Here is a 60,948-nt window from a genome sequence, read left to right as displayed (position 1 = left end):
ATAAGGAGACATGGTTTATGTTTCTTTTAACTTTACTCACACCATATCATGACCATACAGTACTCTCTCTCCCACAGGGTACAGCTGCACTGACTGACTGTGAAATGGGATTGTCAGTGTGTCAGCGGAGCAGTCACTTCTTAATGTGTGTTGACAAATCAAACTTAATCTAATCGAATGACCTTAGTAGGAAGTGTAAAATGACAAATAATCAATGGGGTGAAATGTTTGCCTTCAATCTTCTGACTGTGTGACTGAAGGGCACGATACTGCATGAAGCAAAGCCCAGATATGTTCTGTAATGCAGCTATGAATTGAACGTCTAGGCTCTGCTATGTTTACTGACAATGAATACATGTTATACTCATAGATCATATATACAATCAAACATTAGCACAAACCAAACTAGATCCCTGGAGGACTCAAGTGTTATATTTTCTCGCAGGAGGAAGAATGTTCTCAGGGAACTTACCAAAAAGTTTACTTTTCATTTTGAGTCGAATCATCATCATAGAACTAAATGTGTTTTTGTTTTAAGCAAACCATGTGATATCGATATAGTGTTCAACTCTATAGACTTATGTACTGATATTAGTAACTACCTCTGAGTTCTAGGTATACATACTTTTATTATGTCCATGTTACATTGTAAACAGACATGTCCATATCTGTGTGAACCTGTGTGTTATTGTAAGTGCATACCACCATCTAGTGGTCAGTTCTGGTCATTTATATTCTGTTTACATTATGGTTTCTGTTTGTCTTAGCATTCCTTGGTCACATCACTAAGACAAAGGACCAAACTGTGAAATCCTACACACAGGCCTATTTCACTGAGTGTACAAAACATTAAGAACACTCTCCTAATATTGAGTTGCACCTCCCTTTTGTCCTCAGAACAGCCTCAGTTCGTCAGGGCATGGACTCTACAAGGTGTCGAAAGCGTTCCACAGGGATGCTGGCCCATGTTGACGCCAATGTTTCCCACTGTTGGTGTCAAGTGGCTGGATGTCCTTTAGGTGGTGAACCATTATTGATACACACGGGAAACTGTTGAGCGTGGAAAACCCAGCAGCGTTGCAGTTCTTGACACAGGTGCACCTGGCACCTACTACCATACCCCATTTCAAAGGCACTTCAATATTTTTTCTTGCCCATTCATCCTCTGAATGGCACACACACACAATCCATGTCTCAATTGTCTCAAGGCTTAAAAATCCTTATTTAACCTGTCTCCTCCCCTTCATCTAGAATGAATGAAGTGGATTTAACAGGTGACATCAATAAGGGATCATAGCTTTCATCTTGATTCACCTGGTCAGTCTATGTCATGGAAAGAGCAGGAGTTCCTAATGTTTTGCACACTCAAGTCTAGTTGTAATTTCGTCACAATCCTAAATTATGTGTTTCTCCTTAGATTCAAATAATGATGATTATGTAAGAAATGTTCATAATGTTTTCTACTGTCATCAAATCACTGCTGGACATATGGAACTGGGGTTTCTGTCATCTGACAATTGTTTTAATGATTTAGTCATATTTGTTGTTTATATGGCAACTTTAACACCTCAGTGAATTATGTGTTGTCACCTCTCTGATCCTCGGAGTTTGATGGAACTACTGATATTGTTTTAACCTTGTATGGATCATATCTTCTAATCATGTGTATTAATGATCAATTCATAACAGGAAAGCAACAGTGAATCACTACCTCATGGTTATGTAACAGGGTAGGAGTCCATTTCAATTCAGTCAAGTCTATTTGGAGAGCAATTAGAAAATATGGAATTGAACATTTCAGTTGACGAGTACGTAGAACTGTCAGTAGTAGAACGAGTCAGTAGAACTGACTGAATGGAAATGGAATTGACCCCAACTATTCTGCAACATTTCTGTAACAGTTGAGGCAGCCCTGTGGATACAGACTGAACCAAATCACTTATTGTGGAGATATATGTCCCAACGACAATGCAGAAAGCACTGTTGTGGAGCCCACATCCAGTACATATTGTGATGTGATGGACTCCCGTTTTTGTTAAAAAAATAAAACCTTGTCTATGTATGTTTTTTCAGTGCTGTGGTTGTATTATACAATCAAGTGTTCCTCCAAAGCAGAAGATTGTCTTCGCGTCTCAAAAGAGCACTGATATCTGTTTTATTGTTTTCCTGTTGGCCTGAATGAATGAATTATATTCAATTCATTCATTGTATTCAATGCCACTTTTTTTGTTACATCAATCATGGTTTGTCTGAGATATTCAAAAGGTTTATTTGACTGAAATAATAACGCCTGTTGCTAACCTCTTCTTTTGGTCTGGTTGATCTTTTGGTCTGGTTGAGGGATGTGATGGTTTTATCCATGTGGCAAACTCATTCCACAGAGGGCCGAGTTTCTGTTTGGCTCCTCGTACTTGATTGATGAATTAAGGTCACTAATTAGTAAAGAACTCCCCTCACTTGTTTGTCTGGGTCTTAATTGGAAGGAAAACCAAAACATGCCCTCCATGGGAATGAGTTTGAACATTGACCTGGTTTAAACAGTGACGGTAGTTCAGACTGAGAAAATAAATCGGTAGTACTCATGATAGCTCCTAGAGGGCGCTATAGGATAAAAAGCAGAGGCCTACGAGCTATCCATCATATCTGTTGATTTACATTTACATTTACATTTAAGTCATTTAGCAGACGCTCTTATCCAGATTTCTTTTTCAAGTGTTACCTCTAAGTAATATAAGGTAACTATCATGGCATAAAAAAGTGATCCCAAACTTGTACACTGTGGAAAAAAACAGCACAACAGCCTCAAATGGTTAGCATTGACCAGGAGGTTTAACATGTTAAATCTGCATTCATCGAAGCACAACACTGCAGAAGCACAGTGCACAAATAAGATAATTAATCACACAATATGACACACAATGAGTAAAAGGTTTAAAAGAATCCTTCCTCAGAGGTTGTGCTTACACTAAAAATGTTTTGGTTGTGACACGTAATACTTTTGGAACACTCACTGAGTATAAGAGCTAAAGCAAAGGCATTGTACAACATCCAATCAAACAGGATTTCAAAAGTACAACAGCTACAAACTCACAATAATACCAAACACTACAAGACAAAGTGAGATGCCAAAATCTACAGTTCTGTTTTCCAGCTATATGTAGATAGATATTTTGATCATGTAAAAGCCTTTTTCAAGCTATTGTTTAAGTTATTCTACCATAACTAACCACTGTCTGTATCAGATTACAGGATAGGTGGGTGATCAGTGGTGTTGTAGGATAATGTCACATCTCCTTACACCTCCTCTATGGCTGTCGTGGGGGTGTGGCGTTTCTTAACAGGAGAGTCTGGCTCAGACTCTATAAAGACGTCGTCTTCTATTTTTTCTTCAATGGGCTTCATCGTTTTGGATGTCTTGGAGGCAGGAGATTTTTCTGGAAAAAAGGACACAACGGTTAGCGTGGGAATAGAGGTGTGTGTTTTTTTTAATGTAACTGTGTGTGTGTGTTTTCATATGGCCACAGACGAACACACCCTAAAGGTGACACAAACAAGGTTATCATAGGTCACAAATTCCACAAGCCTTCATTCTGACTCATATGACAATACTTTAAAAACAAAACAGAATCACAACCACACATTTGACAGAATACACAGATAGGCCCTAATTTCACATAGTGTATGTTTGTGTTGGAGACGGGGGGGGGGCGGTTTGAAGTTAAATCAACATGATCAGAAAACAAAATCATTCTGAATCCTTTTCCAGACATATCACTCACATTTGCAATTCAACCCCTACATTTGATATGGAAATTGCAACAGGATAATGTAGAAGCTATTGGGGTTAAAGTGTGTCTTGTATGTCTAAATACTGAACATGTTCCAGTAGGAGCTGTACAGCAGCACTATTACTACAGGATGGATGATATGAATGAATGATGTCCTACTCTTAAACACTGAACTTTGAAGATGTTAAAACGACAAACCAGGTTACCGGGGATCACTCGTTTTAGAACAGGCAACATAGTGCAGAGCTGTAGGGTTAAATATTTAGGCTTGGGTTTGAGGGAATGAACTAGCTTGAGTCCCAGATCTGTTTCAACTGTCTTGCCAACTCCTATGTCATTGTCACATCAAATGATAGTTGACAAGACAGCACAAACGGATCTGGGACTCTGGCATTAGGAAGGTGAATTTGAGGGCAGGGGAAGGGAGAGAAAAGAGATAGTCTTACACCCCCTTCAGGGCAAGTTGTGATCTGAGAGAGTGGGTTGATTCACAGCTAGAGGAGGAGGAGGAGGAGGTGGAGGAGGAGGGGACAGGAGAAACAATGTCAGAGAATAACTAACTAGAACACAACACCTAGTAAACAATGTTGTCAGATTGGAGCTAAACCCCGAATAAACCAGGATTTAGTGTCTGTTAACATCACACACCAGAGAGGATATGAGGGCTAAACGACGAAGACGGACTCAACCGCGGATACCCATAATGCCTCATGATTTAAGTAAATTAAGGGGCTGTTTAACAGCTACTATTGACCTGGCAAAGATCCACCGTGAATCAAAACTTTGTCACTATTAAAAGGTGTCATGATAGTGTCAGTCCTTTTCAGACTCAATAGCTAATCAGGTTGATGGATACTGACAGATGGGCCAATAGTATCACAGCTTGATGGGAAGTGGTGAAACTTACGATGTGAAGAGCCACTGGAGCCTCCACGGTGGATCTGGTTCAGGATGTCATCGGTGTCACTGGTGCTGCCCATGCTGTTCCTCATCTGCATCATAGAGACCTGGGAGCACAGGCTGGGCTGACGCTCCATCTTCTTCGCTGCCTGTTCATGTAAACATTGTCATCGTTATCGTCATCATCGGTGTCACCACCATCATCATCATAATTATGTTATTTCTGCCTCCAGCTGTACCCTGGACACCATATGTGAATTGATTGCCCTCCATCTATCTTCAGAGCTTGTGCTGTTCGGTGACCTGAACTGGGACATGCTTAACACCCCAGCCATCCTACAATCTAAACTTGATGCCCTCAATCTCACACAAATTATCAATGAACCTACCAGGTACAACCCCAAATCAGTAAGCACGGGCACCCTCATAGATATCATCCTGACCAACCTGCCCTCCAAATACACCTCTGCTGTCTTCAATCAGGATCTCAGCAATCACTGCCTCATCGCCTGCGTCCGTAATGGGTCTGCAGTCAAACGACCACCCCTCATCACTATCCCTGAAACACTTCAGCAAGCAGGCCTTTCTAATCGACCTGGCCCGGGTATCCTGGAAGGATATTGACGTCATACCGTCAGTAGAGGATGCTTGGTTATTCTTTAAAAGTACTTTCCTCACCATCATGTATAAGCATGCCCCATTCAAAAAATGTACAACCAGGACCAGATATAACCCTTGCTTCACTCCAGACCTGACTGCCCTTGACCAGCACAAAAACATCCTGTGGCGTACTCCGTTAGCATCAAATAGCCCCCGCGATATGCAACTTTTTAGTGACGTTAGCAACCAATATACACAGACAGTTAGGAAAGCAAAGGCTAGCTTTTTCAAACAGAAATTCACATCCTGTAGCACAAACTTCAAAAGTTATGTGACACTGTAAAGTCCATGGAGATTAAGAGCACCTCCTCCCAGCTGCCCACTGCACTGAGGCTAGGAAACACTGTCACCACTGATAAATACATGATAATTGAGAATTTCAATAAGCATTTCTCTACGGCTGGCCATGCTTTCCACCTGGCTACCCCTACCACGGTCAACAGCCCTGCACCCCCCACAGCAACTTGCCCAAGCCTCCCCATTTCTCCTTCACCCAAATCCAGATAGCTGATGTTCTGAAAGAGCTGCAAAATCTGGACCCCTACAAATCAGCCGGGCTAGACAATCCGGTCCCTCTGTTTCTAAAATTATCTGCAGAAATTGTTGCAACCCCTATTACTAGCCTGTTCAAACTCTCTTTCGAATCGTCTGAGATCCCCAACGATTGGAAAGATGCCACGGTCATCCCCCTCTTCAAAGGGGGAGACACTCTAGACCAAAACTGCTACAGACCTATATCTATCCTACCCTGCCTTCCTAAGGTCTTCAAAAGCCAAGTTAACAAACAGATCACCGACCATTTAGAATCCCACCGCACCTTCTACGCTATGCAATCTGGTTTCTGAGCTGGTCATGGGTGCACCGCAGCCACGCTCAAGGTCCTAAACGATATCATAACCGCCATCGATAAGAGACAATACTGTGCAGCTGTATTCATCGACCTGGCAAAGGCTTTTGACTCTGCCAATCACCACATTCTTATCGGCAGACTCAACAGCCTTGGTTTCTCAAATGATTGCCTCGCCTGGTTCACCAACTACTTATCAGACAGAGTTCAGTGTGTCAAATCGGAGGGCCTGTTGTCCGGACCTCTGGCAGTCTCTAGGGGGGTGCCACAGGGTTGAATTCTCGTGCCGACTCTCTTCTCTGTATACATCAATGATGTCGCTCTCGCTGCTGGTGATTCTTTGATCCACCTCTACGCAGACGACACCATTCTGTATACCTCTGACCCTTCGTTGGACACTGTGTTGTCTAACCTCCAGACGAGCTTCAATGCCATACAACTCTCCTTCCGTGGCCTCCAACTGCTCTTAAATACAAGCAAAACTAAATGCATTCTCTTCAACCGATCGCTGCCCGCACCTGCCCGCCTGTCCAGCATCACTACTCTGGACGGTTCTGACTTAGAATATGTGGACAACTACAAATACCTAGGTGTCTGGTTAGACTGTAAACTCTCCTTCCAGACTCACAGTAAGCATCTCCAATCCCAAAATTAAATTGTGAATCTGCTTCCTATTTTGCAACAAATCATCCTTCACTCATTCTGTCAAACATACCCTCGTAAAACTGACTACCCTACCGAACCCGGACTTCGGCGATGTCATTTACAAACACTCTACTCAGCAAATTGGGTGCAGTCTATCACAGTGCCATCCGTTTTGTCACCAAAGCCCTATATACTACCCACCACTTGGATCTGTATGCTCTCGTTGGCTGGCCCTCGCTTCATATTCGTCACCAAACCCACTGGCTCCAGGTCATCTACAAGTCTTTGCAAGGTAAAGCCCCGCCTTATCTCAGCTCACTGGTCACCACCCGTAGCACGCGCTCCAGCAGGTATATTTCACTGGTCACCTCCAAAGCCAATTCCTACTTTGGCCACCTTTCCTTCCAGTTCTCTGCTGCCAATGACTGGAACGAACTGCAAAAATCACTGAAGCTGGAGTCTTATATCACTAACTTTAAGCACCAGCTGTCAGAGAAGCTCACAGATCACCTGTACAGCCCATCTGTAAATAGCCCATTCAACTACCTCATCCCCATACTGTTATTTATTTATTTGCTCCTTTGCACCCCAGTATCTCTAATTGCACATTAATCTTCTGCACATCTATCACTCCAGTGTTTAATTGCTATATTGTAATTATTTCGCCACTATTGCCTATTTATTGCCTTACCTCCCTTATCCTACCTCATTTGCACACACTGTATATAGACTGTGTCACACTGCTTTGCTTTATCTTGACCAGGTCGCAGTTGTAAATGAAAACTTGTTCTCAACTTGCCTACCTGGTTAAATAAAGGTGAAAATAATTATTATAATAATAATTGAATCTAAGGAGACAATTCTTAATTTAGGAAGGTTAATGACCAAATCACAATTACACTGTGTACAAAACATTAGGAACTCCTGCTCTTTCCATGACATAGACTGACCAGGTGGATCCAGGGGAAAGATATGATCCCTTATTGATGTCACCTGTTAAATCCACTTCAACCATTGTAGATGAAGGGGATACAGGTTAAAGAAGGGTTTTTAAGACTTGAGACATGGATTGTGTACATGTGCCAGTCAGAGAGTGAATGGACAAGACAAAAGATTTAAGTACCTTTGAACAGGGTATGGTGCCAGGTTCACTGGTGTGAAGAATTGTAACGCTGCTGGGTTTTTCACACTCAACAGTTTCCCATATGTATCAAGAATGGTCTGTGGAAAGCATTGGAGTCAACATGGGCCAGCATCCCTGTGGAACGCTTTCGACACCTAGAGTCCATGCCCTGACAAATTGAGGCTATTCTGAAGGCAAAGGGGGGTGCAACGCAACATTAGGAAGGTGTTCCTGATGTTTTGTACATTCCGTGTATGTTTGTAGAAAATAGAAACTACAGTGTCTCAGTTTCTGAACAGTGACTAAACCCACCTTGTCACTGAGAGTGGGGTCGTTGAGCGAATACAGCTTGTTGGTGATGTCTTTGCCAATGAGGTACCTGAACACCTCGTTCAGGAAGGAGTCAGACTCCAGGAAGTAGGTGAGCCTCTCTCTGGACCAACACAGGAACTTACAGTTCTCCTCCGCCATGATGGTCACCTGTAAATGAATCAGAGGTTGATACCATGACCTGCCCTATCATGACCTAATCATGCCAACAGTACTTGTGCTGTTTGGTCTACCCAGTATGGATACACTATGAACTGGAATATGGGTAAGTGGTAAAATGGGTTTATATATAAAAGAAAGAAAAAAATACAATTAATAAATAAATGGTACATTCAATAATCTGAGTGTCTAGTTACCTGGAATTTTTCTCCTCTGTTCATCTGGGTTGATCTGAACTCAGGGGAGTCAATGAAGGCGTTGGTGTAGATGTTATGGAGGAAATGACCTCGATATGACACCTTCATTCTGTTACACAAAAACGTATAGTCAACATGGATGACCATGGACGGATCAAATGCACACAGATGCACACAGATACTGCTAAACCTTATTTTCTCAATCACAATTCATGGAAAATCTGGGATGGAATGACATGGTAGATAGGTGACAGGGAGATGTCTCAGAGTGACATGGTAGATAGGTGACAGGGAGATGTCTCAGAGTGATACCTACTTTCCTTTAAGGAGGATACTGAGGCGCTCATCCACGGAGGTCTTGTCCTCGGCAGCATACACCTGTCCCTTCTTCAGGCTCTGGATGGTGCAGAATTGGCCTGTCAGTCTCTGGAACAGGGCCTCGCGCACGTGAAGGGGCTCAAACATCCGCTTGTACACTGACTTCAGCTCCCTGTCAATCTTAATCTGACAGAAGACACAGCACGGTTACAGCTCATTGTCTGTAGCTGGTAGAGGGGAATATAAAGCGTTATGATGGATGATTGACGTGACTTGAGCTAGGCTCCTGATTCAGGGTGGATAACCACAGGGCGTACCATAAAGGACCAGGCATGAAGTATATTTTAGGGTCTTTAATACAATGTCACCACAGCAGCCAACATAAAGTGAGGGCCACCTAGTTCCACTCATCCTTGATATTGAATTGATAGGACATAATTCACTCATGTATGTCATTCAGTGTTAGTAGGTGGAGGGAGGAGTGGAGACATGGGAGTGAAGAGGACAGCAGTATAGATGTGTAGATAACTTCCTTCCTTGTTATGAGGAGAGGTGGTCAGGTATGTGAAGGCCCTCTACACACTGAAAGTCCCCTGGTGGCAGCAGTGCATTTGAAAGACCTGCATCTCATTTAGGTAGAGAGAGACAGAGTGGCCCCAACGCCAGGGGGATGTGACTGGCTGTCTCACTGCTGAGAGACACAATGGAAAACTCATCTCCAAAAGTCCTCATCAAAATAACTGTTCCAGGCAACTTGTATCTACTCTAAGCTGTATGTATGTGCGTTATTTAAATGGACCACAGTCTGCCACTAACTGGACTGTGTTGGGTTGGGGCAGAACTCACAGGTCTGCGTTTGTAGACCAGGTAGAAGAAGTGCATGAAGTTGACCAGCAGGAAGACCACGTTCCACACCATGACATCCAGGTTACACCGGTACAGCGTTGCCCAGGTGATGAACAGACAGCTTCCTGTCAGGGACAGGAAGTAATGAAGCACACTTGAGTTATTATTGGTTGAGTTATATCCTCATATTGCCCTATAGCGGTACATTTTTAAACTAGCTTGAAAAAAAACTCTAGTAGGCAGCTGTACCACCACCAACATAGTGGTCACGATATGATATCATTCCACTCTACTCAGTGTCTTTCCCAGTTGTACTACCACCAACATACTGTAGTGGTCACGATATGATATCATTCCACTCTACTCAATGTTTTTCCCAGTTGTACTACCACCAACATACTGTAGTGGTCATATTATATGATATCATTCCACTCTACTCAGTGTCTTTCCCAGTTGTACTACCACCAACATACTGTAGTGGTCATATTATATGATATCATTCCACTCTACTCAGTGTCTTTCCCAGTTGTACTTCCACCAACATAGTGGTCATATTATATGATATCATTCCACTATACTCAGTGTCTTTCCCAGTTGTACTTCCACCAACATAGTGGTCATATTATATGATATCATTCCACTCTACTCAGTGTCTTTCCCAGTTGTACTACCACCAACATAGTGGTCATATTATATGATATCATTCCACTCTACTCAGTGTTTTTCCCAGTTGTACTACCACCAACATACTGTAGTGGTCACGATATGATATCATTCCACTCTACTCAGTGTTTTTCCCAGTTGTACTACCACCAACATACTGTAGTGGTCACGATATGATATCATTCCACTCTACTCAGTGTCTTTCCCAGTTGTACTACCACCAACATACTGTAGTGGTCACGATATGATATCATTCCACTCTACTCAATGTTTTTCCCAGTTGTACTTCCACCAACATAGTGGTCATATTATATGATATCATTCCACTCTACTCAGTGTCTTTCCCAGTTGTACTACCACCAACATAGTGGTCATATTATATGATATCATTCCACTATACTCAGTGTCTTTCCCAGTTGTACTTCCACCAACATAGTGGTCATATTATATGATATCATTCCACTCTACTCAGTGTCTTTCCCAGTTGTACTACCACCAACATAGTGGTCATATTATATGATATCATTCCACTCTACTCAGTGTCTTTCCCAGTTGTACTACCACCAACATAGTGGTCATATTATATGATATCATTCCACTCTACTCAGTCCCTTTCCCAGTTGTACTACCACCAACATAGTGGTCATATTATATGATATCATTCCACTATACTCAGTGTCTTTCCCAGTTGTACTTCCACCAACATAGTGGTCATATTATATGATATCATTCCACTCTACTCAGTGTCTTTCCCAGTTGTACTACCACCAACATAGTGGTCATATTATATGATATCATTCCACTCTACTCAGTGTCTTTCCCAGTTGTACTTCCACCAACATAGTGGTCATATTATATGATATCATTCCACTCTACTCAGTGTCTTTCCCAGTTGTACTACCACCAACATAGTGGTCATATTATATGATATCATTCCACTCTACTCAGTCCCTTTCCCAGTTGTACTTCCACCAACATAGTGGTCATATTATATGATATCATTCCACTATACTCAGTGTCTTTCCCAGTTGTACTACCACCAACATACTGTAGTGGTCACAATATGATGTCATTCCACTCTACTCAGTCCCTTTCCCAGTTGTACTTCCACCAACATAGTGGTCATATTATATGATATCATTCCACTATACTCAGTGTCTTTCCCAGTTGTACTACCACCAACATACTGTAGTGGTCACAATATGATGTCATTCCACTCTACTCAGTCCCTTTCCCAGTTGTACTTCCACCAACATAGTGGTCATATTATATGATATCATTCCACTATACTCAGTGTCTTTCCCAGTTGTACTACCACCAACATACTGTAGTGGTCACAATATGATGTCATTCCACTCTACTCAGTCCCTTTCCCAGTTGTACTTCCACCAACATAGTGGTCATATTATATGATATCTGTCATGTTTGTCATTTATTATCATGTCTTGTCCCTGTGCTCCCCATGCTATTCGTTTCCCTCTGCTGGTCTTATTTGGTTCTTTCCCTCCTTCTATCCCTCTCTCTCCCCCTCCCTCTCTCACTCTCTCGCTCTCTCTTCTCTCTATCGTTCCGTTCCTGCTCCCAGCTGTTCCTATTCCCCTAATCATCATTTAGTCTTCCCACACCTGTTCCCGATCCTTTCCCCTGATTAGAGTCCCTATTTATTCCTTTGTGATCCGTTCCTGTCCCGTCGGTTCCTTGTATTGTATTCACCATGCTGTGATTGCGTTTCGCCCTGTCCTGTCGTGTTTTTGCTGTGATTGTGTATCGCCCTGTCCTGTCGTGTTTTTTTGCCTTCATCAGATGCTGCGTGTGAGCAGGTGTCTCTGTCGACTACGGCCTGCGCCTACCCGAAGCGACCTGCAGTCTGTGGCCGCTTCTCCAGTTATTTCCCCTCTACAAGTCTAGAGGATTTCTGTTATTCCCTGTTTGGACTTAAATAAACTCTGTTTCTGTTAAGTCGCTTTTGGGTCCTCTTTCACCTGCATGACAGAAGGAACCGACCAAGGAATGGACCCAGCGACTTCAGACGCTCGTTACACTGCCGTCAAGATCCAAGGAGCCATGCTCGGCAGACACGAGCAGGAATTGTCTGCTGCTCGCCATGCCGTGGAGAACCTGGCCGCTCAGGTTTCCGACCTCTCTGGACAGTTCCAGAGTCTACGTCTCGTGCCACCTGTTACTTCCTGGCCTGCCGAGCCTCCAGAACCTAGGGTTAATAACCCACCTTGCTACTCCGGGCAGCCCACTGAGTGCCGCTCCTTTCTCACGCAGTGTGAGATTGTGTTCTCTCTCCAACCCAACACATACTCTAGAGAGAGAGCTCGGGTTGCTTACGTCATTTCACTCCTTACTGGCCGGGCTCGAGAATGGGGCACAGCTATCTGGGAGGCAAGGGCTGATTGCTCTAACAAATTCCAGAACTTTAAAGAGGAGATGATTCGGGTTTTTGACCGTTCAGTTTTTGGTGGGGAGGCTTCTAGGGCCCTGGCTTCCTTATGCCAAGGTGAACGGTCCATAACGGATTATTCCATTGAGTTTCGCACTCTTGCTGCCTCTAGTGAGTGGAACGAGCCGGCGCTGCTCGCTCGTTTTCTGGAGGGACTCCACGCAGTGGTTAAGGATGAGATTCTCTCCCGGGAGGTTCCTTCAGATGTGGACTCTTTGATTGCTCTCGCCATCCGCATAGAACGACGGGTAGATCTTCGTCACCGGGCTCGTGGAAGAGAGCTCGCATCAACGGTGTTTCCCTGCTCCGCATCGCAACCATCTCCCTCCTCTGGCTTTGAGACTGAGCCCATGCAGCTGGGAGGGATTCGCATCTCGAATAAGGAGAGGGAACGGAGGATCACCAACCGCCTGTGCCTCTATTGCGGAGTTGCTGGACATTTTGTTAATTCATGTCCAGTAAAAGCCAGAGCTCATCTGTAAGCGGAGGGCTACAGGTGAGCGCAACTACTCAAGTCTCTCCATCAAGGTCCTGTACTACTTTGTCGGTCCACCTACGCTGGACTGGTTCGGGTGCTACATGTAGTGCCTTGATAGACTCTGGGGCTGAGGGTTGTTTCATGGACGAAGCATGGGTTCGGAAACATGACATTCCTTTCAGAGAGTTAGATAAGCCTACGCCCATGTTCGCCTTAGATGGTAGTCATCTTCCCAGTATCAGATTTGAGACACTACCTTTAACCCTCACAGTATCTGGTAACCACAGTGAGACTATTTCTTTTTTGATTTTCCGTTCACCGTTTACACCTGTTGTTTTGGGTCATCCCTGGCTAGTATGTCATAATCCTTCTATTAATTGGTCTAGTAATTCTATCCTATCCTGGAACGTTTCTTGTCATGTGAAGTGTTTAATGTCTGCCATCCCTCCCGTTTCTTCTGTCCCTACTTCTCAGGAGGAACCTGGCGATTTGACAGGAGTGCCGGAGGAATATCATGATCTGCGCACGGTCTTCAGTCGGTCCCGAGCCAACTCCCTTCCTCCTCACCGGTCGTATGATTGTAGTATTGATCTCCTTCCGGGGACCACTCCTCCTCGAGGTAGACTATACTCTCTGTCGGCTCCCGAACGTAAGGCTCTCGAGGATTATTTGTCTGTGTCTCTTGACGCCGGTACCATAGTGCCTTCTTCTTCTCCGGCCGGGGCGGGGTTCTTTTTGTTAAGAAGAAGGACGGTACTCTGCGCCCCTGCGTGGATTATCGAGGGCTGAATGACATAACGGTTAAGAATCGTTATCCGCTTCCCCTTATGTCATCAGCCTTCGAGATTCTGCAGGGAGCCAGGTGCTTTACTAAGTTGGACCTTCGTAACGCTTACCATCTCGTGCGCATCAGAGAGGGGGACGAGTGGAAAACGGCGTTTAACACTCCGTTAGGGCATTTTGAGTACCGGGTTCTGCCGTTCGGTCTCGCCAATGCGCCAGCTGTTTTTCAGGCATTAGTTAATGATGTTCTGAGAGACATGCTGAACATTTTTGTTTTTGTCTATCTTGACGATATCCTGATTTTTTCTCCGTCACTCGAGATTCATGTTCAGCACGTTCGACGTGTTCTACAGCGCCTTTTAGAGAATTGTCTCTACGTAAAGGCTGAGAAGTGCTCTTTTCATGTCTCCTCCGTTACTTTTCTCGGTTCCGTTATTTCCGCTGAAGGCATTCAGATGGATTCCGCTAAGGTCCAAGCTGTCAGTGATTGGCCCGTTCCAAGGTCACGTGTCGAGTTGCAGCGCTTTTTAGGTTTCGCTAATTTCTATCGGCGTTTCATTCGTAATTTCGGTCAAGTTGCTGCCCCTCTCACAGCTCTTACTTCTGTCAAGACGTGTTTTAAGTGGTCCGGTTCCGCCCAGGGAGCTTTTGATCTTCTAAAAGAACGTTTACGTCCGCTCCTATCCTCGTTACTCCTGACGTCACTAGACAATTCATTGTCGAGGTTGACGCTTCAGAGGTAGGCGTGGGAGCCATTCTATCCCAGCGCTTCCAGTCTGACGATAAGGTTCATCCTTGCGCTTATTTTTCTCATCGCCTGTCGCCATCTGAGCGCAACTATGATGTGGGTAACCGTGAACTGCTCGCCATCCGCTTAGCCCTAGGCGAATGGCGACAGTGGTTGGAGGGGGCGACCGTTCCTTTTGTCGTTTGGACAGACCATAAGAACCTTGAGTACATCCGTTCTGCCAAACGACTTAATGCCCGTCAAGCTCGTTGGGCGTTGTTTTTCGCTCGTTTCGAGTTTGTGATTTCTTACCGTCCGGGTAGCAAGAACACCAAGCCTGATGCCTTATCCCGTCTGTTTAGTTCTTCTGTGGCTTCTACTGATCCCGAGGGGATTCTTCCTTATGGGCGTGTTGTCGGGTTAACAGTCTGGGGAATTGAAAGACAGGTTAAGCAAGCACTCACGCACACTGCGTCGCCGCGCGCTTGTCCTAGTAACCTCCTTTTCGTCCCTGTTTCCACTCGTCTGGCTGTTCTTCAGTGGGCTCACTCTGCCAAGTTAGCTGGTCATCCCGGTGTTCGAGGCACTCTTGCGTCTATTCGCCAGCGCTTTTGGTGGCCGACTCAGGAGCGTGACACGCGCCGTTTCGTGGCTGCTTGTTCGGACTGCGCGCAGACTAAGTCGGGTAACTCTCCTCCTGCCGGTCGTCTCAGACCGCTCCCCATTCCTTCTCGACCATGGTCTCACATTGCCTTAGACTTCATTACCGGTCTGCCTTTGTCTGCGGGGAAGACTGTGATTCTGACGGTTGTCGATAGGTTCTCTAAGGCGGCACATTTCATTCCCCTCGCTAAACTTCCTTCCGCTAAGGAGACGGCACAAATCATTATTGAGAATGTATTCAGAATTCATGGCCTCCCGTTAGACGCCGTTTCAGACAGAGGCCCGCAATTCACGTCACAGTTTTGGAGGGAGTTCTGTCGTTTGATTGGTGCGTCCGTCAGTCTCTCTTCCGGGTTTCATCCCCAGTCTAACGGTCAAGCAGAGAGGGCCAATCAGACGATTGGTCGCATACTACGCAGCCTTTCTTTCAGAAACCCTGCGTCTTGGGCAGAACAGCTCCCTGGGCAGAATACGCTCACAATTCGCTTCCTTCGTCTGCTACCGGGTTATCTCCGTTTCAGAGTAGTCTGGGTTACCAGCCTCCTCTGTTCTCATCCCAGCTTGCCGAGTCCAGCGTTCCCTCCGCTCAAGCGTTTGTCCAACGTTGTGAGCGCACCTGGAGGAGGGTGAGGTCTGCACTTTGCCGTTACAGGGCACAGACGGTGAGAGCCGCCAATAAACGCAGGATTAAGAGTCCAAGGTATTGTTGCGGCCAGAGAGTGTGGCTTTCCACTCGCAACCTTCCTCTTACGACAGCTTCTCGTAAGTTGACTCCGCGGTTCATTGGTCCGTTCCGTGTCTCCCAGGTCGTCAATCCTGTCGCTGTGCGACTGCTTCTTCCGCGACATCTTCGTCGCGTCCATCCTGTCTTCCATGTCTCCTGTGTTAAGCCCTTTCTTCGCACCCCCGTTCGTCTTCCCTCCCCCTCCCGTCCTTGTCGAGCGCACCTATTTACAAGGTACATAAGATCATGGACATGCGTTCTCGGGGACGGGGTCACCAATACCTAGTGGATTGGGAGGGTTACGGTCCTGAGGAGAGGAGTTGGGTTCCGTCTCGGGACGTGCTGGACCGTTCACTCATCGATGATTTCCTCCGTTGCCGCCAGGATTCCTCCTCGAGTGCGCCAGGAGGCGCTCGGTGAGTGGGGGTACTGTCATGTTTGTCATTTATTATCATGTCTTGTCCCTGTGCTCCCCATGCTATTCGTTTCCCTCTGCTGGTCTTATTTGGTTCTTTCCCTCCTTCTATCCCTCTCTCTCCCCTCCCTCTCTCACTCTCTCGCTCTCTCTTCTCTCTATCGTTCCGTTCCTGCTCCCAGCTGTTCCTATTCCCCTAATCATCATTTAGTCTTCCCACACCTGTTCCCGATCCTTTCCCTGATTAGAGTCCCTATTTATTCCTTTGTGATCCGTTCCTGTCCCGTCGGTTCCTTGTATTGTATTCACCATGCTGTGATTGCGTTTCGCCCTGTCCTGTCGTGTTTTTGCTGTGATTGTGTATCGCCCTGTCCTGTCGTGTTTTTTTGCCTTCATCAGATGCTGCGTGTGAGCAGGTGTCTCTGTCGACTACGGCCTGCGCCTACCCGAAGCGACCTGCAGTCTGTGGCCGCTTCTCCAGTTATTTCCCCTCTACAAGTCTAGAGGATTTCTGTTATTCCCTGTTTGGACTTAAATAAACTCTGTTTCTGTTAAGTCGCTTTTGGGTCCTCTTTCACCTGCATGACAATATCATTCCACTATACTCAGTGTCTTTCCCAGTTGTACTACCACCAACATAGTGGTCATATTATATGATATCATTCCACTATACTCAGTGTCTTTCCCAGTTGTACTACCACCAACATAGTGGTCATATTATATGATATCATTCCACTCTACTCAGTGTCTTTCCCAGTTGTACTACCACCAACATAGTGGTCATATTATATGATATCATTCCACTCTACTCAGTGTCTTTCCCAGTTGTACTACCACCAACATAGTGGTCATATTACATGATATCATTCCACTCTACTCAGTGTCTTTCCCAGTTGTACTACCACCAACATAGTGGTCATATTATATGATATCATTCCACTCTACTCAGTGTCTTTCCCAGTTGTACTACCACCAACATACTGTAGTGGTCATATTATATGATATCATTCCACTCTACTCAGTGTCTTTCCCAGTTGTACTACCACCAACATAGTGGTCATATTATATGATATCATTCCACTCTACTCAGTGTCTTTCCCAGTTGTACTACCACCAACATACTGTAGTGGTCATATTATATGATATCATTCCACTCTACTCAGTGTCTTTCCCAGTTGTACTACCACCAACATAGTGGTCATATTATATGATATCATTCCACTCTACTCAGTGTCTTTCCCAGTTGTACTACCACCAACATAGTGGTCATATTATATGATATCATTCCACTCTACTCAGTGTCTTTCCCAGTTGTACTACCACCAACATAGTGGTCATATTATATGATATCATTCCACTCTACTCAGTCCCTTTCCCAGTTGTACTACCACCAACATAGTGGTCATATTATATGATATCATTCCACTCTACTCAGTGTCTTTCCCAGTTGTACTACCACCAACATAGTGGTCATATTATATGATATCATTCCACTCTACTCAGTCCCTTTCCCAGTTGTACTACCACCAACATAGTGGTCATATTATATGATATCATTCCACTCTACTCAGTGTCTTTCCCAGTTGTACTACCTCCAACATAGTGGTCATATTATATGATGTTAATCCACTCTACTCAGTGTCTTTCCCAGCTGTACTACCACAGCCACTCCCCCTTCCCCAGGAAGTGTGGACTCGTTCACTCACTATAGTGTTTGTATCATATTTCTAACAGCAATTCAATGCATATGAATCCTTGAGAGGGAGTGAACGAGTGGATACTTTGAATAGAAGGGAGAGATACTGTGGTGGTAGAGCTGGTAATGAAACTGAAAAGTGTGTAATGAAATCGTATCATAACCACCGAGTTGGACTGTAATCTGGGCCAGCAGAGGCCAGTATGGACCCACCTGTCATCAGCATGAGGCGCAGCAGGATCATGTGCAGGGTCAGGGTGGTGGGGATGACCAGGCCCAGGAGGAGAGACAGGTTCCCCAGGTGGAAGAGCAGGTGGTGGGCCTCCTCCCACTCCTCACAGGAGGTTATGTTGGGCTCCATGGTGGTCATCACCAGACCTCCACCTCCAGCCCCGAGTACAGACCCAGGGACTGCTGACCGCAGGGGGGCCAGGGTGGTGTAGAACAGGCTACTGGTCATCTCTGGAGAGGAAGACATCCTGATCCTCACCTAGAGAGAGGTGGGGAGGGTGTTGTGGTTGTTTATGTACTGCTTATGAATGGGTTATGTACATGTTATGAATATATTATGTTGGTACCTTTCAAGTTAAATGTTACAGTGTTGATAGTAGAAACAGCAGATTTTTGCAGTTGAAATGTCAATTCACACTGCTGCTGTTCTCATAGTGTACATCAGGTTGTCACTATTACAATCTCAATATCCTCAGATTTCAATAGATTGTTATAACAGATTACTGTATTTCCAAACGTTTTATTTGATGTACTTATGCATTAGAATAACTTTTTAGATGCTTATAGGCCTACTGACACTGTCAACATAATACTTCATTCATCAACTAACAGATTTAATACTGTAAATAGCCTGGGAATTCATCACACCGATCATACAGCACTGGAGTGATATTGAAAGGTTTCACTTTAAGGGAAATATCAACCTCAACTGGGTTTTGAGCGAATCTCCCGACTAACGCGCGACAATATTTGATATAGATTGTGAAATGGAAATGGAAAACGTGCGAAATGAGTCGGCTACAAATTAACGGGACGCACCGGCAGACGTCTTAAGAAATAGCGGTAACTTTCCTTTCACCACTCAGTCAGAGTAAGATAACAGAAAATTGGAGATGTAACTTACCAATCTGACAACAATCGATCAAAGGCGTCGCTGGAGAGGATAATGAATAGAAAACAATGGACACGTAATGAGGAGCTATAAATGTATGTCCTCGCGAGCTGGGGGACTGCACAATGTGAGTCGCGCATTCCAGTGAACTGACAGGCATTGACTAAAATGGGCAAGGCGAGGGGACAGCAGTCAACACTACCCCGCCGCTGCGCACCAGCATAGTCCGGGCACGCCAACAGGGGGAGGTAAAACGTCCCTTTAACTGAAAATATAGCCTTGCAGCCAGCAACTACTAGAAAATAATATTATGAAGCCCGTCGAGTGAATCGTGTTATGTGTTTCGAGATGTTGGTAAACCTAATTGAACAGTACCCCTTCCCCCTCCAGAGGTGACATGAGCTGCGTGATGAGGTTGACAAGAGCAGGTATTAATGAGATCAGCACCAAGTTCAGCGAGAGAAAGTGATTGACACTCACCTGTTAGCTGCTCGACAGAAATTCACGCTCCCCGAGGAAAATGTTGTAGGCTTAATGAAAGTTATTCGAGATACAAAACGTATAGGGTTACATTGCATTGTTAATCATTTATTACGATTAAACACAAATATCGACCAAAAAAACTCAGTAAGGAAATAAAAAATATACAGTCTCAATTTAAGACAGATAGTAAAGTGCACTATAAAACATAAGCAGGAATCAGGGGTAACATTTCGCTGGTATTTTGATGCAGAGAAAATCTCTCTCTCTCTCACACACACACACACACACACACACACACACACACACACACACACACACACACACACACACACACACACACACACACACACACACACACACACACACACACACACACACACACACACACACACACACACACACACACACACACGCGCGCCTATTGCATTATGTATGGGAAACCAAGTGGAGGGTTACTTGATGTGCTACAATGTATTCTATGTTGATGCGTAAATTACGTAGCTTATGCCCTATCTATAGCCTAAGCGCTTGAGGATAATAAACAGACAAAAACAACACCCATTAATGAAAAACAAACATCAAAGAGTTCCATTCCAGTCACGAGACAGTCTCTTTCGGTGCTGTTATAGTTATAGGGACACGGGCACGGTGTCCATGGTCATATTGCGCTGGGACTCGTAGGAACGCATCTGTCCGGTCTAATTCAGGCCACGGGGGCACGTGACAGTAGGTGGGTAACCGGAGATCATATCGGAACCCGCGGCTGTCGAACGCCTTGTCGTTGAGGGAGTACAGCTTGTCCGCGATGTCATTCCGCACCACGAGCGCAAAGACCTTGGCGATGTAGCGGTGTTTGGCGAAGAGTAGGTACAGTTTCTTACGTCTCCAAGAAACGTACCTACAGCAATTATCTGCACGCAGGGTCACCTGGGAAAGAAAACACTAACGCTTATACACTGAGTATACCAAACATTAACAACACCTTAATATTGAGCTGCACCCACACAGGGATGTTGGCCAATATTGGCTCTAATGCTTCCCACAGTTGTGTCAAGTTGGCTAGATGTCTTTTGGGTGTTGGACCATTCTTGATACACACGGGAAACAGTTAAGCGTGAAAAACCCAGCAGCATTGCAGTTCTTGACACAACCCGGTGCGCCGGGCACCTACTACCATACCACCATTTCCAAGGCACTTCAATCTTCTGTCTTTCCCATTCACCCTCTGAATGGCACACATACACAATCCATGTCTCAATTGTCTCAAGGCTTAAAAAGCATTATTTCACCTTTCTCCTCCCCTTCATCTACACTGATTGAAGTGGATTTAACAAGTGACTTCAATAGGGGATCATACAGTAGCTTTCACCTGGATTGGCCTGGTCAGTCTATGTCATGGAAAGAGCAGGTGTTCCTAATGTTTTGTATACTCAGTGTGTATGCCAGACACATTAGCCCAACGTAGCATTATTCGATTAGTTTACTATTTACCTGGAAAACGCCCTCCTCTGACGGCCGGAGAGAGTCCCATTCAGGTGAATCGAGAAACTGAAAAGGATATATGTCATGTAAAAACTCTCCATTTACTGTCACACGAATTCTGTAAAAAAAAAGGTGGGACATTAGGCGATTTTATATGACATAACATCAAATACAGTTGTATAAAATGTTAAAGTGAAGTTCAGATGCACCTGCCGGACAGAAGAACGGACAGCTTATCAATTGCAGTCTTGCCCTCCATGGCAAAACAGTGGTCTTTCTCTATAGTGTGGATGTCTCCTTCACAACAGGCGACTATCTTGCCGAAGTGGGTGAGCGACACCCCCAGCTTTTTGAACAGGTAGCTGTACAGATCTTGAAACTCCTTTTCGAAAGTAACGTTCCTCAGTCGGTAGGCGACAAGCACAACTTGAACTGCACATACCCCAAAGAGAGCGAAATTCCACAAAAAGGTGTCGGTGGTGCACGCGTCCGACCATGACCAAATGGTTGTGCAGAAGAAACCGAGCGTCAGAAAGGTAAACAAGTAGAGGAGCCCATAGAACCCGCTCCCTCCCATGAACCCCAAAACAAGGAAGATACTGGCGAGGTGGAAGATGGCAACCTCGGATCCCCCCTTCCATTCTTCGCATAATGGGTGCACGACAGCCGCCGTTAAGTTTTCAGGAGGTGGGAAAGATTCTAGCACCTCCATTGTCGCGCGTGGGGAGCACGTCACTTTTTCGAAAACAGAGGTGTTAAGAGAAAACTAATAAGTGAAACGTCACGGAGACTTCCACCCTAACTTTTAATCGCCCTAAATTTTGATGATATCACCTCTTAAAATATGACCCGGGTATCGGGACGGGGGGTGGCTAAGGAGCCTACTGCTCCGCTTGGTCCTGACATCCAACTGATTAAAGCTCTATCGGGCACAACCAAACCATATCTTCTATGCACATGACGTCTAGGATATATCCAATAATTGAAATGTGATATTGAGATATAAGATGTACAGATATCAAATTACCCATTCAACAAATTACAGCCTGAGCAAATGACATTACACAACACCACCAAGTAGGCCTAACATGTTTACCTTTCAATGCAAATCTCAGATCATTCTCAAACTCACGAAACATATACTGTGATGATGGGGTTATGAATTTGCCTGATCAAGAGAAGATTGTGATGATGAATGACAAGCCTCCAAGGTCTCTGACAGAATGTGGTCTCCAACAACTCAGTAGGGCTGTAACACCTCCACTACTTGTTATAGGTGTAAAGGTGAGTAGGGTGGATAAAAAAGCTCAACTTTAATGAGAGGTTGTGTATGTGTGTGTCTGTATCTGTGTGTCTTTCCCACTCCTTGATCTCTCTGTTTTCAGACCAGGCCATCATAAAACACAGTGGTAGACTTGCAGTGGTAGACTGGCAGTGGTAGACTAGCAGTGGTAGACTTGCAGTGGTAGACTTGCAGTGGTAGACTGGCAGTGGTAGACTTGCAGTGGTAGACTTGCAGTGGTAGACTGGCATCGGTAGACTTGCAGTGGTAGACTTGCAGTGGTAGACTAGCAGTGGTAGACTAGCAGTGGTAGACTTGCAGTGGTAGACTTGCAGTGGTAGACTGGCAGTGGTAGACTTGCAGTGGTAGACTTGCAGTGGTAGACTGGCAGTGGTAGACTTGCAGTGGTAGACTAGCAGTGGTAGACTTGCAGTGGTAGACTTGCAGTGGTAGACTTGCAGTGGTAGACTGGCAGTGGTAGACTTGCAGTGGTAGACTAGCAGTGGTAGACTTGCAGTGGTAGACTAGCAGTGGTAGACTTGCAGTGGTAGACTAGCAGTGGTAGACTAGCAGTGGTAGACTTGCAGTGGTAGACTAGCAGTGGTAGACTTGCAGTGGTAGACTAGCAGTGGTAGACTTGCAGTCTTAGACTAGCAGTGGTAGACTGGCAGTGGTAGACTAGCAGTGGTAGACTGGCAGTGGTAGACTAGCAGTGGTAGACTAGCAGTGGTAGACTAGCAGTGGTAGACTGGCAGTGGTAGACTAGCAGTGGTAGACTAGCAGTGGTAGACTGGCAGTGGTAGACTAGCAGTGGTAGACTGGCAGTGGTAGACTAGCAGTGGTAGACTAGCAGTGGTAGACTGGCAGTGGTAGACTTGCAGTGGTAGACTAGCAGTGGTAGACTAGCAGTGGTAGACTTGCAGTGGTAGACTAGCAGTGGTAGACTTGCAGTGGTAGACTAGCAGTGGTAGACTTGCAGTGGTAGACTGGCAGTGGTAGACTGGCAGTGGTAGACTAGCAGTGGTAGACTGGCAGTGGTAGACTAGCAGTGGTAGACTAGCAGTGGTAGAATAGCAGTGGTAGACTTGCAGTGGTAGACTAGCAGTGGTAGACTTGCAGTGGTAGACTAGCAGTGGTAGACTGGCAGTGGTAGACTAGCAGTGGTAGACTAGCAGTGGTAGACTGGCAGTGGTAGACTAGCAGTGGTAGACTGGCAGTGGTAGACTAGCAGTGGTAGACTAGCAGTGGTAGACTTGCAGTGGTAGACTAGCAGTGGTAGACTGGCAGTGGTAGACTAGCAGTGGTAGACTAGCAGTGGTAGACTAGCAGTGGTAGACTTGCAGTGGTAGACTAGCAGTGGTAGACTGGCAGTGGTAGACTAGCAATGGTAGACTGGCAGTGGTAGACTAGCAGTGGTAGACTAGCAGTGGTAGACAAGCAGTGGTAGACTAGCAGTGGTAGACTGGCAGTGGTAGACTAGCAGTGGTAGACTAGCAGTGGTAGACTAGCAGTGGTAGACTAGCAGTAGGGAGGCAGGGAGGCAGCAGTGATCTATCTGGGCTAAAATAACCCACTGCAGTTTCCCCTGGTGAGCTGCTGCCTACCTGACCAGGCAGTCAAGGTGACATTGAGAATCACAGAGCTGCAGAGGACTGAAAACTCAGGAAGTGTGAAATATTTAGGACATGCTGCAATCACATGCAGAGATCCCCTGGGTCCAAATCCTTCAGTATGTCAGACAGACAGAGAGAGCTAGGTACATCCTCTGTGTTTGTGTCAGTGCTCTCTGTGTTTGTATGAGTGCTTTCTCTCTCTCTCTCTCTCTCTCTCTCTCTCTCTCTCTCTCTCTCTCTCTCTCTCTCTCTCTCTCTCTCTCTCTCTCTATCTCTCTCTCTCTCTCTCTCTCTCTCTCTCTCTCGCTCTCTCTCTCTATTTCGCTCTCTCTCATTCGCTCTCTCTCTCAGCCCTCCACCTCTGTCTCACTCAGTCCCCCGATCTCTCTCGCTCTCTCTCTGAGGAATTCTTGCCCTCTTTTCAAACTGAAGGTTACCACAGCTGTCTATGGGAGATGGGAAACAGTAAGGAACAGTCTGAAGGTATGTAGTGGTGGGATCGAACCCTGGCTTCAGCTGTTGTGAGTGACTTGATGCTAGGAGTGGTTATCTCTCTTCCCACACTCCAGTCTAAGGTCAACATTGTGGTTGCACCACGGGCTGCTCAGAACACTAAACATACACACTCACCAACACACTACCCTGGTTATCAAACTCAATCTCATTATAAAAGAGGGGCAACTCATTTTAAGTGTTGGTACATTTTAGGCGACATAGTCAATGTTCATATTGTAGAGTAAATATTGGAGCAGTGTTGATCCCCCGGGACACACTCCAGTCTGAGATGAACAAAACCCATACTTAAGCAGTACAACATTAGAGGTGTTGCTGTGCACCGGACTAATTCAAGCACTGTGTGTACGTGAGTGTGCAACTACATTTAAACACAGGAAGAATGTGATGTAGATTGTGCCAGCTACCAGTAGCCTGCCAACTATACAAAGACTATCATAAACCCAACATGTCTATAAATAGGACTATACCCTCCACACGCCAGTGTGTGTGTAAGTTCAGGTTTGGCAAATGGTGGACCTTCTCCCTCATTAACTTAGAGAGAGATGGTCTTAATTGGGCCATGGCATTAAACAACCTTGGCAGAGCGAAGGGAGTATCTATCCCTTAGGTCTTCATCTGTCCGAGAGAGAGAGAGAGAGAGAGAGAGAGGGAGAGAGAGAGAGAGAGAGAGAGAGAGAGAGAGAGAGAGAGAGAGAGAGAGAGAGGGAGAGAGAGAGAGAGAGAGAGAGAGAGAGAGAGAGAGAGAGAGAGAGTGAAAGAAAGAAATAGAGAAAGAGAGACAGGCAGTCAGAGACAGATAGAGAGAGGGAAAGAGAGACAGGCAGTCAGAGACAGATAGAGAGAGGGAAAGAGAGACAGGCAGTCAGAGACAGATAGAGAGAGGGAAAGAGAGACAGGCAGTCAGAGACAGATAGAGAGAGGGAAAGAGAGACAGGCAGTCAGAGACAGAGAGAGGGAAAGAGAGACAGGCAGTCAGAGACAGATAGAGAGACTGGCAGTCAGAGACAGATAGAGAGGGAAAGAGAGACAGGCAGTCAGAGACAGATAGAGAGACTGGCAGTCAGAGACAGATAGAGAGGGAAAGAGAGACAGGCAGTCAGAGACAGATAGAGAGAGGGAAAGAGAGACAGGCAGTCAGAGACAGATAGAGAGGGAAAGAGAGACAGGCAGTCAGAGACATATAGAGAGAGGGAAAGAGAGACAGGCAGTCAGAGACAGATAGAGAGAGGGAAAGAGAGACAGGCAGTCAGAGACAGATAGAGAGACAGGCAGTCAGAGACAGATAGAGAGGGAAAGAGAGACAGGCAGTCAGAGACAGATAGAGAGAGGGAAAGAGAGACAGGCAGTCAGAGACAGATAGAGAGAGAAAGAGAGACAGACAGTCAGAGACAGATAGAGAGAGGGAAAGAGAGACAGGCAGTCAGAGACAGATAGAGAGGGAAAGAGAGACAGGCAGTCAGAGACAGATAGAGAGGGAAAGAGAGACAGACAGTCAGAGACAGATAGAGAGGGAAAGAGAGACAGGCAGTCAGAGACAGATAGAGAGAGGGAAAGAGAGACAGGCAGTCAGAGACAGATAGAGAGGGAAAGAGAGACAGACAGTCAGAGACAGATAGAGAGAGGGAAAGAGAGACAGGCAGTCAGAGACAGATAGAGAGAGGGAAAGAGAGACAGGCAGTCAGAGACAGATAGAGAGAGGGAAAGAGAGACAGACAGTCAGAGACAGATAGAGAGAGGGAAAGAGAGACAGGCAGTCAGAGACAGATAGAGAGAGGGAAAGAGAGACAGGCAGTCAGAGACAGATAGAGAGACAGATAGAGAGAGGGAAAGAGAGACAGGCAGTCAGAGACAGATAGAGAGAGAAAGAGAGACAGGCAGTCAGAGACAGATAGAGAGAGGGAAAGAGAGACAGACAGTCAGAGACAGATAGAGGGGGAGGGAAGAGAGACAGGCAGTCAGAGACAGATAGAGAGAGGGAAAGAGAGACAGGCAGTCAGAGACAGATAGAGAGACAGGCAGTCAGAGACAGATAGAGAGAGGGAAAGAGAGACAGGCAGTCAGAGACAGATAGAGAGGGAAAGAGAGACAGGCAGTCAGAGACAGATAGAGAGAGGGAAAGAGAGACAGGCAGTCAGAGACAGATAGAGAGAGGGAAAGAGAGACAGGCAGTCAGAGACAGATAGAGAGAGGGAAAGAGAGACAGGCAGTCAGAGACAGATAGAGAGACAGGCAGTCAGAGACAGATAGAGAGAGGGAAAGAGAGACAGGCAGTCAGAGACAGATAGAGAGACAGGCAGTCAGAGACAGATAGAGAGAGGGAAAGAGAGACAGGCAGTCAGAGACAGATAGAGAGGGAAAGAGAGATAGGCAGTCAGAGACAGATAGAGAGAGGGAAAGAGAGACAGGCAGTCAGAGACAGATAGAGAGAGGGAAAGAGAGACAGACAGTCAGAGACAGATAGAGAGAGGGAAAGAGAGACAGGCAGTCAGAGACAGATAGAGAGAGGGAAAGAGAGACAGGCAGTCAGAGACAGATAGAGAGGGAAAGAGAGACAGATAGAGAGAGGGAAAGAGAGACAGGCAGTCAGAGACAGATAGAGAGAGAAAGAGAGACAGGCAGTCAGAGACAGATAGAGAGAGGGAAAGAGAGACAGACAGTCAGAGACAGATAGAGGGGGAGGGAAGAGAGACAGGCAGTCAGAGACAGATAGAGAGAGGGAAAGAGAGACAGGCAGTCAGATACAGATAGAGAGGGAAAGAGAGACAGGCATTCAGAGACAGATAGAGAGACAGGCAGTCAGAGACAGATAGAGAGAGGGAAAGAGAGACAGGCAGTCAGAGACAGATAGAGAGGGAAAGAGAGACAGGCAGTCAGAGACAGATAGAGAGAGGGAAAGAGAGACAGGCAGTCAGAGACAGATAGAGAGAGGGAAAGAGAGACAGGCAGTCAGAGACAGATAGAGAGAGGGAAAGAGAGACAGGCAGTCAGAGACAGATAGAGAGACAGGCAGTCAGAGACAGATAGAGAGAGGGAAAGAGAGACAGGCAGTCAGAGACAGATAGAGAGACAGGCAGTCAGAGACAGATAGAGAGAGGGAAAGAGAGACAGGCAGTCAGAGACAGATAGAGAGGGAAAGAGAGATAGGCAGTCAGAGACAGATAGAGAGAGGGAAAGAGAGACAGGCAGTCAGAGACAGATAGAGAGAGGGAAAGAGAGACAGACAGTCAGAGACAGATAGAGGGGGAGGGAAGAGAGAGAGCAGGTGGGTATGAAAAATGCCAATAGGTATGAGCATGTAGGGATATCTGGATGTCTGGTACTAACTTTGGTTAGGAGAAAATAAAGTATGTCAGACAAATACACCCACCCCTACAGACACTTCACACATACAGACACAGAGACAAATGCACACACACACAACACTGGTGATCTCAAACCGAGGCGTAATGAATCTCTTTCAGAGAATTCTCAGCACTGTCATTAGGGTTATTTTTAGAGACTCCCCAGACAGAGACCCTGGACCTTGGATTGACTGAGGAAACCACACACACTGTACGCCAACTCTAATGACTCTACTCATGCAAAGATACACTGATGTATTTTGTCATGCACACACACACACACACACACACACACACACACACACACACACACACACACACACACACACACACACACACACACACACACACACACACACACACACACACACACACACACACACACACACACACACACACACACACACACACACACACACCATGATTGACAAGATAAGTCCGGCAAGGGACAGGTTTGTGATAGTGTCCCATTACTCTCCATTAGATGCAGCCATTACCTACAAGCCCATAACTATTAACCACACACTCACATACATACATACCACACATACTCTCCTGTGTCCCTTCCTTCATCTGGGAGTCTGGACGATGAACTCAATTATTTCCTCATTAACTGACAGGCGAGACAGAGATCTGCTATGATTGACCCCTGTTTCCATGGAACTGATAGTTTTCCATTCCTGCATACAAATGAGTCAGACTGTCCTGGGAGGCACACACACACACACACACACACACACACACACACACACACACACACACACACACACACACACACACACACACACACACACACACACACACACACACACACACACACACACACACACTGTCCCAGGAGGCAGTCCAGCTCTACAAATGCAGGGTGACAGGCCTGCTGCCTTGTGTTAGGGGAACACAGAGCTACAGGAAGGGGACAGAACTGGGGGCATGTAAGGAGGGGTGGGGGACAGGTAGATTTCTGGGGTGAGTAGAGGGGACAGACAGATACATGGACTGAGCTGGGGTGGGGATGAAAGACAGATCAGATGAAGAAAGTGGTGTGGGTTTGTTTGTCTCTGAAAGCCTTATATTGCAACGAGGCTATGAAAGTATTGGTTTACAATTATATTATGGCACATATTCTATGAAGGAAGATAATATTGTGTTTAATTTATACCCAACACACACTAGCACACACACTTTACATACACATACATTGTAATATTGTTTTATGGTTATTATACATTTTGTATTGTAAATATGTAGTGGTGTAATAATGTTACATGATGTACTGTTTTATATTTTGTTTAATGTGTAACGTAAGTTCCTTAATGTGTTTGGAACCCAGGAAGAGTAGCTGCTGCCTTGGCAGGAACTAATGGGGATCCCTAATAAATACAAACACAAATGAAGTAATGTAACTACAGGTACCAGCAACATATTGATAGGCTACCAGAGCCCAGATTTGACAGGAGGACTGAGATTGTCCTGCGAGTGGAACTAGAGAATTTTAAATTTATCATTACCTCAAAAAGAGCCATGTATTAGCCTACTTTGATTTCCTGTTGCAGAGAGAATCTGTTGCATCTCGTAGTGGAGAATAAAAAACAGGCCATCCTCCTCCTCCTCGTTGTCTTCATCCTGTACGTGTCCATCAGAGCAGCAGATCAGCCTCGCAGAAATGTTTCTGGGTCTATACAATGCACAGACGTGCACACACACACACACACACACACACACACACACACACACACACACACACACACACACACACACACACACACACACACACACACACACACACACACACACACACACACACACACACACACACACACACACACACACACACACACACACACACACACACACACACACGACAGGAAAGGGAAAAGGAGAAAATGGACTGGCCTCTGGTAAAAGAGAATATGGAAAATGAAGTGCCTCTCATTCCTCTCGTATAATGAGAGAGACTCAGACGGTGGATTCTTTTCTGACCTTTTCTCTCTCTGTGCTCCAGAGACATTCATTTGTTCATTCTTTCTGACGAACAAGAGACTCTTCTGTTTTTTTGGACTTGAAGAAAAAGAGAAAAGGTGAGCGGTGTCTCTGAGTATGGAGCCTGTCAAAACTCTGAGTATGGAGCCTGTCAAAACTCTGAGTATGGAGCCTGTCAAAACTCTGAGTATGGAGCCTGTCAAAACTCTGAGTATGGAGCCTGTCAAAACTCTGAGTATGGAGCCTGTCAAAACTCTGAGTATGGAGCCTGTCAAAACTCTGAGTATGGAGCCTGTCAAAACTCTGAGTATGGAGCCTGTCAAAACTCTGAGTATGGAGCCTGTCAAAACTCTGAGTATGGAGCCTGTCAAAACTCTGAGTATGGAGCCTGAGTATGTCAAAACTCTGAGTATGGAGCCTGTCAAAACTCTGAGTATGGAGCCTGTCAAAAAAACAAAACTCTGAGTATGGAGCCTGTCAAAACTCTGAGTATGGAGCCTGTCAAAACTCTGAGTATGGAGCCTGTCAAAACTCTGAGTATGGAGCCTGTCAAAACTCTGGAGCCTGTCAAAACTCTGAGTAGCCTGTCAAAACTCTGAGTATGGAGCCTGTCAAAACTCTGAGTATGGAGCCTGTCAAAACTCTGAGTATGGAGCCTGTCAAAACTCTGAGTATGGAGCCTGTCAAAACTCTGAGTATGGAGCCTGTCAAAACTCTGGAGTCAAAATGGAGCCTGTCAAAACTCTGAGTATGGAGCCTGTCAAAACTCTGAGTATGGAGCCTGTCTGTCAAAACTCTGAGTATGGAGCCTGTCAAAACTCTGAGTCAAAATGGAGCCTGTCAAAACTCTGAGTATGGAGCCTGTCAAAACTCTGAGTATGGAGCCTGTCAAAACTCTGAGTATGGAGCCTGTCAAAACTCTGAGTATGGAGCCTGTCAAAACTCTGAGTATGGAGCCTGTCAAAACTCTGAGTATGGAGCCTGTCAAAACTCTGAGTATGGAGCCTGTCAAAACTCTGAGTATGGAGCCTGTCAAAACTCTGAGTATGGAGCCTGTCAAAACTCTGAGTATGGAGCCTGTCAAAACTCTGAGTATGGAGCCTGTCAAAACTCTGAGTATGGAGCCTGTCAAAACTCTGAGTATGGAGCCTGTCAAAACTCTGAGTATGGAGCCTGTCAAAACTCTGAGTATGGAGCCTGTCAAAACTCTGAGTATGGAGCCTGTCAAAACTCTGAGTATGGAGCCTGTCAAAACTCTGAGTATGGAGCCTGTCAAAACTCTGAGTATGGAGCCTGTCAAAACTCTGAGTATGGAGCCTGTCAAAACTCTGAGTATGGAGCCTGTCAAAACTCTGAGTATGGAGCCTGTCAAAACTCTGAGTATGGAGCCTGTCAAAACTCTGAGTATGGCGCCTGTCAAAACTCTGAGTATGGAGCCTGTCAAAACTCTGAGTATGGAGCCTGTCAAAACTCTGAGTATGGAGCCTGTCAAAACTCTGAGTATGGCGCCTGTCAAAACTCTGAGTATGGAGCCTGTCAAAACTCTGAGTATGGAGCCTGTCAAAACTCTGAGTATGGCGCCTGTCAAAACTCTGAGTATGGAGCCTGTCAAAACTCTGAGTCAAAATGAGTATGGAGCCTGTCAAAACTCTGAGTATGGAGCCTGTCAAAACTCTGAGTATGGAGCCTGTCAAAACTCTGAGTATGGAGCCTGAGTATGTCAAACTCTGAGTATGGAGCCTGTCAAAACTCTGAGTATGGAGCCTGTCAAAACTCTGAGTATGGAGCCTGTCAAAACTCTGAGTATGGAGCCTGTCAAAACTCTGAGTATGGAGCCTGTCAAAACTCTGAGTATGGAGCCTGTCAAAACTCTGAGTATGGAGCCTGTCAAAACTCTGAGTATGGAGCCTGTCAAAACTCTGAGTATGGAGCCTGTCAAAACTCTGAGTCAAAACTCTGAGTATGGAGCCTGTCAAAACTCTGAGTATGGAGCCTGTCAAAACTCTGAGTATGGAGCCTGTCAAAACTCTGAGTATGGAGCCTGTCAAAACTCTGAGTATGGAGCCTGTCAAAACTCTGAGTATGGAGCCTGGAGTCAAAACTGTCAAAACTGAGTATGGAGCCTGTCAAAACTCTGAGTATGGAGCCTGTCAAAACTCTGAGTATGGAGCCTGTCAAAACTCTGAGTATGGAAACTCTGAGTATGGAGCCTGTCAAAACTCTGAGTATGGAGCCTGTCAAAACTCTGAGTATGGAGCCTGTCAAAACTCTGAGTATGGAGCCTGTCAAAACTCTGAGTATGGAGCCTGTCAAAACTCTGAGTATGGAGCCTGTCAAAACTCTGAGTATGGAGCCTGTCAAAACTCTGAGTATGGAGCCTGTCAAAACTCTGAGTATGGAGCCTGTCAAAACTCTGAGTATGGAGCCTGTCAAAACTCTGAGTATGGAGCCTGTCAAAACTCTGAGTATGGAGCCTGTCAAAACTCTGAGTATGGAGCCTGTCAAAACTCTGAGTATGGAGCCTGTCAAAACTCTGAGTATGGAGCCTGTCAAAACTCTGAGTATGGAGCCTGTCAAAACTCTGAGTCAAAATGGAGCCTGTCAAAACTCTGAGTATGGCGCCTGTCAAAACTGAGTATCTGAGTATGGTCAAAACTCTGAGTATGGAGCCTGTCAAAACTCTGAGTATGGCGCCTGTCAAAACTCTGAGTATGGAGCCTGTCAAAACTCTGAGTATGGCGCCTGTCAAAACTCTGAGTATGGAGCCTGTCAAAACTCTGAGTATGGCGCCTGTCAAAACTCTGAGTATGGAGCCTGTCAAAACTCTGAGTATGGCGCCTGTCCTCTGAGTAAACTCTGTAGTCAAAACTCTGAGGAGCCTGTCAAAACTCTGAGTATGGAGCCTGTCAAAACTCTGAGTATGGCGCCTGTCAAAACTCTGAGTCAAAATGGAGCCTGTCAAAAAACGCTGAGTATGGAGCCTGTCAAAACTCTGAGTATGGCGCCTGTCAAAACTCTGAGTCAAAACTCTGAGTATGGAGCCTGTCAAAACTCTGGAGCCTGTCAAAACTCTGAGTATGGAGCCTGTCAAAACTCTGAGTATGGCGCCTGTCAAAACTCTGAGTATGGAGCCTGTCAAAACTCTGAGTATGGCGCCTGTCAAAACTCTGAGTATGGAGCCTGTCAAAACTCTGAGTCAAAACTCTGGAGCCTGTCAAAACTCTGAGTGATGGCGCCTGTCAAAACTCTGAGTATGGAGCCTGTCAAAACGCTGAGTATGGAGCCTGTCAAAACTCTGAGTATGGCGCCTGTCAAAACTCTGAGTATGGCGCCTGTCAAAACTCTGAGTATGGAGCCTGTCAAAACTCTGAGTATGGAGCCTGTCAAAACTCTGAGTATGGCGCCTGTCAAAACTCTGAGTATGGAGCCTGTCAAAACGCTGAGTATGGAGCCTGTCAAAACTCTGAGTATGGCGCCTGTCAAAACTCTGAGTATGGCGCCTGTCAAAACTCTGAGTATGGAGCCTGTCAAAACTCTGAGTATGGAGCCTGTCAAATGGCTCCTACACTCTTAGAAAAAAAGGAGTTACCTAGAAACTAAAAGGGTTCTTCCGCTGTCCCCATAGTAGAACCCTTTGAAGAACCATTTTTGGTTCCATTTGGATCCTTTCCACAGAGGGTTCTACATGGAACCAAAAATGGTTCTCCCCGGATCATAAAAGAGATCTCCTATGGCGACAGCCAAAGAACCCTTTTTTTAGAGTGTATAACCAAACAAACAAACACACACACACAGAGACAAACACACAGACACAAACACACACACACAGACACAGACACACAGAGACAAACTGTCATGTTTGTCATTTATTATCATGTCTTGTCCCTGTGCTCCCCATGCTATTCGTTTCCCTCTGCTGGTCTTATTTGGTTCTTTCCCTCCTTCTATCCCTCTCTCTCCCCCTCCCTCTCTCACTCTCTCGCTCTCTCTTCTCTCTATCGTTCCGTTCCTGCTCCCAGCTGTTCCTATTCCCCTAATCATCATTTAATCTTCCCACACCTGTTCCCGATCCTTTCCCCTGATTAGAGTCCCTATTTATTCCTTTGTGATCCGTTCCTGTCCCGTCGGTTCCTTGTATTGTATTCACCATGCTGTGATTGCGTTTCGCCCTGTCCTGTCGTGTTTTTGCTGTGATTGTGTATCGCCCTGTCCTGTCGTGTTTTTTTGCCTTCATCAGATGCTGCGTGTGAGCAGGTGTCTCTGTCGACTACGGCCTGCGCCTACCCGAAGCGACCTGCAGTCTGTGGCCGCTTCTCCAGTTATTTCCCCTCTACAAGTCTAGAGGATTTCTGTTATTCCCTGTTTGGACTTAAATAAACTCTGTTTCTGTTAAGTCGCTTTTGGGTCCTCTTTCACCTGCATGACAGAAGGAACCGACCAAGGAATGGACCCAGCGACTTCAGACGCTCGTTACACTGCCGTCGAGATCCAAGGAGCCATGCTCGGCAGACACGAGCAGGAATTGTCTGCTGCTCGCCATGCCGTGGAGAACCTGGCCGCTCAGGTTTCCGACCTCTCTGGACAGTTCCAGAGTCTACGTCTCGTGCCACCTGTTACTTCCTGGCCTGCCGAGCCTCCAGAACCTAGGGTTAATAACCCACCTTGCTACTCCGGGCAGCCCACTGAGTGCCGCTCCTTTCTCACGCAGTGTGAGATTGTGTTCTCTCTCCAACCCAACACATACTCTAGAGAGAGAGCTCGGGTTGCTTACGTCATTTCACTCCTTACTGGCCGGGCTCGAGAATGGGGCACAGCTATCTGGGAGGCAAGGGCTGATTGCTCTAACAAATTCCAGAACTTTAAAGAGGAGATGATTCGGGTTTTTGACCGTTCAGTTTTTGGTGGGGAGGCTTCTAGGGCCCTGGCTTCCTTATGCCAAGGTGAACGGTCCATAACGGATTATTCCATTGAGTTTCGCACTCTTGCTGCCTCTAGTGAGTGGAACGAGCCGGCGCTGCTCGCTCGTTTTCTGGAGGGACTCCACGCAGTGGTTAAGGATGAGATTCTCTCCCGGGAGGTTCCTTCAGATGTGGACTCTTTGATTGCTCTCGCCATCCGCATAGAACGACGGGTAGATCTTCGTCACCGGGCTCGTGGAAGAGAGCTCGCATCAACGGTGTTTCCCTGCTCCGCATCGCAACCATCTCCCTCCTCTGGCTTTGAGACTGAGCCCATGCAGCTGGGAGGGATTCGCATCTCGAATAAGGAGAGGGAACGGAGGATCACCAACCGCCTGTGCCTCTATTGCGGAGTTGCTGGACATTTTGTTAATTCATGTCCAGTAAAAGCCAGAGCTCATCTGTAAGCGGAGGGCTACAGGTGAGCGCAACTACTCAAGTCTCTCCATCAAGGTCCTGTACTACTTTGTCGGTCCACCTACGCTGGACCGGTTCGGGTGCTACATGTAGTGCCTTGATAGACTCTGGGGCTGAGGGTTGTTTCATGGACGAAGCATGGGTTCGGAAACATGACATTCCTTTCAGAGAGTTAGATAAGCCTACGCCCATGTTCGCCTTAGATGGTAGTCATCTTCCCAGTATCAGATTTGAGACACTACCTTTAACCCTCACAGTATCTGGTAACCACAGTGAGACTATTTCTTTTTTGATTTTCCGTTCACCGTTTACACCTGTTGTTTTGGGTCATCCCTGGCTAGTATGTCATAATCCTTCTATTAATTGGTCTAGTAATTCTATCCTATCCTGGAACGTTTCTTGTCATGTGAAGTGTTTAATGTCTGCCATCCCTCCCGTTTCTTCTGTCCCTACTTCTCAGGAGGAACCTGGCGATTTGACAGGAGTGCCGGAGGAATATCATGATCTGCGCACGGTCTTCAGTCGGTCCCGAGCCAACTCCCTTCCTCCTCACCGGTCGTATGATTGTAGTATTGATCTCCTTCCGGGGACCACTCCTCCTCGAGGTAGACTATACTCTCTGTCGGCTCCCGAACGTAAGGCTCTCGAGGATTATTTGTCTGTGTCTCTTGACGCCGGTACCATAGTGCCTTCTTCTTCTCCGGCCGGGGCGGGGTTCTTTTTGTTAAGAAGAAGGACGGTACTCTGCGCCCTGCGTGGATTATCGAGGGCTGAATGACATAACGGTTAAGAATCGTTATCCGCTTCCCCTTATGTCATCAGCCTTCGAGATTCTGCAGGGAGCCAGGTGCTTTACTAAGTTGGACCTTCGTAACGCTTACCATCTCGTGCGCATCAGAGAGGGGGACGAGTGGAAAACGGCGTTTAACACTCCGTTAGGGCATTTTGAGTACCGGGTTCTGCCGTTCGGTCTCGCCAATGCGCCAGCTGTTTTTCAGGCATTAGTTAATGATGTTCTGAGAGACATGCTGAACATTTTTGTTTTTGTCTATCTTGACGATATCCTGATTTTTTCTCCGTCACTCGAGATTCATGTTCAGCACGTTCGACGTGTTCTACAGCGCCTTTTAGAGAATTGTCTCTACGTAAAGGCTGAGAAGTGCTCTTTTCATGTCTCCTCCGTTACTTTTCTCGGTTCCGTTATTTCCGCTGAAGGCATTCAGATGGATTCCGCTAAGGTCCAAGCTGTCAGTGATTGGCCCGTTCCAAGGTCACGTGTCGAGTTGCAGCGCTTTTTAGGTTTCGCTAATTTCTATCGGCGTTTCATTCGTAATTTCGGTCAAGTTGCTGCCCCTCTCACAGCTCTTACTTCTGTCAAGACGTGTTTTAAGTGGTCCGGTTCCGCCCAGGGAGCTTTTGATCTTCTAAAAGAACGTTTTACGTCCGCTCCTATCCTCGTTACTCCTGACGTCACTAGACAATTCATTGTCGAGGTTGACGCTTCAGAGGTAGGCGTGGGAGCCATTCTATCCCAGCGCTTCCAGTCTGACGATAAGGTTCATCCTTGCGCTTATTTTTCTCATCGCCTGTCGCCATCTGAGCGCAACTATGATGTGGGTAACCGTGAACTGCTCGCCATCCGCTTAGCCCTAGGCGAATGGCGACAGTGGTTGGAGGGGGCGACCGTTCCTTTTGTCGTTTGGACAGACCATAAGAACCTTGAGTACATCCGTTCTGCCAAACGACTTAATGCCCGTCAAGCTCGTTGGGCGTTGTTTTTCGCTCGTTTCGAGTTTGTGATTTCTTACCGTCCGGGTAGCAAGAACACCAAGCCTGATGCCTTATCCCGTCTGTTTAGTTCTTCTGTGGCTTCTACTGATCCCGAGGGGATTCTTCCTTATGGGCGTGTTGTCGGGTTAACAGTCTGGGGAATTGAAAGACAGGTTAAGCAAGCACTCACGCACACTGCGTCGCCGCGCGCTTGTCCTAGTAACCTCCTTTTCGTTCCTGTTTCCACTCGTCTGGCTGTTCTTCAGTGGGCTCACTCTGCCAAGTTAGCTGGTCATCCCGGTGTTCGAGGCACTCTTGCGTCTATTCGCCAGCGCTTTTGGTGGCCGACTCAGGAGCGTGACACGCGCCGTTTCGTGGCTGCTTGTTCGGACTGCGCGCAGACTAAGTCGGGTAACTCTCCTCCTGCCGGTCGTCTCAGACCGCTCCCCATTCCTTCTCGACCATGGTCTCACATTGCCTTAGACTTCATTACCGGTCTGCCTTTGTCTGCGGGGAAGACTGTGATTCTGACGGTTGTCGATAGGTTCTCTAAGGCGGCACATTTCATTCCCCTCGCTAAACTTCCTTCCGCTAAGGAGACGGCACAAATCATTATTGAGAATGTATTCAGAATTCATGGCCTCCCGTTAGACGCCGTTTCAGACAGAGGCCCGCAATTCACGTCACAGTTTTGGAGGGAGTTCTGTCGTTTGATTGGTGCGTCCGTCAGTCTCTCTTCCGGGTTTCATCCCCAGTCTAACGGTCAAGCAGAGAGGGCCAATCAGACGATTGGTCGCATACTACGCAGCCTTTCTTTCAGAAACCCTGCGTCTTGGGCAGAACAGCTCCCCTGGGCAGAATACGCTCACAATTCGCTTCCTTCGTCTGCTACCGGGTTATCTCCGTTTCAGAGTAGTCTGGGTTACCAGCCTCCTCTGTTCTCATCCCAGCTTGCCGAGTCCAGCGTTCCCTCCGCTCAAGCGTTTGTCCAACGTTGTGAGCGCACCTGGAGGAGGGTGAGGTCTGCACTTTGCCGTTACAGGGCACAGACGGTGAGAGCCGCCAATAAACGCAGGATTAAGAGTCCAAGGTATTGTTGCGGCCAGAGAGTGTGGCTTTCCACTCGCAACCTTCCTCTTACGACAGCTTCTCGTAAGTTGACTCCGCGGTTCATTGGTCCGTTCCGTGTCTCCCAGGTCGTCAATCCTGTCGCTGTGCGACTGCTTCTTCCGCGACATCTTCGTCGCGTCCATCCTGTCTTCCATGTCTCCTGTGTTAAGCCCTTTCTTCGCACCCCGTTCGTCTTCCCTCCCCCTCCCGTCCTTGTCGAGAGCGCACCTATTTACAAGGTACATAAGATCATGGACATGCGTTCTCGGGGACGGGGTCACCAATACCTAGTGGATTGGGAGGGTTACGGTCCTGAGGAGAGGAGTTGGGTTCCGTCTCGGGACGTGCTGGACCGTTCACTCATCGATGATTTCCTCCGTTGCCGCCAGGATTCCTCCTCGAGTGCGCCAGGAGGCGCTCGGTGAGTGGGGGGTACTGTCATGTTTGTCATTTATTATCATGTCTTGTCCCTGTGCTCCCCATGCTATTCGTTTCCCTCTGCTGGTCTTATTTGGTTATTTCCCTCCTTCTATCCCTCTCTCTCCCCCTCCCTCTCTCACTCTCTCGCTCTCTCTTCTCTCTATCGTTCCGTTCCTGCTCCCAGCTGTTCCTATTCCCCTAATCATCATTTAATCTTCCCACACCTGTTCCCGATCCTTTCCCCTGATTAGAGTCCCTATTTATTCCTTTGTGATCCGTTCCTGTCCCGTCGGTTCCTTGTATTGTATTCACCATGCTGTGATTGCGTTTCGCCCTGTCCTGTCGTGTTTTTGCTGTGATTGTGTATCGCCCTGTCCTGTCGTGTTTTTTTGCCTTCATCAGATGCTGCGTGTGAGCAGGTGTCTCTGTCGACTACGGCCTGCGCCTACCCGAAGCGACCTGCAGTCTGTGGCCGCTTCTCCAGTTATTTCCCCTCTACAAGTCTAGAGGATTTCTGTTATTCCCTGTTTGGACTTAAATAAACTCTGTTTCTGTTAAGTCGCTTTTGGGTCCTCTTTCACCTGCATGACACAAACACACAGACACAGAGACACACACACAGAGACACAGAGACACACACACACACAGACACAAACACACAGACACAAACACACACACACAGAGACACAGAGACACACACACACACAGACACAAACACACAGACACAAACACACAGACACACACACACAGACACACACACACAGACACAAACACACAGACACAAACACACAGACACACACACACAGACACAAACACACAGACACAAACACACAGACACAAACACACAGACACACACACACACAGACACAAACACACAGACACAAACACACAGACACAAACACACAGACACACACACACACAGACACAAACACACAGACACACACACACACAAACACACACACAGACACAAACACACAGACACACACACACACAGACACAAACACACAGACACAAACACACAGACACAAACACACAGACACAAACACACAGACACACACACACACAGACACAAACACACAGACACACACACACACAGACACAAACACACACACAGACACAAACACACAGACACACACACACACAGACACAAACACACAAACACACACACACACAGACACAGACACAAACACACAAACACACACACACAGACACACAGACACAGACACAAACACACACACACAGACACACACACACACACAGACACAAACACACAGACACACACACACAGACACAAACACACACACACAGACACACAGACACAGACACAAACACACATACACAAACACACAGACACACACACACACAGACACAAACACACAGACACACACACACACAGACACAAACACACAAACACACAGACACACACACACAGACACACACACACAGACACAAACACACAGACACAAACACACAGACACACACACACACAGACACACACACACAGACACAAACACACAGACACAAACACACAGACACACAGACACACACACACACAGACACAAACACACACACACAGACACACAGACACACACACACACAGACACAAACACACACACACAGACACACAGACACACACACACACAGACACAAACACACAGACACACACAGACACACACAGACACACAGACACAAACACACAGACACAGACACACAGAGACACTCTTTCCAGAGTTCAAAGCTCCAGTCACACACATCACTCTGAATATGTCCCCAACATAAAGTACTGGCATTAAAAACATCCAAACTAGCTTCACAGAGTTGGTAGCTAGCAAGAGCCATTGGTTCTGCTTTGTTGCAGTCAAACTCAGTAAACTCTCCATCTCTCCCACACACACTCATGTGAACACATGTCCAGGAGCAGAGGAGAGAGTATTCATTTCCTTGTCTTCTTCATTAGCCAGTGTACCTGTAGGTCCCACTCCAGTAATCAGGAAGCTGCTTGCATAGTCACAGCTAGGAGGACCAGGGAGGTGTGTGTGACTAACACAAGAGGACTGACTCACTGGCTCGCTCTACATTGTCTAAAATTCTGTTCTCTCCTCGCCTCCTCTCCTTCATTGCACTGATTTGAAAGATCTGACCACGTTAAAGCCATCCTAATGATAAGCTTCCACCATATTGTTTCCACTTAGCAAATCTTTCCCAATCAGTGTAGATGAAGGGGAGAAGAAGAGGGGAGGGCGGTTTGATAAACCATTGAGCCAAAGTGGCAGGTGACAGAGACGGAGAGCGGGGGAGGAATGACAGATAGATCATCTCTTGGTGATGAAGACCACTTATAGCACCACAGCTACAGTTGAAGTTGGAAGTTTACATACACCTTAGACAAATACATTTAAACTCAGTTTTCACAATTCCTGACATTTAATCCTAGTAAAAAAATCCCCTGTCTTAGGTCAGTTAGGATCACCACTTTATTTTAAGACTGTGAAATGTCAGAATAAGAGTAGAGAGAATGATTTATTTCAGCTGTTATTTCTTTCATCACATTCCCAGTTTACATACACTCAATTAGTATTTGGTAGCATTGCCTTTAAATTGTTTAACTTGGGTCAAAGCTTCCCACAATAAGTTCGGTGAATTTTGGCCCATTCCTTCTGACAGAGTTGGTGTAAAAGAGTCAGGTTTGTAGGCCTCCTTGCTCGCACATGCTTTTTCAGTTCTGTCCACAAATTTTCTATAGGATTGAGGTCAGGGCGTTGTGGTGTCCACTCCAATACCTTGACTTTGTTGTCCGTAAGCCATTTTGTCACAACTTTGCCATCTATTTTGTGAAGTGCACCAGTCCCTCCTGCAGCAAAGCACAAAGTCAACTTGGTGTATGTAAACTTCTGACCCACTGGAATTGTGATACAGTGAATTAGAAGTGAAATAATCTGTCTGTAAACAATTGTTGGAAAAAATTACTTGTGTCATGTACAAAGTAGATGTCCTGACCGACTTGCCAAAACTCTAATTCGTTAACAAATTTGTGGAGTGGTTGAAAAACGAGTTTTAATGACTCCAACCTAAGTGTATGTAAACATTCAACTTCAACTGTATCTTCCAATGGTGCAACTGCTGTCGGCATCTAAAGATTATCCAATTTGAATAAACGCTTGGATTTCACTTATTGATATCTACATAGCGCATTGATGTGAATCACACTGCTGCTCTCTCATTTAGCTATTTGTGCCTTATGGTTGTTCACAATCTAAATGTGTATTTGAACCAATGGTTGAATTCAAGAAGTTTAAGCTGCCTATAAATCACTGTTTTTGAAATCAGGGGACTGGGTTCTTGCAACAGTTGAATAGTGTGGATCCAAGCCTATGGAATAAAAGCAGGGCTTTTATTGCTCAATCTAATTCATGCTGATTCATGCTGAAAATTAATGCATAGGCCTAATGGACACATGCTCAAACTTGCACACTTTTGATAGAGTTAAAGTGGCAATCTGTTGCTACATCCATTCTTTGATTTATCAATATTTTTTATATCATGGATGGTCAGTCTTTGCATCCATAGCTCTGTCTATTAATCACAGAGTGGTTACATTTCTGTAGGCCATCCCTCAGATTTTTAGCATAACAGAGGCGGGGCACTGTTTTGTTATTGTTTAATCTGTGGATTTGCCCTTTAAACAGCTGCATATTATCAAGATATCAAAGTGTCACCAACAAAAAGGTAAACAATAGACCTATAGCAAATGCAGCATATAACATTAATTTTTAACAGGTAAACAGCACTTTTCAGTAGTGCTCAAAGCATGCCGTTCCATGTAACGCAGCATTTAACTCAAATCAACGAGCCCAATCAGTCCTCCATGACAACAAAATCATAAACAACAGTAGAGCTGGCTAATAAGTCCTTAGTTTGGGGATCATGCTCAGGTAAAACAATTAGGCTAATCTATACTTCCATATTTCAATGTCCTATTCTTGAAGAGTAAGGGGTATAACATTTATTGGAATTACTGGAATTCTGATAGCTTTACATTAAAAACCAAAGTATATAATTTAATCATAGTATTATATGTAGTAGAAAGCAATAGGTCAGAAGAAGCCTACATAACCAACCCATAAATAGGGCTGATAACTTCTGGTTAAATTGGAGGCCGCACAATTCAAATAAATAATCATAAAAATTATGAATATTAAACATCTAGGTACATACAACTGTCTTATATTGGTTAAAAGCTTAAATTATTGTTAAGCTAACTGCATTGTCCGATTTACAATAGGCTTTACAGCGAAAGCATGCCTTGCGATTGTTTGAGGATGGTGCCCCACATCAAAATATTTTTCAACCAGCACAGGCTTCATAAAAATCACAAATAGCGATGAAATATTCACTTACTTTAAAAAAATCTTCCTCTGATTTGCAATCCAAAGGGTCCCAGCTACAACATGAATGGTTGTTTAGTTAGATAAAAATCCTTCTTTATATCCCAAAAGGTCAGTTTAGTTGGCGCCATCGATTTGAGTAATCCACTCGTTGAACAGGAGAGAAAGGAATCCAAAACGCTACCACTAAACCTTGTTAAAATAAGTCAAAATATGTTCTATCCAATCCCCAGGTACCCTAAAATGTAATTAAACTATCATATTTAATACGGAAAGAAGTATGTTCAATAGGAAAGTAAAATTAGCAGGTGCATGTCCTCCTCCTTCCCAGTACCAAAACTCAAAATTCTTCCGCATTTGGGAAGAAACAAGCCTGAAACCCTGAAACCTGTGAGCTGGAATTGCATATGCCCCATGGCTTTCCATTGTAAGAGCATGGGCTCTCAAAATAAATAAAAATTCTGGTTGGTTTTTCTTTGGATTTTCTCCTACCGTATCAATTGTGTTATAGTCTAATACATTATCTTTAACATTTCTACAAACTTCAAAGTGTTTTCTATCCAATGGTACCAATTATATGCATATCCTGGCTTCTCGGCCTGAGTAACAGGCAGTTTACTTTGGGCATGTCAGTCAGACAGGAAGTGGAGAAAAATAGACCCTAGCCTGAAGAAGTTTGAAATTAAATTTAACATCCATTTATGGCCAGCTATGTAAACTTTAACATTGATTTATCCTGAAATAGATGTCATTTTTGTCTTCTTATAATGCATCTTAAGGGGAAAGTAATCTAAAAGTAACGGAATGTAATCAGATTACATTACTGAGTTTGGGTAATCCAAAAGTTGTTACTGATTACAATTTTGGACAGGTAACTAGTAACTGTAATGGATTACATTTATAAAGTAACCTACCCAACCCTGACGGTAACTATACCTCTCATCTCATGGAACAGTAATTCCATTACAGGGAGTAACTCCAGGTCCACAGGTGAAGGGTTTGTGTAAAATAAAATATTTTAATAATGACAGTTGCCGAGTGGAGAATGTATCTTACAGTCCTAGGAGAGTCTGGGGAACTATTGGTCGCCCTATCCCCTGAGTAAGCTGTCTTGCTGAGTGTTTTTTATTACAGGTTTCCCCCACCCTGGCGACCATTGACTGTAAGGCTGGTGCCACAGCTGGAATCAGCAGGGCACTAGGATTGGGACAAGACCTGGAAAGGCAACACCCGTAGGTAATAGACCTGGAGCAGGGGTAAACTAGGCTAGCGCACTAATCACAAGGGAGAGGTGTGAGTCGAGCATGACAGCCTCCACAATAACCGTCATCACCGCTTCAAATCCCCATGACAGTACCATGGGAAATGATCTCTCACCTTGTGCATATTTAGCAGGACAGTGTCTTATAAACATATGGTAAACATATGGTTAACATTGTTATATGTTAACCAACCTACCACACATCAATACCACTGCAAAATTGCAAGACTACTACTCTCTTTAGTATATCTTGACTTGTTTAATAGCTAAATAACAGCATGGTAGACTACATGGTTCTTGTGTAACCTTATAAGTTTACCTCATAATACCGGTATAACAGCGCCATCTTGTGGAACGTACATAGCCATGCGTGACACAGTCGGGACTCTTTGCACAGTTGATTTTATTAATGAAAGTGAGCATAATAATATTCATAATAATAATCATAATAATCATAGTAATAATACAAACATTTTGTTTGTTGTTTGTGTGCTATCAAAGGACTCTTCCTTATCTCAACTACATGATGTCCTTGTGGTAATACTATAGACTATAAGACATCTGGATGAGAATCAGACATTCACAGCATGAAGAGAATAGGAAGCCAGAAAATAAACCATATCAAACCGTACACATGGAATTTATATACATACAAACTTGTGCAATATTGCATTAGATCAGACATATTCTAACACAGTAATGTATGTAATGATGACAGAGATGATTTGCATGGCTGACATGGAAGTAAGTGCAGGGCTGTTAGATCAGTTAGTATATCATATATACAGATGGGGAAGAGAATTTATACAATCTATTCCTTACGCCTCTGTCTATATCTTGCTTGAAAGCACGCCCGTGCACACCCGTGCCCCCCCACACACACATTCACTCACTCAGAAGTTCCATTGGAAGCCATTCTAGGCTGTCAGTGCGATGTAACATTAAAATCCTTCCCCGGTGCTCTTCCTGTCCTCTCATTTGATGGCCTGCCAGATGATGATAGCCAGGACGGTGACCACCAGAGACACCACCATGGCCAGCATACACATCCTCTTACGGGACTTCCTCTACAGGGGGAGGGAGCACAAACAGGCCGTGATTTGTGACTGGAAATAATCATTTGTTCTTAACTGACTCGCCTGGTTAAATGAATGACGCTGATCATCAACAGAGTGTTCGGACTTATCTACAAATCAAACACAGCCCATGTTGTGATGGTGTTGATACCTGGTAGTAGGGCTGACACAATCGTTGTATAATTGTGTAAACGACAAGTATGGGCAATAACCAAAACTATTGTCAGAATGGTCTTAATACGTTTTAGGAGGGGGGATTAAACTTTATTTTCATGTAGAAATAGTTTACCCAATAGCAGTTTTTCATTATTACATGAAGAGGGTTCCAAATGGTCAAAACCATTCGTTTTCGAGACAAGGGTGTCATGACGTTGGCTTGATGGGGCAGTTTTATAACCCCCCCCCCCCCCCCATTTCTCTCTCTCTACTCTATAGAGTTGACTCTTGAAAAAGCCCTTTGTTAACTTTGAGATTCTGGACACATCTAAAAGGAGGGAAACGGAACCATATTTCGGTGATCCAACCAGTTGAATATATGCGTTGGGACTTAATGAATATGATGTCAGTTCAGTTTGCGTCTGAGGCATGATTACTGATGACAGGATGACATAAACTGTATCTTGGAAAGTCGACACATTCTAGTTATCAGATTCACATGGAATTGTTGTGCAATTTAAATGTTTAAATATGAAACTATTTGTGAAAAGATTAAATGTAATTTTAGCTTCTTAAATGAGAGAACGGTTTATCATCGAGAAACTATGCTCAACTCAGTGGCCCCGCCCATGTGAACAGACACTGGTTGTAAACTACGAAACACGTCCCTCTCTCCCAATCCTACATAAGCCCCTTTACGAGAATGTAACTTCCTGTTCCAAGGACGTGCGGACTGGCAGTCCCCACGTTGAAAGGACAAAGACCACCTACAGAACTAAGCCAACATCAGCAAGAACCTAACGCAATTGGCATCGAATTTCAATGTGAAGGTGACGACCTACATGCCGGAAGGATGAATTTAGACTATACCAGCCAGAATATAGCATGAGCTTAAAGTATGACCACTTGGTGTGAACTTTGAACTCTTATTCACTAAAGAAGTGCTACCCCCTCCGCCCGCTAAACGTGGGCTAGGAGAGGACGGACAGAGTATCCATTCTACCACGCTCCAGTTCACCACTAGATAGTCTTCAGAGGACCAGAGAAGGGACGTTTTCCTTTATGACATCATTTGTAATCAATGTATGATACATTATGTGTTTATGTAATTCTGTGTGATTATTTAGGTATTTAGTAAATAAATGATTAAAGCAAATGTTGTATTGCTGATTCAACTGGTTAGCCAGGGTTTGTGAAGATAACCAAGAATTTATAACTTTCAGATGAGACTGAAATAAGGTGACGATTAAATATTGACTGTTACTGATGTAAAAGATTACTAGGTCTTTAAGAGTTTATTCAGAAGGTAACAGCTCTATAGACATTATATTGTGGTGCCCCGACATTCTAGTTAATTATCTACCTGATTAGCTTAATCAGGTAATGTTAATTACAGAAAAAATATTTTATAGAATAGCATGTCAAATCACTTAATCCGGCATAGCCAAAGACACGACAGGGGTATCACCAAAGCTGTGTTGTATTCATTAGGTATAAAAACAACATTAGGTATATTCTCCACTAGTCAGCACCTCTACACTAAAAAATGTTCTCTGGGTGTGCGCCAGCTCATGCTTTTTATTAGACTAGTATTCATTAGGTATGCTATAGCTCATTTTCAAAGATGCATTATAAGCTCAAACATTTTTCAACAAAAATGACAATAATGGTGGTCATTCCATGATTGTCACAGCCCTACCTGGTAGTAGGCGGCCCTTTGGAGCTGTCCGGTCCCTCTGTCTACATGGACCTCTGCACTCTCCACGTTAGCCTCAATGCTGTCTGTGAAACAGAGAGGAGAGGAGACACAGTGAATGACAGGGTCACAGGAGCCAGGACTGATACAGTATCAGATGGAATTCTAAACCATCACAGACAGCAACCTTCTGAACCAGCATGATATCAAACCAGAGAGGGAGAAAATCCATTTCATGTCTACTAACCGATCATCTCTCCCTGGTCGTGGATCATCACTGCCAGGTCCTTAAAGATCTGGTTTACATCCATGATGTCAGACTGGACGGAGAGGAGAAGGAGAATATCACCACCAGGGTTAGTTAGACTGATGTCCAAATCGAACCCTACCCCCTACCCCAGTCCTGTCAGATTTACAGGAGTGGCTATACTCGGGAATAGGGGCTAAGGGCAGGCTATAGGAGGACAGGCTCTGTGTAATGGCTGGAATGGAATAAATGGAACGGTATCAAACATGTGGTTTCCATATGTTTGACGTGTTTGATACTGTTCCATTTATTCCATTCCAGCCATTACACAGAGCCCGTCCTCCTATAGGTCCTCCCACCAGCCTCCACTGACTAGAGTTTGGGCAAAGGGTTGATTTGGAGTTCAACAATATGCCAAATGACTAAAATGTAAATGTAGTGTGGCTTTGTGATTCCTGTATGGAATGTGAGTGGAGCTGGTAGCTGGGTGAGTACCTCTAGCTGCCTGATGTTGGTCTCCCTCTCCTTGATGACCTCCAGGTCCTCCTCTGTGACCTCTGGCTCCTCCAGCTGCTGGGTCTGACTCTGACTCCAGTCATCATCATCTCTACACACACACACACACCAAACACACACACGAACGGGCACAGACACACACAAACACACGCCTTTGTTACAACTTAACATTTTTATTTGAACAGAATATTTGATAGGATTCTACCTAAACTGTGTACCTACTTTTCAAATGTAACAAGTTGTTCATCGACATTCCCCTCATCTTCCTGCTGAAATAAAAACAAACCCATCATTGAAACACTCTCATTCACATTGCATTACACTAATAAGTCTGTAATATGACAATGCATTTCTAATAACACTATTGGTGAGTGACTATAACAGATGGCTAATTCTAGGCCTATGAGAAAGCAGGGTGTTTACCGTGAGGCGGGACCCGGCCCGGGCCCTGGCCACTGATTCCCTCTCCTTCTCAGCCGCCCGTCGCTGGACTGCCTGGAAGTTGTTGAGCGCTGCAGAGAAGTCATTCATCAGTCGGTCCTTCTGGATCTTCTGCTGTCTCTGGAAGGATCAATCACACAATACAGTAAAGTAGAGTAGAGTAGAGTAGTGTAGAGTACAGAAAAGTAAAGCAGAGTAGAGTAGAGTACAGTAAAATAGAATAGAGTAGAGCAGAGCAGAATAGATACAGTAGGATATACTGTATAGTGAGATGTCCTCGCCAGAGTTAGATATGATTTACACATTTGGGTTGTTAGATAAGATGATATACTGTATAGTGAGATGTCCTCGCCAGAGTTAGATATGATTTACACATTTGGGTTGTTAGATAAGATGATATACTGTATAGTGAGATGTCCTCGCCAGAGTTAGATATGATTTACACATTTGGGTTGTTAGATAAGATGAAATACTGTATAGTGAGATGTCCTCGCCAGAGTTAGATATGATTTACACATTTGGGTTGTTAGATAAGATGATATACTGTATAGTGAGATGTCCTCGCCAGAGTTAGATATGATTTACACATTTGGGTTGTTAGATAAGATGATATACTGTATAGTGAGATGTCCTCGCCAGAGTTAGATATGATTTACACATTTGGGTTGTTAGATAAGATGATATACTGTATCAGGAAACAGAACATAAGAATATCGACATACAGTTAGTTAAAATGTTAGTATTAGTAGGACTTTGATGTATTAGTAGGACTTTGATCTGGGACCAGTTCATAGATGTGGAATTCTTCCAAAGAACTATAAAACATATACAGTATCTATGCATGTAACTTCCACTCACCTGTTCCGAGGGAGGGAGAGGCAGGGAGCCCAGATCTTTCAGGTGTCTGTTGGTCTCTTTGGCCAGCTGGTTGGTGTAGTGCTGTACCTGTTGGCTGTGAGTAGCAAACACACAAACACACATACATACATACAGTTGAAGTCAGAAATTTACATACACCTTAGCCAAATACATTTGAACTCAGAAAATACATTTAAAACTTTTCTTTTTTTTTTACAATTCCTGACATTTAATCTGAGTAAAAAGTCCCGGTCTTAGGTCAGTTAGGATCACCACTTTATTTTAAAAATGTGAAATGTCAGAATAATAGTAGAGTGAATGATTTATTTCAGCTTTAATTTTACATTCCCAGTGGGTCAGAAGTTTACATACACTCAATTAGTATTTGGTAGCATTGCCTTAAAATTGTTTAACTTGGGTCAAACATTTCGGGTAGCCTTCACAAGCTTCCCACAATAAGTTGGGTGGATTTTGGCCCATTTCTCCTGACAGAGCTGGTGTAACTGAGTCAGGTTTGTAGGCCTCCTTGCTCGGCACACGCCTTTTCAGTTCTGCCCACACATTTTCTATAGGATTGAGGTCAGGGCTTTGTGATGGCCACTCCAATACCTTGACTTTGTTGTCCTTAAGCCATTTTGCCACAACTTTGGAAGTATGCTTGGGGTCTGTAACGATCTGGGTGTCGTGGGTGTGAAGTCAGGTGCAGGAAACAGAGAGTTCAAGGTAGTGCTCTTTAATGCTCACACGGCGAACATAGGCCACCCCACGAAACACTGGGCGCTAAAAAACAAATGCCCCAAACACGGGGACTAAAACAGTCCAGCAAAAACCCACGAACAGGAACAAACGCGTTTGACTCCAACATAAACAAATGTTACACAAACAATCATGCGCAAAGAAATAGGCGGGCCGGCTGACTAATAAAGCCCAACTTATCACCACAATGCATAACAGGTGTAACCAATAAAAACAGACAGGGGGGGAGAATCAGTGGCAGCTAGTAGGCCGGCGACGACGACCGCCGAGCGCCACCCGAACGGGAAGGGGAAGCCACCTTCGGTAGGAGTCGTGACAGGGTCATTGTCCATTTGGAAGACCCATTTGCGACCAAGCTTTAACTTCCTGACTGATGTCTTGAGATGGTGCTTCAATATATCCACATTATTTTCATCTTCCCTCATGATACCATCTATTTTGTGAAGTGTACCAGTCCCTCCTGCAGCAAACCACCCCCACAAAATGATGCTGCCACCCCCGTGCCTCACGGTTGGGACGATGTTCTTCGGCTTGCAAGCCACTCCCTTTTTCCTCTAAACATAACGATGGCCATTATTGCCAAACAGTTCTATTTTTGTTTCATCAGACCAGAGGACATTTCTCCAAAAAGTGGGATCTTTGTCTCCACGTGCAGTTGCAAATCGTAGTTTGGCTTTTTTATGGCAGTTTTGGAGCAGTGGCTTCTTCCTTGCTGAGCGGCCTTTCAGGTTATTGATAGAGGAAAATATGTTTGAAATGACTAATTATGTATACATTCCAATCAGAAACTGACTAGTCCAAATGCTATAATGTACTGTCCCTCTTGCTCCCTTTCACAATTGTATATAATGTAGTCAGGAAGTTAAGTAATAATGAAGGTCTGTTCTTTAAGTTAATTCAGTTGTACAAATCTCCAGGTGGTGGGAACGGGCCATCTCCAAAATGGTCGGGAATGTTGATTTATGCTGACTGGCCTTGACTTCGTGCTGACAACGCGGAGGCTTGAGAATTAGAGGGGCCCTCTGTTTGTGAAATGGAACGTTTGGAAAACGCTGACGTCATTTTCAGTTTATAACCTGTGGTAATGTGTGTGAGCATTCAGTACTCATCAAGAATAAATGCTGAACTTGTTTTTTAAGACTGGTCTCTTGCTAATTCATGCAAATGATAAACTTACAACTTATCATGAATTAGAAATGAGTGCGAATTAAATTGGTTTTGGCAATAAAACATAAGGGAATTTAAAATTCCTCTATCAGTTATGTTGAAATAGGACTCGTTTTACTGTGGATATAGATACTTCTCTACCTGTTTCCTCCAGCGTCTTCACAAGATCCTTTGCTGTTGTTCTGGGATTGATTTGCACGTTTCGCACCAAAGTACATTCCAAAGTACATGGTCCTTCTGTAGCTCAGTTGGTAGAGCATGGCGCTTGTAACGCCAGGGTAGTGGGTTCAATCCCCGGGACCACCCATACGTAGAATGTATGCACACATGACTGTAAGTCGCTTTGGATAAAAGCGTCTGCTAAATGGCATATATTATTATATTATTATTACATTCATCTCTAGGAGACAGAACACGTCTCCTTCCTGAGCTGTATGACAGCTGTGTGGTCCCATGGTGTTTATACTTGCATGCTATTGTCTGTACAGATAAACGTGGTACCTTCAGGCGTTTGGAAATTGCTCCCAAGGATGAACCAGACTTGTGGAGGTCTACAATTTTTTTTCTGAGGTCTTGGCTGATTTTTTACAATTTTCCCATGATGTCAAGCAAAGAGGCAGAGTTTGAAGGTAGTCCTTGAAATACATCGACAGGTACACCTCCAATTTACATTTACATTTAAGTCATTTAGCAGACGCTCTTATCCAGAGCGACTTACAAATTGGTGCATTCACCTTATGACATCCAGTGGAACAACCACTTTACAATAGTGCATCTAAGTATTTTAAGGGGGGGGGGGTGAGAAGGATTACTTTATCCTATCCTAGGTATTCTCAAATGATGTCAATTAGCCTATCAGAAGCTTCTAAAGCCATGACATCATTTTATGGAATTTTCCAAGCTGTTTGAAGGCACAGTCAACTTAGTGTATGTAAACTTCTGACCCACTGGAATTGTGATACAGTGAATTATAAGCGAAATAATCTGTCTGTAAACAATTGTTGGAAAAATTAAATTGTGTCATGCACAAAGTAGATGTCCTAACCGACTTGCCAAAACTATAGTTTGTTAACATGAAATTTGTGGAGTGGTTGAAAAAGAGTTTTAATAACTCCAACCTAAGTGTATGTAAACTTCCGACTTCAACTGTATATATTTCATTAGTGATGCTCTTGCTGTCCCCATCAGTGGTGGAAAAGACTAACTGTAGGAGTAGTCAGCAGTAGTGTCAGTAGTACTCACAGTCTGTCCTGCAGCTCTGGGGTCTCTTGCCTCGTCCCCATCTGGTACAGCATGTTTTTGATCTGCCCAGCTGTATAGCAAAACAAACACTGTGAAGTGAGCTGAACTAAGAGAAGGGGGAACTGAGAACGCAGGATAGAACAACTCTTCTCTCTCTTTATCCCTCTTTCCCTCTCGCTCTAAATAGAGCACTATATACTGTAGGCATACTCAGGCTATTATTGTCTCTGAAGGTCCTCTTCTTGACTTCAGACATCTCTGCCTCATACTAGTTCATTTCAAAGAGGAGATCAGAAGTAGGTGGAAGACACAAATAGACCCAAAACATCAAGCCTCCTAGACTTATTTGTGATAGTACATTGTCCAAAGTGTGAGTGTCTGGTGTTAGGTTAGGTTATAGAATAGAATGTGCCTACTTTAATATACCATATAGGGAAATGTGCATTGCAACAAGGTGTCGTTTGCAGCAGTAAAACACTGGGTTCTGTCACTGTCTTGTTCATTTCACCACTCACTGTTCTGTGTGATTTTCTGGATGTTGACACTGCATGTCTGGGTGAGGTTGCTGAAGTCTCGCGGCTGCGAGTGGTAGCTGTCTGTTCTCCCGTATGACATCCTTGCTCCTGGCGTCTGTCACACTCCGTAGTGGGAACTGAATTGTTGGACACACCTGTCATACAGTCACATATAGCAGCCTTCAAATATTCAAACAAGCACCATTATCAGAGTACATATACTATCATCACTTGCAGCTACATAAGAGTAAGGCTTGAAAGGAAAAATAGTTGTGGTTTATCCTCCATCCGACCACATGGGTGGGCTATAATATATCGACAACTTACAGTGCACATTGCCGCATAGGCTAGGCCACATTTCGTCATGAACGCAGGTTGTTTACAATCGGAGCGAAGGTTCGGCAGGCACCCGAGCCGACTGTAGGCTGGCTATCCATGTGCACATAACAAAAATACCAGTCTATTTGGCACTCTACTTCATTATAATGGCCCAGATAACAGTAGTTTACTGTTGCAAAAAAATATCCCAGGTATTGTATTCAGCGGATCAACCATGACCAAGATATGAGGTCACGTTGTTATCATGTTAACTGATTATTAATTAGACATTTCTGTGAGCTGCTCATTTCATGAGTGTAGGCTATAGTATAGCCCAATTGAACATGAATGACTATTTAAGAATAGCCTCGGTCTAACACTATTATTCAACCATAACATCTGAAATCTCGGCAAAAAAATATAAAGTGACAGCGACAAGCCGGAATAACATTCAACATGTTTTATAGAGCCCTCAGTCAGTCTGACATGCTCATATAGGCTATTGGGTTCAATGGGTTGTATAGCCTATAGGCCACTAGCATAATTAAAAGGCGGAAGACAAGCAATTCAAATTAATTAAGAAAACAGCTACACTTTGCATTGGGTTAGAAACAATTGTAACCAGTTCCATATTATGTGTTGAACGCGGTAGATAAAACGTAGCCTATCCAGTTGAATCACTGACAGTTAGGGGCACTGGCAGTCGCAACGTAGCCTACTTTCTGGGTGGTTTTTACCAGTGTAGACAATCAATATAAATATGTTTTCTACTTACATCTGTAAAATGGTTAATACAATATTATGATAAAACCCTTACTTTCAATGGGATTGCAGTATAACGCGTCGTTTCCAGTTTATGTCTCTGTGTTATGAGATTTCTTTAAGACCGAGCCCATAATGCGACGTCACAGTATTTCAGCGTGCGCATGTCATTGTGTCAAAGTCGCTTCTCTACTCATATTCTGAGGCAGCAGACAAAAACGCATCAACTGAAACAACATACTAGATCTGTACTACATAAGTAAAATAGCCACTTCGGGTCAAGTGTATCCCGATAGAAAAGTAACTAATTTTATGAATTCGGATTTGTTTATGTTTGGTTATAGACTACTTTCTCTGTTGATGACAGATTCGTATCTCTGATATGAGCGTTGGGATATGATTGGAGTGCAACTCAATCTGCAGGTTCATTATTATCAAGCCACTATGAGCAACATCCGTCAGTCAGTCCTAAAATCTAGGTCAACATAACTAACGATAGAATAACTAAGCCTTTTGGTTTAATAGAGACCAGCAGTAGTAGGCTGCCCTGTGCCTGTCCCATGACTTTCACACTGCTTCTTATAATGGATCCCAAAGGCTGCTGCACTGAGCTGCACTCACATGACCAGCCGGTGTCAGGCCCATTAGTAGAACATGAACAGATTGAGTGGGTAAAATGTTGCAACATGGTCTCAGAGCATTTCGTATTATTCTGTATGTAAATCCGTGACATTCCATTTAGTCAAAATGCAAGCTGAGATCTACCACTGACTTTTTAAATCATGACTTAAAAAACGTAAGCCTGTGCAACATTAACCAATTAAAAACAGTACTGTAGCAATGAGGTTTGTGCAGTAGGCTATAGGCCCAATACATTATCACTGCGTATTGGTTATGCTGGAATTACCCTGCCAATGTTGTTCTTCTCAGACCATTTAGAAAAAAAAACTGGTAGATGATCACACTGGTAATAGATGATTTGTTGTATTACTCGTGAAGCACTGCTAAGTGAGCATAATTTTTATTTAACCTTATTTAACTAGGCAAGTCAGTTAAGAACACATTCTTATTTACAATGACGGCCTATGAACAGTGGGTTAACTGCCTTGTTCAGGGGCAGAACGATAATATATTATTTATTTTTTCGACTGATGGCCTACATCTGATGGTCAGTTTGAGGGGAGGGAGGGACTAGTGGTGAGACTGCCTTTCACCCGACTCATTGTCCCTCCACCTTCCTTCCCTCTGCTGAGAAAAGAGGACAGTCTTCCAGCTGATGGCGAAACTCAAGTCACACTGCATTGTTTCTGCCTCATGCACCAATTCATTTTGTTACTCCTATGTCCAGAGAAAGTGAAATATTCCTTGATATTAAAGGAAACAAGTTGATCGGAACACTTCGCTATACTCATTCATTGCAGCTGCAGTACTGTTTGTAGCGTGTGGAAGTAGGGAGAACGCACATTTAATGGCTTATAGCGGTTTTGAACAAAGTGTTGACAGTGCTGAATAACAACTTAAACATGAACTTACACATTAAAACAGCAGCTCTTTGCTGTATCTGTTTTCTCTCTCTAGGCAAATCTCAGTATCAACTTTGCTGTGCATTTGATGCTTCTTTTTTTCCAGTCTATGGCTCGAGGAACTGTGCAGACACAGTCATCTGAGCCATCTCTTTGGCCAGCTGTATATAGATATAGATGCACTTGAGTTGTTCTCAAAAATAGGAACACAAGGCTTTATCGTTGGGTTTTTTACAGAAATGTTTGGTGATCGACTAGGAATGCCTTGGAGATCGACTGTTTGGTGACCACTGATTTAGTATATGTTATGTTTCATATGGTATGTATTCATTTGTTGATGTCCATCATCCAGTTCGTATGTTAGCAATTGAAAAATGTACAATATGTTACAAATTTGCAAAACATATATGTTACAAATTCCAATTTGTTGTGGCTAACGTTAGCTAGGTGGCTAACGCTAATGTTAACAAGCTCTAGGGGTTAAGGTTTGGAGAAGGGTTAGCTAAAATGATTAAGGTTAGGGGAAGGGTTAAGTAAAAGGGTTAGGGTTGGGGGAAGGGTTAGCTAACATGCTAAGTAGTTGTTAAGTTGCTAATTAGCTCAAATGTAAAAATTGTCCATAATGATATTCGAACTCGCAACCTTTGGGGTGTTAGACGTTCACATGATCCACCCACCCATTCCAACCGACTGACCAACCTACTTTTGTTTTTGCCATAAGAAACCTTCGATGTAAGCATACCAAACTAAACATAACATACTAATTTTAGTGTTCTGGATATACGTATACTATGTTACATTGAGTCTATGAGAACAGTCTGCAATGATAGACTCTCTCTGGTGCTGGGTGTGTGGAATGATTGAGGTAGCCAGATGCAAACTGAATGGCTGTTTTACTATTGTTTCAGGATTCTGATTCCAGTCTATAATTGAGGATTCTAGGAAGGAATACTTTCCCCTCAATTAATTACTGGGCATCTGGTGAATTTAAACTAGTAAAGATGGATTTTCAAGTGCATGGAGCAAAAGCATATCAAAGTTTTTGTGCTTCTCTACTTGTGTTATTACAAGAGCAGGTTTGTAGTTAATCTTTTCAAATAGAGTAACAGATTATTTTAGGGCCTTGAAGTGTGTTTCGGAATTAGGTTATACCACATTTTAATACATGTCGGTCTCAGAGCATCAATGTCACAAGTATTTATCGTCAAAAGCAAGAAATATGAATACTGGTGATGTGAGCTTGTAGATACTGATATTCTTTGCTGCAGTCAGCATGTGGTCTTGGAGCTATTATCACTGAACAAGCTGATCTGATACTGTATTTCTACTACAGTAATATGAGGTGATCTGTAGAGTAGCCATAAAGAATACCATCATAACCTGCTATACAGGACTTCGCATTTGACATTGATGAAACAGTTACACATATAATAACTCTGAAGAATAAGCATTCATAACCTATTTATTAAAGTATTTCATTATATTAAAAAACGTAAAAGCATTTATATTAATTTATTAAGCATTTATAATGTATTATTCATGTAAGATATTATAAAGTGAATACACGCACTTCCACATTGTCTTCTGTTGACGAGTATTTACATAAAGCAGAATCAACAATTGTCTGTACCACAGCTTTCAAATTATAACGTGGAGGAGAAAGGTTTAAAACACCCACTACACAGTCTTCCACTCCACAATAAGAAGCAAGTGACCCTAGATAGATAATCAATAGGTAGAATAGGGTGTCGAATAGGGATTATATTTCAATCTTATTCTATTTTCCAGTGTGGACAATAAATATGAAAAAGCCTGTTCATTGGGCAATTGGAGCCAAACCAGTGCCCATTAACCCCCCAAAAATGAGTGGGGGTGAGCAATAAAAATACAAATTCAAACATGAGGGGGGCATCCTTTCAGTCACTGGAGCTGGGTTCACACGAATCATACACTGTGGTCTGTTCGCTTAGCTTAGCCCATTGCAAGTGTACGAGACACTGAAGAACAGCTACTCTTGGCAGGCAGGACGAGATGCCTTTACCCTTTGAACCTTCACACTGGGCTGTTCCAAACAATCCACATCGAGAGGTTGAGAGAGTCTGACTGTTGCGGTCTGTCGACCAGGGGGTCTGCTAGCTCTACTGTGCCTTGGATGGTGCAACAGCAGTAGGACCAGGAGGCTCCAGGGCAGGCCAGTGGCAGTCTGTGAGGGCATCATACAGCTCCTCACTCTCCTCCATGTACTGCCTGTTGGCTGCCACCACATCCAGTGCCACCATGGGGTCTGCAGGAGGCACACACACAAAGGGGCACAGCACGAGAGCCATGAAGATCAGACAGACTGGGCAGTTTGTAGGCTATACTCCTGGCCTGGGTTCAATACATTATGTCAAATAGTGTCAAATACTTAAGCCGCTTTTTTGTATAATGAGAAATGAAAGAAAACAGAGCACTCACACTCCAATCCATCATCTTCAGTCTCCCCATAACCCTAAAACAAAGAGACAGATCTTTCCTCACAACATAGTACCGCTTATTTATATGTAAAGAGCGACAGAGTAGAGGGGGTGGGAGAACACACCTGGTTGCTATAGTCATAGTGGTTGTAGTTGTAACCTCCGTAGCTGCCCGTGTTCTGGTCATAGCCCCAGTTGGAGTAGTAGTCAGGGTACTGTTGGTAGTACTGGCTGTTGTTGTATGAGTATGGCTGATTGTACCCATTGTCTGAGTAACCACCTCTGTTTATACAGGAAAGAAAACCTTTATGAATAAACATAATATTTATTCAAAATCAATTTGCTATTTATAATGAGCAATGAATGAAAAGCGTGGATTATTTGGGATATTTCCTACATCCGTGATGGGAGACAACTTGAACATACCAAACGAATGGAGTAAAAGTGCCTTCTTTCATCTACACACAACTACCTTCTCTACTGTATGAAAGGAGGCTCTGTTAGTCCCTGGACAAAGTAAGTTCAGAGGCATGCAGTACACACCTGTTCTCTCCTTGTCTTCCGTACGTGGCGCGGTTTAGTTTGAACCTCTTCGGCTGGAGAGAAGAGAGTTTTGCTCAGAATGGATTATTCCAGACGTTATTTATCTCTAATAAAGTTAATGGGTATATCAAGAGTTCACCATATGCCCTATACATATCCAATCTTCTCAGAGTGCCTGAGATAGGTGAAGGAGGTATGGGTCGATTCGAGATTGGAAATCAATGTGGAATCATTAAGTGCTGTGTGTGTGTGGCCCTGTACCGGTGTGGCTCCAGGGAGAGGCTTTCCGTTGACTTTCCTGAGACACCTCTCAGCAGTGGCCTCGTCCGCCAGCTCAACAAAGCAATAGCCTGCCGCACCCCTAGACAAGGTGGAGAAGGACCAAAACACATACATGTACGTGTCGTGTTTGTGCAATTTCTTCTGTTGTTGAATAGTGATAGTAATATACAGTGGCTACTAGACATTCCCAAAGACAAAAAAAAGTATATCAGTCATAACCCTTCTATTGCAGTAGCCTAATGTTCTCCCGTCTTACCAGTTCATTTTGTTCCGGATGATTCTCACCCCCACCACAAGCTCTCCCATGGTGGCGAATGCACGAGAGATGAACTTCTCGTCCATGTAAGGCTCTAACTACAGGGGATGAGAGAAAAACACTAAGTTGAACAGAAAACATCTACTCTAGGTAGCTACTGTAAGTTACCTACACCCTGTAACTTAATGTAGCTAGCTACATTCAACTGAACATATTCTCAAACTTTCAGGGTCACTGACTTGGTGGTCTTTATCACCTGGAAATGACAGGCTTCATGAGACTAGAGGGTTCTTTAGGGCTTGTCCGTGAGCAAGAACTAGTTAACGTTGGCCAAATAATGAAAATGCCTGAGGGTGCATCTATTAGCTAACGAGCTAGTTGCTCGCATGGTGGTAGCACTGAGGGTTGGTAACACTAGCTATCCTAAAGTGGGAGTCACACAAGAGCTAGGATATGCTAATGCTAGTTTTCTATGCATGCAACGTTATTATAATAACATATCAGGACTTACATTTCCCATCCATAAGCAACTCATTTTGTTTACAATTTCAGATCACCAACGTAAGTGGAACTTCATAACACACCGTGGTAAATCTACAGACTGCCATCTAGAGGATTTGTGGCTGGTGGTTGGGGGTGTGCCGTTCACTGTTGCATTATGGGATAGTAAAGTCCTCCACATTGCGTCACATTTCCTAAAACGTTTTGGTGATCTTGGTGCGTTCAAGACAACTGGGAACTCTGAAATAGCGGCAATCATCTTCAAGTTGGAAAGTCAGAGTTCAAGCAAGGGACCCGAGTTCCCGGCTTGGAATTCCGAGTTGGATGACGATTCAAAACTATTTTTCTCAGGCGGAGCTGGTTCCCAGTTGTCTTGAACTTACTGAAGTCGGATACCTCCAGTTGGTTTGAACGTGGCGTAACTGCTGCGAAGGAGTCATTGGAAAGGTCGTGCCAGACAGAAATGTAGCTTGTCCACATGACAAAAACGTGGGTCACTAAAACGTTTTAAAATATGATGTGGTTACTTCAAGTATGTGCCTTTTGGATTCCGGGGTTAGATTTTACTGTAGCATGATAACGTGCGCGCTCTGTTGAATAACATCTGAAGAATTAAGTAGGATATGTTAACTTCTAGCTAAATTCACAGAATAACTAGCTAATAACTAGCTAAACATGAGTCCTGTTGCTTCAAATCAAGAGACAGCTGCAACAGGACTTCCTGCTCCTGCTTCTTCGGGATCCCCTGGAAGTAGCACACCTTTCTCCATAACTGGACATATCCAGCAAGTCTACAGCCATGTCAAAATAGAGAATTTGGTTGCAGGACTCAGTGGAGGAGTCGTGTCAACACTGGTGCTGCATCCTCTTGACCTAGTCAAAATCAGATTTGCAGGTAACGTATTGGTCAATGTGTGGTTATAAAACTCTTAGTCACAAGGTGTTTATTTGTCCGGACTGAAAACGATTTGCAGCAGCTAGCTAACTTCTACATTTGACAGGTGTACGATTGGGAACCTGCAAATGATGCAATCAGCACATGGTAATAACATAGGAGTAGCTAGCTACCTGGCTATAACTTGAAT

General features: G+C 44.5%; 5 protein-coding genes across 12 annotated transcripts in view; 1 reads left to right on the top strand and 4 right to left on the bottom strand.

The window, feature by feature from the left end:
* Window positions 1–2,807: 2,807 nt before the first annotated feature.
* bves (blood vessel epicardial substance) lies at window positions 2,808–19,703 on the bottom strand. Of its 2 annotated transcripts, none has more exons than XM_046316346.1 (8): window positions 19,547–19,703; window positions 18,625–18,901; window positions 9,814–9,938; window positions 8,966–9,153; window positions 8,650–8,758; window positions 8,276–8,443; window positions 4,696–4,837; window positions 2,808–3,434 (listed from the first exon to the last, which is right to left on the bottom strand). In XM_046316346.1, exons 2-8 carry the CDS (start codon window positions 18,887–18,889, stop codon window positions 3,295–3,297), a joined length of 1,137 nt encoding a protein of 378 aa, XP_046172302.1. In that variant the 5' UTR covers window positions 18,890–18,901; window positions 19,547–19,703; the 3' UTR covers window positions 2,808–3,294. The 2 variants fall into 2 exon arrangements, with proteins under 2 accessions (XP_046172302.1, XP_046172303.1); XM_046316347.1 differs by lacking the exon at window positions 2,808–3,434 and adding an exon at window positions 4,235–4,282.
* A 398-nt stretch (window positions 19,704–20,101) lies between these two features.
* LOC124006369 (popeye domain-containing protein 3-like) lies at window positions 20,102–22,395 on the bottom strand. Its single transcript, XM_046316348.1, has 3 exons — window positions 21,709–22,395; window positions 21,509–21,617; window positions 20,102–20,944 (listed from the first exon to the last, which is right to left on the bottom strand). The coding sequence occupies exons 1-3, from the start codon at window positions 22,209–22,211 to the stop codon at window positions 20,615–20,617; spliced, it is 942 nt and encodes a 313-aa protein (XP_046172304.1). The 5' UTR covers window positions 22,212–22,395; the 3' UTR covers window positions 20,102–20,614.
* Window positions 22,396–44,935: 22,540 nt separating this feature from the next.
* Window positions 44,936–54,451, bottom strand: LOC124005626 (syntaxin-12-like). 2 transcript variants are annotated; one of them, XM_046315048.1, is made up of 10 exons: window positions 54,358–54,451; window positions 53,223–53,359; window positions 52,708–52,777; window positions 49,543–49,636; window positions 48,667–48,804; window positions 48,466–48,512; window positions 48,223–48,334; window positions 47,728–47,800; window positions 47,484–47,566; window positions 44,936–45,619 (listed from the first exon to the last, which is right to left on the bottom strand). In XM_046315048.1, exons 2-10 carry the CDS (start codon window positions 53,320–53,322, stop codon window positions 45,527–45,529), a joined length of 810 nt encoding a protein of 269 aa, XP_046171004.1. In that variant the 5' UTR covers window positions 53,323–53,359; window positions 54,358–54,451; the 3' UTR covers window positions 44,936–45,526. The 2 variants fall into 2 exon arrangements, with proteins under 2 accessions (XP_046171004.1, XP_046171005.1); XM_046315049.1 differs by having other exon boundaries at window positions 48,466–48,509.
* Window positions 54,452–57,269: 2,818 nt separating this feature from the next.
* Window positions 57,270–60,025, bottom strand: LOC124005450 (tRNA selenocysteine 1-associated protein 1-like). Of its 3 annotated transcripts, none has more exons than XM_046314728.1 (7): window positions 59,874–60,025; window positions 59,363–59,460; window positions 59,086–59,185; window positions 58,825–58,877; window positions 58,407–58,563; window positions 58,283–58,316; window positions 57,270–58,109 (listed from the first exon to the last, which is right to left on the bottom strand). In XM_046314728.1, the coding sequence occupies exons 1-7, from the start codon at window positions 59,895–59,897 to the stop codon at window positions 57,964–57,966; spliced, it is 612 nt and encodes a 203-aa protein (XP_046170684.1). In that variant the 5' UTR covers window positions 59,898–60,025; the 3' UTR covers window positions 57,270–57,963. The 3 variants fall into 3 exon arrangements, with proteins under 3 accessions (XP_046170684.1, XP_046170685.1, XP_046170686.1); XM_046314729.1 differs by having other exon boundaries at window positions 59,947–60,000; XM_046314730.1 differs by lacking the exon at window positions 59,874–60,025 and adding an exon at window positions 59,619–59,814.
* A 31-nt stretch (window positions 60,026–60,056) lies between these two features.
* Window positions 60,057–60,948, top strand: part of LOC124005448 (mitochondrial folate transporter/carrier-like) — an 11,669-nt gene continuing 10,777 nt past the window's right edge. For all 4 annotated transcript variants that reach the window (XR_006833616.1, XR_006833618.1, XR_006833617.1 and 1 more), the window contains exon 1: window positions 60,057–60,758. Coding sequence is in view for 1 of the 4 variants with exons in the window: in XM_046314726.1 (XP_046170682.1) it covers window positions 60,539–60,758 (220 nt within the window). In the remaining 3 variants the exon portion in view is untranslated. The remainder of the gene's footprint in view (window positions 60,759–60,948) is intronic.

Source organism: Oncorhynchus gorbuscha, linkage group LG19, assembly GCF_021184085.1.
Source record: "Oncorhynchus gorbuscha isolate QuinsamMale2020 ecotype Even-year linkage group LG19, OgorEven_v1.0, whole genome shotgun sequence".
In the NCBI taxonomy this organism is placed as follows: Eukaryota; Metazoa; Chordata; class Actinopteri; order Salmoniformes; family Salmonidae; genus Oncorhynchus; species Oncorhynchus gorbuscha.
Note: the sequence above shows the minus strand (reverse complement) of the source record. Positions and strands in the feature narration are given on the sequence as shown.

What these genes read in the sequence shown, in the direction of transcription:
- bves (XM_046316346.1), bottom strand. Translation starts at nt 18,889, where the DNA reads ATGTCTTCCTCTCCAGAGATGACCAGTAGCCTGTTCTACACCACCCTG. An exon ending in TGGTCTACAAACGCAGACCT is followed by an intron (nt 9,154 to 9,813) that starts GTGAGTTCTGCC and finishes GTCTTCTGTCAG; the next exon opens with ATTAAGATTGACAGGGAGCT. An exon ending in AGTATCCTCCTTAAAGGAAA is followed by an intron (nt 8,759 to 8,965) that starts GTAGGTATCACT and finishes TTTGTGTAACAG; the next exon opens with AATGAAGGTGTCATATCGAG.
- LOC124006369 (XM_046316348.1), bottom strand. Translation starts at nt 22,211, where the DNA reads ATGGAGGTGCTAGAATCTTTCCCACCTCCTGAAAACTTAACGGCGGCT. An exon ending in TCCGTTCTTCTGTCCGGCAG is followed by an intron (nt 21,618 to 21,708) that starts GTGCATCTGAAC and finishes TTTTTTTTACAG; the next exon opens with AATTCGTGTGACAGTAAATG. An exon ending in CAGAGGAGGGCGTTTTCCAG is followed by an intron (nt 20,945 to 21,508) that starts GTAAATAGTAAA and finishes TTTCTTTCCCAG; the next exon opens with GTGACCCTGCGTGCAGATAA.
- LOC124005626 (XM_046315048.1), bottom strand. Translation starts at nt 53,322, where the DNA reads ATGTCATACGGGAGAACAGACAGCTACCACTCGCAGCCGCGAGACTTC. An exon ending in CTCTCCCTCCCTCGGAACAG is followed by an intron (nt 48,805 to 49,542) that starts GTGAGTGGAAGT and finishes TGATCCTTCCAG; the next exon opens with AGACAGCAGAAGATCCAGAA. An exon ending in CAACTTGTTACATTTGAAAA is followed by an intron (nt 48,335 to 48,465) that starts GTAGGTACACAG and finishes GTGTGTGTGTAG; the next exon opens with AGATGATGATGACTGGAGTC.
- LOC124005450 (XM_046314728.1), bottom strand. Translation starts at nt 59,897, where the DNA reads ATGAGTTGCTTATGGATGGGAAAT. An exon ending in GTTGCTTATGGATGGGAAAT is followed by an intron (nt 59,461 to 59,873) that starts GTAAGTCCTGAT and finishes CATCCCCTGTAG; the next exon opens with TTAGAGCCTTACATGGACGA. An exon ending in ATCCGGAACAAAATGAACTG is followed by an intron (nt 59,186 to 59,362) that starts GTAAGACGGGAG and finishes CACCTTGTCTAG; the next exon opens with GGGTGCGGCAGGCTATTGCT.